The 72,089-nt window shown below is 42.5% G+C and overlaps 2 protein-coding genes across 3 annotated transcripts; one reads left to right on the top strand and one right to left on the bottom strand.

Annotated features, from left to right (window-relative positions):
• Positions 1-16,067: 16,067 nt before the first annotated feature.
• LOC311023166 (cytotoxic granule associated RNA binding protein TIA1) lies at positions 16,068-65,820 on the bottom strand. Of its 2 annotated transcripts, XM_084024852.1 has the most exons (12): positions 65,613-65,820; positions 64,752-64,848; positions 64,405-64,503; positions 61,818-61,872; positions 60,296-60,383; positions 59,977-60,052; positions 59,729-59,837; positions 59,539-59,634; positions 57,700-57,784; positions 57,055-57,193; positions 56,030-56,184; positions 53,082-54,473 (listed from the first exon to the last, which is right to left on the bottom strand). In XM_084024852.1, exons 1-12 carry the CDS (start codon positions 65,639-65,641, stop codon positions 54,335-54,337), a joined length of 1,167 nt encoding a protein of 388 aa, XP_083880978.1. In that variant the 5' UTR covers positions 65,642-65,820; the 3' UTR covers positions 53,082-54,334. The 2 variants fall into 2 exon arrangements, with proteins under 2 accessions (XP_083880979.1, XP_083880978.1); XM_084024853.1 differs by lacking the exons at positions 53,082-54,473; positions 56,030-56,184 and adding an exon at positions 16,068-16,079 and having other exon boundaries at positions 57,030-57,193.
• A 3,162-nt stretch (positions 65,821-68,982) lies between these two features.
• LOC311023119 (uncharacterized protein) lies at positions 68,983-70,882 on the top strand. The gene is made up of 2 exons (XM_084024786.1): positions 68,983-69,233; positions 69,386-70,882. The coding sequence occupies exons 1-2, from the start codon at positions 69,062-69,064 to the stop codon at positions 70,231-70,233; spliced, it is 1,020 nt and encodes a 339-aa protein (XP_083880912.1). The 5' UTR covers positions 68,983-69,061; the 3' UTR covers positions 70,234-70,882.
• Positions 70,883-72,089: the final 1,207 nt, after the last annotated feature.

The raw sequence follows: 72,089 nt of genomic DNA, 5'->3' as shown, positions 1-72,089 counted from the left end.
GCTGTTTAAAAATGGCTTTTCAGAGCATGATGCCAAAAACTGTCTAAACTACCCTTCATTCAATGATGTTTCATGAGAAAACTATTGACAGTAGAGACCTAATATTTTGGATTTGTCCTAGTAACAAGTGTGTCTTTGTATTTGAATTTTTTCAGGACATTCTGAGATGGTCAGGTGGGAAGATTTTCAGAAATTTGATGAAATGACACGGAATGACCCAAAGGAGCTCCAATGATCCTTTCAGATCTCCTTTAGCATAGGATGCAACGGATCTTCCCATGCGAAAGGAAAGGAAATTACGCCGACCCACAACTCCTTGCGAGAGCAACATTTAAAGTGCTGCACACCTGGGCCGTTCATGAAAACAAACGATATGTGTATTTGCATATTTAACAATTCCTTTCATGCAGACATATAGTAATTGTGTTGATAAATGTGTGTGGACAGTGATAATAATTTAATGCTAATTTTTATTTATTTCAATCATGTTACAAACTTGACAAAAACAAAACTAAAACCACAAATGAAATGTAAATACAGCAAACAGTCAAACATGCTTACCCATGTAAGTAAGCTTTTGTGAGTCATCAAATTTAAAATAGCCATGGGCAATGGTTCTGAAAAACGCACACTTAAAGTTGAATCAGCTCCATAGGTTTCATAATTGACCCAAAAACTTTGGATTTGAATCACACGATTTATGCGTTGTCCTCATCTCTGAATAGTCCCGGGGGGACAATTTGGGTGGTTAGTTGGAAGAGGGAGTACATGTCTGTTTCTGAGTCCAGATTCAGTCCGCGTCCTGGGATATTCTGATCTGCCATTATGATGTCAATCAGTACCCCAGAGTGCCGTCTCAGAGTTCAGCTTTCCTTGTAATTGTACACAAAGCTAAGTACTGTGCTTTGCAAGTTGTTCCCATTTTACCCTCTAACTTTTGATTAAGTTGTTTGTGTATACATCTTGAAATACGGTGCAAAAAAAGCCAGCACACTTCTTGCTTGCACTGCCTTCCCAAAACTTGCTCAGTCCTCGTCGACCTGTCTGAGTGTATGTGTGTGCGTGTGTGTGTGTGTGCGTGCATACGTGTGAAGAGACACTCCCTGTACAGCTCACAAAGATTAAATTTCAAAAGGATCAAAAATACACCAGACAGTCCTGCTAGGATAATCAATCACCACACCCAGGATGTGTGTGTGTGTTTGTGTGTTTGTGTGTGTGCGAGATGGAGTGAGAGAGAGAACAGAGAGACAGATAGAGACAGAGCTAAAGATAGAGAGAGGGAGAAAGAAGTGTAGCCAAGGAGAGGGAGAGCTGTGGGGGAAACTAAAATACATACATATAGTTGGGAGTGTGGCCTGCGTCTATGTGTCTGCGCTGGGGAATTGGAGTCATAAATCAAACAGCCTGTCAGAAGTGGTGGTGGGGTTGTTGGAGAACATGAAGGGGGGGTGGGGGGTGATGGTATGGAGTGGGGGGGGGGGGGGGGCTAAGTCATTCACACACTGCATCACACACTGAGCCTGAATGCAATTTCCCCTGAATGTCAGACAAAGATGCGAGGTGGGGCAGATAAGAAAAAATGTGTGTGTGTGTGTGTGTGTGTCCCTGTCCCTGTCCTCGACCCTAGGACGTGAGTCACGGGTCCAAATCTCATTATGCCGACATGATAGAATTTGCTCTCTGTGTAACCTCATTATCCTCACTGTTAGATAAGCCGCTGTAATTGCTCACAGCAACAACAGCCATATAGAAACGCCTCTTTCACTGTGTGTTAGTATGTGTTTTGAAGCCTGAGTTGGATCACTTTGTACCAGGCAGTCAGGCAGTGCGGGTTGTGCATTAATCACAACGTTGGCAGTTTGAAATCTGGAGGCTGACGGATATGTCACTATTGTACAGGTGTAAAGGGCTTTTAACAGATTTCAACTCAGACCCTTTGGTTCTAAAAAGTAAAGCCCATGCTGAAGTGCCTTAAAATTACATTCTCTCTGCTGGCCATCAGGGGGTGACTCTTCTGGTTGCAAAAAGAAGTCTGAACTCTGAAGTCTAAACGCTCGCCGTTGATCCGAAGAAGATTAAACGCCGGTAGTTGCTCGTACGAGGCCGCCGTTATACGCATCCACATGTTTATGATGCAGCAACTTTACTTGTTGAAGAGTCGCGTAAATATGTGAGACGAGCAAAAGTTCAAGTTTCGTAGTTGTTTTGATGCATCGAGCTAATCAGACTTCTGACGTTCATTGAATACGTCACATGGCCGACGAGTCCATAGACAAGACCGCGGCCGTCAATGTAAAGTCTCATAAAGCCGGGGTGCCATCTAAACGCTCTGGTTCGCGAAATATTTTGACTCGCCTTTCCGCCATTACGGCGGAATCGTCTGTCTAAATGGGGTTATAGATATGCTCTGAAAAGTGTCAAACCATTGAAACACACTCTAGGCTCTAATCACAAAAGGCAATCTTAGATGTGGGATTTAGCAATAACTAACATTATCAAATACTCTAGCAAAGGTCATCACAGAAGTCAAACTACGCTTACGAGGAGTAAAGAAAAGCTTATCCACTTGGCACTGTTTTGTACTGTGAATAACTTTTGCTCTGAAAAAAGAGCAGACTTGAAGTGCTCATTTGAAGCTAAGAATAGGGAAGGATTTAGCTTTTGACAGATAATCAATTATGGGGAAAGGAATCTGTGATCTTTTTTCATCGTCTGTGATCTTAGAATAAATGTCTCTTGGAAGTGTCAGTCTCTTCCTGGAGCTCAACGTGTCCAGAAGATCTCTTGGTGAATTTGACAGTTATTCTTCAGTCTTTTGGCTTTTTATGGAATCCACATTCAACCAATGAGCTCTTCTTTTCCTTGCCAGTGTTTTTATTTTTACTGGAGCAATTATATTAACTCTGTTCTAAACTGCAGTTACATTTTCCACAAGATCACCATGCGGTGAAACTGGGAAATAATAAGTTATAGTAGCAGTTTCATTGAAAAAATACTGGAAATTATTCCAAAATACAAACAACATAAAATACTGATGTTGCGGAAATGTAGAGGCATTTAAAGTGAATGAGACACCTGGGGTGGGAAGCAGATGAATTGTTTTGGATCTGAATTAGTGAAGCAGTCAATATGAATGCTGAAGAACAAACTTTTCTGAGTGCCTTAAATGGTGCAGTGCTGGGAAGAAACGAGCCTCATAGGACCAGTCAGAAGCCTGTTGTCCGGGACATTTAGTGTTCACTGTACTTCATAGATTACAGGTCATTTTTTAAAATCACTATTGATATTTGTCACCCAATTATTGCACAGCTTGAACTTAAAGTTGATCAAAGCTCGATCAAAATTAAGTTGTTACGCTTAGATCAAGTTTACACACGTACTAAAACCCAACCACTGTAACAAAGTAATTCCATTATGACAGAAACAGATTGAAATGTGCGGGACAAGCACAAACACTCCCCACTGACCCCAGAACCAGAAGAAAAGGGCTCATGGGAGGTGCAGACATGTAGATGCATGGTATCCCTCCGCAGCATTTATTCAGCTGCAAGGAAAAGCTGCACATGTATCATTCTGGTAAGAATAGCAGTTTTGTGGTTGACCCCATAGAAACTGAATAGTATGCGGTACTCGTGTGTGTCTGCATGCATTGGTTCGTACAACCTTCGACCACCCACAATACACCTCGCTGGACGTCTCCTATGCTCCTTTTGCCAAAAGCAGCATGGAAAAGCTAGCTTTAAGAGCTTGTGGGCAGCGGAGGAGAAGAGGGGAAATGTAGATGATTTGTAGGGAGACCATAATGGAGACAGATGATCGTTTTCTGGGACTGTCTGCTGTTGAATCAGCGCTGCCACCCAGTAAGGGGAGGGTGCCTGGCTCTGTCTCATTCTTTCATACTGCTCCTCTTATATACCTCCACTGCAGTTCATTTCAAATCCATCACAGAAACATGCTAAGCCGTAAGCCAGACAGGACGTCACACAGCACCAACACAAGCAACTTTTTCTTTCTCTCTCTTTGTCAAATCGTCTGATCAGAGCGTGACAAGCATGCTAGCAGTATGGGCCGCAACACTTAGAGATCATAGATTAGTGAAATGTAACACCCACATGGTGAAAACGTGGTTAACCCCAGGTGAAAAATACAGTATACTACTTGTATCATTTTCAATAGTATATTTCCAATATACAAAAAAGAACTATCTGCAAATATATTTTAAAAGTATACTAACATCATACTTTTTAAGTATTTTTCACACTTTTAACACACTTTAAAATGTGTACTATAGTAAACTTTCTATAAATATTATGAAAATGTATGTTAAGTCAAATTTACATGTAATTACTTAAGTGTAGTTATGCCAACTTTGTAGTTGAATATTAAGAATATATGCTCGGAATTATTATCGTAACAATGTATAGGAAGCATATTTTTTAAATGTATTAATTAATTGGAATAACCCAGGATTATAATTGAGCATACTATTACTAAAACAAGTATATATTAATGGTATATTGCTTATATATTTGCACAAGACATTCAATCCATTTTTAATATACTCAAAGCACAAACAGCGCCGGACTGACCATAAATGAGCATCATGCTGTATTGAAGAATAACGGGTCTCTGTTGTTACTTTTAATCATGCAGGAAGCATTCAAAAATCATCTAAACCTCTGCTAAAGTTTATAATATTATCAGACTTCTTTTTGCAACCAGAGAAGTCACCCCCTGAAGGCCAGAAGAGATAGTGCAAGACTAATGTACTTACTTTTCAGGAGGTTGCTGCCTGGCTACAAATCAAGGCCAGAATCTGTGATGAAGCCTCATTTTAAACCAACGAGGTTAGGGCACCAATAACTTATTAGTGATACAAGGGAATGCAAAGGTAATATTACATTCTGAAAGGGACACTGAGTGTACTACTTTACTTTTTATGAATTACAATATTAAACCAGAGACTTTGCAAGACACAGTTCAGCACAGAAACATTCCATTATTGCTGCTATAATGATATGCGTAACAGTTATTAAATCTTGATATATTATTTAATGCAGGGAAATAGATATAATTAATTCATGGAATATAATTGTGAAAGTGCATGAACGTACCTTAGCTGACACATCAAATTTCAGGAAGCGGAAGCAGCAGCTGATGGCCTGCTGACCACATCCTGTCCATCCATGTCCAGCCAACAACACACTCATCTTTTTTTTTTTTTAAATCTTAAACACAGATTCATTTCTTAATCCTATAATAGATCCCTCAAGGAACATTCTCATTCTATGTCCCCCTCCACACTGACATCAGAGGTCAGGGTCGGCTACAAATCTGTAGCCCTGAAGCTGGTCTTGCCCTTGTGTCTTCATGAGGGACACTTCTTTTAGAAGTCGGGTTAGTGTTTAAAAGCACCACGCCTACCGGTTATTGCATTTAGCGTGCTACATTGTGTGTTACTTTATGGACTCAGCAGCTCTTTTGTTGTCTTGTTTTCTAATCTTCTGTACATATGTAAAAAACGCACTGTGGCTACTTTAGAGACGCAGATTATCAACACCCTCATACACCATAATCAAAACAGTAAAGACTGCAATAAAATGCATGTAAATTGTAAAATAAGAGTCATCATCATTTTATCTTTGAATAAAGTTTGGTGATGACATGAATGTTGCTCAAAAATGAAAATGAAAGCGACTGTCCATGTAACCGCGATTGTCTTTATATTGGTGTTAAAATGACCAAACACTGAGTGGAAGCGACCAGTGGTGAATTCAAGCAGAGTTATCTGCTTGTTTGTAAAGTAGCCTACAATTCTGTAATGCATTGAGGTTTGAAAACTGCTAGCTGTGGATTTCTGGGAAGTGCCTCAGGGGGAGTCTTTGGCTAGAAGCCATCATGTCCACCAGACACAGTGTTGGACTGCTTCTGTATTTGATTTTTGTGAAGATGGACTAGTGGGAAAATAGAAAATTAAATATGGATACATTCTTCTGATCATCACAAGGCCAACAAACACTGAAACAAACAAACTAAGCAATATTCCAGAAACCAATTTACACACCAGGGGTCTGACAAGTAAACAACACGAAAATGTGAAATACTTGCCTGCACATTTTATAGGGCTTTTATAGTGAAAGGTTCGAGCCCAAGTTGTGGATCTGGTATGTGTTGCATTGGTCGAGGAAGAAAGAAGTGAAAATGGTTGCCGTCTTGGTTTGAACCAAATGGCAACCTCCTGTTCTTAAAAGTGAAGCCAGCTGAAGTGCCTTTCACTTGCATCCTCTCTACTGGCCATCAATCGTGGGGCGACTGTTAGGACTCCTCCATTTTTTACTTTACCACTAAGAGCCCAGTTCCATTTTATTATTGTATATGGGGAGCTTTGCTCGGTTATATTTACTTTAACGTTCTATTTACTTTAACACTGTTGATTATGTGAGCCTTACGTTACACTAAGCCCTGCCTAGCACTGCTAGTTCACTGGGACATAGATTACCATCCACAGGAACACCTGGTTGATTCATGCATCCGTTTTTAAAGTCCAGACACTGTTTTTACTATTACTGCCATACACCAGCACACCGTTTAATAAAGTCTAAAGACACTGGGATTTAATTGCTATGCACCAAGACCAATGAACTGTATTCTAAATTGTTTCATCAATCATCTGCATTATTAAAATGGTTGCACATAACCTGTAGACAAATTAAAAAGCCAGGCAAGAAGCACACAGAAGCCACATTCACTCAGGTGAGGAAGGTCAAGAGATAACACTGGTTTACTCAGAGTTGAGGGAGTCAGACAAGGAACTTAAAACAATGAGCAGATGAGCAGGGCGGGCAGACGGGTCAATCTTTTTTCTACAGGGTGTCGATTCCAGGAAACGAGGTGTCGTGTTGCCATGGAGATGGGACCAGCTCCTGCACCAACGAAGGGAGGGCTAAAGTCTAAACCGCAGTTCCTCCCCACCCTTGAACTCAAAAGTACACTTGCTGCCATTGGTTTGCAGTTAACATCCTAGTTGCTTATCAGCTTTGATGCCTGCGATCTTTCAAACAGAAAAAGTCCTTGAGTTCTTGATTTTATTTAATGATACAATTCTGAATAAATAGTTAACAGTACATCATAGTCTGTATTCTCTTTAGTCTGTCTTTACAAATCTCAAACAAACAACTCTTTTAAAACAAATGTATAAATGAAGTACACTACAAGCAGATATAGTATATCAAGATTTGATATTTAAACAGAAAAGTAATTTGGTTCAGATAAAGCAAAAATAAACGTGTTTGTCACAGCAGAGAAAACTGTATTATTAACCACTGAGCCAAATGTGAATGAAAAAAACAAGTACTTTTATCTACAATTAGGTTTCTAGAAGTACTCTGAAACCACACCCAGTTGTGGTTAAGAGTCGTTACAGGTGCGTTTATTCAATTCAAATTCAAAAAGCGTTATTGTCCTCCCATGGTGATAGAAACTTGTCTCAGGTTTGGGGCCCACAGAAAACATTAAAACACCTATGAAAGACTCGTGAAATTGAAATTGCATTTAAAAGAACACACAAACATTCTATGAATAAATAGATAAGATCAGGGCTGCAAAGCTGTATTAGTGGTAAGTGACATTTATATAGCCCCAAATCACAAATGGGTCTTTACAACCTGTACAGCGTACCACATAGTCTGCCCGGGACCCTCCGTCAACTGAGGACAAACTCCCTAAAAACCAGAAGAAACAGGAAGAAACCTCAGAGAGAGCAACAGAGGAGGGATCCCTCTAACAGGATGGACAGTAGTGCAAGAGATGCATGTGTACAGAATAAACAACACACATTCCAACAGAGACAAATCATTTACTGATACAGTATAAACATGTTTTTGACTTAATTAACAACATTATTGTGTTAATTATTGCTCCTACACAATGTCCTCGCTGTTACAAATTAGTCATGTAACCCAATTTCTAGGACGCAGCGTTGTCATGATAATTGTTTATGTCATGATCAGTCAATACGAGACAGAGGTAATAAAGTTTGAGCTTTTACATATCAGTAAATAATGACAGGAGTTATTTGTTTTCTGTTTGTTGCTGTAGTCTAGAAGAAGCAGCTCTTTGAGGTGACTTGAACTGAGAGTGTGTAGGTGTTTGTGTGTGTGTGTGTGTGGGTGTGGGTGTGTGTGTGTGTGTGTGTGTGTGTGTGTGTGTGTGTGTGGGTGTGTGTGTGTGTGTGTGTGTGTGTGGGTGGGTGGGTGGGTGTGTGTGGTGGGGGGAGGGAGCCAGGACACAATTTGGACATGGCTGAGCAGTCTCATCAGTGTGACTGACAATCGGACAGGCCAGCTGCTGTCCCAGGGAGGAGGACGGGAGGAGAGACGATGACAGGGATGTGTGTGTGTGTGTCTCTGTCTTTTTGTGCATGCCTGCATGCCGGAGATTTTGAAGTCACTGTGTCGCCGTCATCTCTTTTGTGAGAGCCCCACATTCTGCCTGCCTCTTACAGCAGGGCGGCTTGACAGGCTGTGAATGGCCGTCCCCGCTGTGCAGTGGTGGCCTGCCGCGCGGAGTCAAACCTTCAACAGCCCTTATTAGTGTCAGCAGCTCACAGACATGAGGGGCCTCCGGCATGTGCATGAGCAATGGTGTGCATGTGTTTATTCCTTCACTTTCCCTTTTATCATTTTATCCAACGCTATTTTGATGTTTTGGGAGAACTGTTCATCTCTCATGTGGAATAATTGAATTGAACTGAGGGACAGAGACACAGGAGGTCTGTGAAAGAATGTGTGAAGCAGAGCGTGTGTGTGTGTGTGTGTGTGTGTGTGTGTGTGTGTGCTGCCACGTCAAATGCCACCCACACCTCCTCATCCTCCTCCACCTCATCCTCCCTCCTCTCCTTTCAAGTCTCACAGTGATTAATGATCCTCAGCTGTCAGGTACATTACTCACTAAGCTTCCACTCTCTTATTCTTCTTCTGCTTCTCTTTATACTGACTTGTTTTTTACTTAGTTCTGCAAGATCTGGAGGGGTCTAATGAGAGGAAAGCATGGACATCATAAAAGACAACCAAAAACTGTGAACTCCACAGATTGAAAGACAGAAAGAATCTCTCTCTCTCTCTCTCTCTCTCTCTCTCTCTCTCTCTCTCTCTCTCTCTCTCTCTCTCTCTCTCTCTCTCTCTGGGAGAACAACCAGAAAAGACCTTTCACAACCAACCCAGTGTGCTGAAAACAATAATACCACTAATGAAAGGCAAGAAACAGGAACGTGAGCCAGAATATATTCACTGGTGTGTGTGTGTGTGTGTGTGTGTGTGTGTGTGTGTGTGTGTGTGTGTGTGTGTGTGTGTGTGTGTGTGTGTGTGTGTGTGTGTGTGTGTGTGTGTGAGTGTGTGTGTGTGTAGGTGTGCGGGTGTGAGCCTCCACTTTTCACGTGCATGCGTGTGTTTTCACATGTGTGTACGGGTGCGAGCCATGAATGTGCCATGTGAAGGCGTTTGAAAGAGGCCAGACGTCGGGTGTCAGGCGTTGCTCTGTCTTTCCTCCCCCTCTCCTCCCACCGCTCCCAGCCTGATGATGGATGATGGCGAATGAGAAGTTTCCTCTCCTGGACTGCTGACTGCAGCCGGCTGCCGTCAGAGGACCGGCCATCTGCTTTCCATTGCAGGGGCCGGGGGGGCCCTTGGTTTTGGGCCTGGGTTTTGGCTGCGCTGGCAGCACGATGTGGCTACAGAGGCGGCCAGGCCTCCAGGCAGGTTTGGCTGCAGAGGAACGAACAATCCTCTGAAAGTGATAAATGAAACATAGGAAATAATGTTTGTTTTCAACTAAAGTGAAATCATGATTAATCAGTCTCGGTCAATCTAGTGTTGGAGCTCCTGTAATTGGGATTCGGCTACTCCCAACACTGGCACCTCTATTTTCAACATTGACACTTCTTTCAAGTACAATTTAAGGAAAATTACAAATTCAGCTGGAACTAACTCCTTTGACTTTTTGAATGCTTCATATTGGCTGCATGAATAAAGCTGAAGTGCCTTAAGCTTGCTTTCTCTTTGCTGGCCATCAGGGGGCAACTCCTCTGGTTACAGAAAGAAGTCTGATTGCATGGACGTCTATGACAAAATGACCCGACTTCTCACTTGTTTTTTTCTTAGGTAGAGTCTTGAAAAATAGTCTAAATGTCCACTCACACATACCTCAGTGGGTAGATTGATTGTCCTGAATAGGCTGAAGGGAGAGAGAGTCCAAAATGGACTCATGACATTAGCTGCAACATCCTCTTTATTTCAGTCTGGTCCCAGGGCGTCAAATACGCATGCTTGGGCAGGGGCCCTTAAGGGCTTGATACTTGATACTAAAGGTATCCTTTTAGAGTCCGTGTGGTAATCACCAGGCTTTTAACGAACTATCAAGCTATAATAAAGTAATGTAAACCCATCTGCATCCTTATTAGATACTTAGAGCAAAGGAAATTGTACTATGAGTGAGAAGTACGCTGAGGGCAGGCAGAAGGCCTTGTCAGACACCAAAACACTCTGGAAAATGATCACAGGTGCAAATATTTTACTATTCATTGACCAGGAATATGCGCTTACCTGTATTTGATTGGTCACCGTAGCATTTTGCCAAATGACATTGCAGTCTGGGCAACCTTGTGTTTGTTGCCAGCTATCCAATCTAATATATTTGTCTAATAGCGGCCAGTATTGACGTCATATGCGATAGATGGGTCGGTTACTTCTGTGCATCTGTTGTAAAAAGCAATGCAATAAGGGAGAGAAATATACAGATTCATCACATCATCTTCACAGCTTTGCCAAGTTGAATGTCAGAAAGTTAGTGGCAGAGCTGGAAACAGCAGATTTCAGCAAACTATTTTAATCAATGTCCATCTGATGCTAAGCCACCACTTGTGTGTCACATAGATTGTATATAAGAAGTGGACTTAGTCATCGTGACGCCACCCATGGTTTGTGGACTACGATTTTGAAGCCTCGAGTTCAATATTTTGGCTGTCGCAATCTTGGATTTTGGCCGTAGCGTCTTGGAATTCTTTTTTTTTTTTTTTTTAAGTTTCAGGCACTTCAGCATTGGCTTCACTTTTCAGAGTGAGAGGTTGCTGCCTGCTATGTCAGTTCTGATTCGTTCACACTGAAGATATTAACTCTGCAGGGGATGAGAAAGATCACTGGCAGCACAGAGGAGAGAATCATATCACCAAAGAGAGAATATAATCATTCAGCTCTGATCTTCACAATTCAATATGTGAACATTCCTGCATAATGTTTTTTTTTTTACTGAAACACTGCAGACCTGCAGACCGACAAACATACAATCTACACAGCATCATAAAGTCAATCAAGTTAAACAGATGGCTACAATTACATTACATTTACATTTAGGGCATTTAGCAGACGCTTTTGTCCAAAGCGACTTACAGTAAATACATTTGTCAAAACAAAGAAACCAACATAGGCTATCATTGCAGATAAATTAAGAGCTAAAAAATAAAAACAAGTGTTAGGTCCTCCTCTGAGTAAAGTAGTAGCTGTTCAGCAAACATACCTTAACTACAACAGTGTTTTTTATCAAAATGATAGGTAAGTACGACGGCGTATTAGGGCCACTGTCAAAAAAAAAAAAAAAGAGAGCCGAGAGAGGTGGGCAATATTCTGAGATTAAAAGTCACAAATTTGCTAGTTTTTAAGTGGCAAATTTGCGACTTTAAAACTAGCTAATTTGCGAGTTTTAAAGTGGCAAATTTGCTAGTTTATTACGATGCTAACAACCGGCATTTATGCTAGCTAACTTCCCATGAATGTAGCTTTTATCTTTCTAATTAATCCATCCCGTGTGTCAATGCTTTGCTAAGGTCCTTAGGGTGATGGCTCTTGATGGTTAGTGTTGGTTAATTTTATATGGGCCAAATTGTCATCTTACGGTGTGTTTGTTGATCGGGTGGTTTGGCTAAGCTAGCGGTCATAAAGGAAGTAATCACGTAGCTTTTTTTGCTAGTTTTAAAGTGGCAAATTTGCGACTTTAAAACTAGCAAATTTGCTAGTTTATTACGATGCTAACAACGGCTAGCAGTAGCTTTCACTTGTTGTCATAGCAACGGCAAACATCCGGGTCAAGCTACGTGATTACTCGCAAATTTGTGACTTTTAATCTCAGAATATTGCCCACCTCTCTTTTTTTTTTTTTCGACAGTGGCCCTAATAAGCCACTGAGGACCAGAAGAGAGAAGAGTCTGGACTTTGCTGAGCAACATTACATTTTCATGTCATATTCTGTGTTTTAACTGTTTGGATGTTTTGGCTATTCTGTGCATGCCAATTTAATATGGCTGTAATTCACAGTGAACTGAAGTGAACCTGAAATATGGAAACAGAGAGAGAGAGAGAGAGAGAGAGAGAGAGAGAGAGAGAGAGAGAGAGAGAGAGAGAGAGAGAGAGAGAGAGAGTAGATTTAAGGCTACACAGCCACAAATCAAGAACATGTGAATGTCTCTGTGTTTCTTTAAATATAATTTCATTTTATTGAACATGACAATTTCCATTTAGTAGACACTTTTATCCAAAGAGTCTTAAAGTCAAAGGAGAGCAGACCCACTTCTGACTTTCACCAGAACATTCAACAACATTACGTTATAAAATACATATGTATATATTACTTAGTTATTGTTATGTAGTTACAGACATATAGCTCTGTAATTACATACTTGTTATCATTGTTACATATTTATAGTTAAAATTTACAGTGTATAGTTGTTACATAATTGTTCTTATTTGGTCACAGAGTGACAGTTTTGTTATAATTGTGTGTAGGTAATAGTGTATAGTCAATTATAGAAAACGGAGTGACATTTTTACATCATTATTGTTATGCATTATTTTTTCTGTATTGCAGAATATTTATAGATATAAATGTATACAGTAAAAAGTACTTTTATTTTCATAGTTCATAGTTAGTTCATAGTATTGTAAGCTAATCTTATTATCATGACATTGTTTGGTAGTCATATGGTTATAATTATGATTAACTTATGATGAATTCAATGTGGTTATATCCAGAATGTGTGTGTGTGTGTGTGTGTGTGTGTGTCTGTGTCTGTGTGTGTTGTATTTGTGCAGAATAGAGGCCTTCCATTGTTTTTATTATTGTATCTAATTATTTGAAAATGTATGCTGGGATTATACATGAACGTCAAGTCAAAGGGAGATCATCACACGATAAGACCTAATCAGCCCCAGTCGGACGCGTGCGGCCATGATATTCATAGAAACCAATCAGAAGGTGGGGAGGGCACACCGGCATTCTGCTGAGTCATCTCGAGCCATGGTTTGGCTGTGTCATGGGAAAACGCTCCCAGGTGACCCTCCATTTCCACAAAAGCCATCAATCATCATTCCAGGATTCCTCTGTTCTCCCCACCCCACTCCTTTCATCCTCCACTCCCACACACATCCTCTCCTCTCTCCTTCGCCTCTTTGTTTCTGCTATTTGTCTCACACACTGTATCCTCCCATGCCCTCTTTATTTTTCTAAGGAGAGTGGGCTTACCACATCCTTTTGTTGTTTTTTTAGATTTAAGAAAATGGCTGGGAGCAAGAAGAGAAACACAGCAGAGTGTTGGGATTCATGCCCAGCCAGCGAGGTAGCGGGTTCGTGGAGAATCATACAAATGTTACTAAACTCTCTCCATCATAAAAAATGTACACAAAATAGGTGGATAATAAACTTTTCATTTACACATCCCTGATCGGAGGTAAATATAGAGAATAATGTGCAACATTAAGATCTATCTATATCCTCCTCTCTTGAATGTGCTACATGTCTTTCTATCACACTGGTGGCTCAGAATCATGGGACCATATTAAAAGTTCATGCCAAGACTATCCTGACTAAAGTAATTGTGATTCACTATATTATCACAATAGTTATCAAAATATCCTTAAAACTCTTTGCCACTTTATAAAGTCACAAATTTGCGACTTTTTTTCCTGGAATATTGCCCACCTCTCTCGGCTCCGTTTTTCTCTTTTTTTCCCTACAGTAGCCCAAATACGCCGTTGTATAAATCTCCCTGCAAGAATATGGATAAATAAAATAAAATGGAGACATACATGTTTTTTATGCATTATTCGCGCTAGACAGCACTTTCAAGTCGTTCATGGTGATATTAACGATTATCCGGATAATAATAATAATAATTGTGAGTTTTCTATACCGATCTGCGATTAAACCTCACATCGTCCCATCCCTGGTGGCCGGTAAGCATCGACAATAGAAGTCACTGTTGTGTGGGTCGGTGTTATGTGGGTCACTGACTGCATTTCATGCCGTCATCAGTCGCCTGCCAGTTCTCTGACATCCTTCCCTCTCGCTGTGACTTCTCCTTTCTGCTCTCCATCACTCCTGTCTTTCTGCTACTGACACCTGTCTTTCACTAAGATTAACGGCTGTCCATCTGTGTGTGTGTGTGTGTGTGTGTGTGTGTGTGTGTGTCTTAGTTTATATCTCTGTGTGTGTTTCCTGCGTTCACACACTTCCAGTCAAATGTGCACGGATCAATCAGGGAAAGAGGTGGGAGTCGGCATTGATAAGGCAGTAAATAAGGTGATTGGCAGGATCAATGGAGACCCCAAGGGAACAATGAGCATTTCTGCCTGCCGGTCTGTCTCTCTGTCTGCTTTTCTGCCGGTGTGATGCAGCAGAAGGGGCCGGGTGTTAAGGGGAGACAGAGACAGAGTGCGAGCACAAGCAGAATGCGATACATAATAGAGGCTGCCGCGGCCTCTGTTGCTGCTCTAGGCCTCATCCATCCACATGACAGGACAATGGAACAATACGGAGCATTGGCTCCCATTGAGAGGACAGTCAAAGGACGAGGAGCCCATCCATGTACTGGAGTTGATCACTCACCAACTACTTTCATTGTTGCCGTCAAGCTTTTAGAGAATTATTTTTTCCCCGAAAATGTTCTGAATGCATTTTGTCTGCCATGTTTATGTGTGCTTTTTCATCATGTGGATGGATTGACAAAAGTTTGGAAATTGGTGGGAATATACAATCATATGCAAACTACATCCAGTCACGAATACAGCCTGAACAATCAATCAATGCTTCTCTGTCCAACATCACTTGAAACTTTCTTTTTAATTCCTGCCATCAGGGGGCGACTCCTCTGGTCTGATCGTTACCATATAAAAGTGATGTTATAGTTATAGTTTGTTATGTTGCAAAATTGGGTATTGAAAGGAAAACAAAGTCAATAGTTTTTTTGGAGAGCAATCCAATAGTCAAGCCTAGTTAGTTCTAAAAGCATGCATTCATGGGTTTTTTTCTGTTAGCCTGAGAGAAAAAATGGTTTAACCATAGCAATGTACATTATTTCTATCTTTCTGGGTAACATGCTGATATGTAACACTCACCAAACTGCAGCCTTAATTTATTGCAAAATGTGTGCCCAGATGGATGGAGAAAAATGTATTATGTGATGTGGTGGTCGAGGTTGCCATTTTTTCCCCCCTCAGTCCAATAATAACAAGAGACACTCATGCTTGGTTTCAGCTCAGCTCTCTTTGCCTATTTATTAAAATCCAATATCACCAAATGTCTTACAATCAAAACAGCAGTTATACAATTTCAACAATGGTTGTCTTTTAGTCCAGAAGTCTCCACTGTATCGGATAACATTCCTGTCCTGTGCAGCTCGTCTCCGGTGTCGCCTTAAGGACCAGCTTCTTTATGAATATGTATTGCATGTATACATAAAGGATTAAGATCTCTTCTTCAGTTCCTCTCCACCTCCTTCCCGTCCTCCTTCTCTCTGTCTCTCCTCTCAGCTGTTCAAATATTGTCTTTCTATTTATACTGAGCTTGGGGAAATATTTACCCTGGGCCACTGAAGCAGGGTGGATATGAATGGGCATCATCTCTGCTTGTCAAATTAGCTGACGCTCGCTGCCTGCTAATGTCTCTGTAATTGGAAAGGCTTGCAGTGCTGCCTGTCTGACTGCTGTCTTGGCATGGACGTCACGTGTTGCTGCCCATCTCAGAGGGCTGGGATGCTACTCCACAACCACCGAGGTCACCTTAAGGGAACATCATAAAAGCATTTAGATGAGGCAGCAAACCTCCGGTTCTGAAAAGTGAAGCCCAAGCTGAAATGCCTTAAACTTGCATTATCTCTGTAGGCCATCAGGGGGAGACTCCTCTGTTCTGTTTGTTTTATTTTATTTTAATGTTTTATTTAATAGGGACAGTGCATATTTATGGACATTAGTATGAATATACTTAATATATGTAAATACACTAGAGTTAGCACAATGGCTAGTTTTCATCTATTGTCCCTAGGTTGATAACATAGAAAACATAAAAACAACATAGCATACACACAACACCCTCAATTTAATTTGAGGGATAGACACACAATGAAAACATCAGACAAGACAAGATGCAACAGGTCATGTGAGTGACACACATAAGGGAGTGTGTGATACAGTTAAAAGTGAGTGCAGCTTTGACTTTCCCTCAACTAATGTACACAGTCTCACTAGAATATTCATTTTGGATGGTCTCATCATTGAGGATGGGTTAGGGGTTTATATGCCACTGTGTGAGCTCAGTCTAAAATTGGATTCATACTTGACACAAAGGACCAGACCTGGCATAGACACCCACAGCATAGGTTATATTATTTATACTCAGCACAAGAATTCTCATTGATAGTGCCAGGGCAACACTAAACAGGTGTAATGTATCGGGTCACAGGTCAAAACATTTGTAATTATTTTCATTTGAAATGATTTTCCTCACAGTGACTGTTTAATTTACTTAATAGTGAACCAATTTTTCTGGGGATCCAAAACAAAACCGGGTTTTATCTAAACCATGTAAAGAGATCTCATTCTTTTCATTTCCTCTTCTCAGTAAAACAAATAGAATGTTCGCTCGTTAATAAGTAGACTATAATTATCAGAACAATAAAAACTCCCTCATGAGTCTCAAAAGTGTACTGCAGATATAAATGTTAAAATATGAAGGACAAAATTCAGCAACTTTATTTGGCGACCCTGAGAAAAGGCTGGTGAAATAACCCTCGTACAAACAACTTTTAGCTCTGAGAAATACATTTTGTGCCTGGTTTCTAAGATTTATAAACATTTTAATTGTGACTTGTGGATACCTGCTCAGTAATGTCTATTAGATCCTCGAGAATATCCTCTATACGAGACTGTGCCATCAGCTCTTTCTGTCAAACACACAATTCAGTGGAACACCCTGCCGACGATGTGAGGAGCTGCAGCACTTTCAGCACCAACTTCAAAAAGTCTGTTCAAAGCTGTTCAGCTCTGCCCTCAGTTATGCTCTCCATAACTCGCTTTTAATCTGACAAGCATACATTGTGATGTGCTGTTGTGTGTAGCTTTGTATTGTCTTGTGTGCTCTTCCTTGTACAACTTGTAATATGTTCCACTCTGTCTTGTTTTGTTATTGTGCTTGTCTTTGCATGCTTTGTTTTGAAAATCAAATGGCAACATTTATATTTTAAACGGCACACAGCCCCTTTCAAATAAACTAAATATAATAAATGAATATACGATTTTAAAAAAACAAACTGATCTGAATTTCCTATCGTAAGTTATTGTTTAAACCATTATTTAAATACCAATATATTTCATGCAAACTGTGTCTCACACAAACATGTGAGGTGCAAGTACACTCATGTCATGAATAATTCAAAAGTGCCATATGGAATATGTAGGGAAAAGAAGTGAAAACAGGACCCAGAGGAAATAAAGCACAAGCGGCTGTTTATCCATTGGAAAGCAGCTGAAAGAAAGCAGGCAGTAAAACAGTGATGGAAGTGGTTAACAGCAGAGCAGCAAAGCTAATGGAGAGCCACATGTCCTACTAAAAAGGATCCTCCTGCAGACGATGGGCTCGAGAGTGAGAAGGGAGGAGCAGAGAAGGAAGGGAAGAAAAGCAGCCGTGGTGCTGATATTGATCTTCTGCCAGAGAGATTGATAGAGCAATAAGGAGCTGAGGAGAGGAGAGATGAGAAGTGGAGTAGAGGAGGAGGAGGAGGACGGCAAGGTGAGAGAGAGAGGATTGCGGTGTGTGAGATGAATGGATGGCAGGGCGAGGACATGAGAGAGAAGGGGAGAGGGTGAAGAAAAGATAGAATACGAGGAGGACGAAAAAGTGATAGACAGTGGATGAAAAAGAAGGCGAGAAGGGAGGGGGAGGTGATGTTGATAAAGTAGCCAGCGAGTGACATCATTTGAGAGGTGAAAGATCAGGTGTCTCCTCCTTAATTAGGTCAAGGGGAGCAGAGCGACGGGGTGATGGATGAATTAGAGGAGGAGGAGGAGGAGGGATATAGAGACAGAAGAGGGAGAAGCAGAGATGATTGGATTTTATGTGTAAAAGGGAATTGTGTGTTAGGCTGCCTGAGACACTAAAGGTGACCCCCCAGCCGCCTAATGGCACGATACATATTCTTTAATGAAGTCACATCTAACTGCAGCTCCACCGGCAGCTCCTGTCTGCTGAGTCTCTGATGTGCACGGGAGTGTGTGCTCAGACAAGACAGCGCGACATGTGAAGCACAGCATGGCCACCATTCATCTGCAGCCCCCAGATGTGTGTGTGTGTGTGTGTGTGTGTGTGTGTGTGTGTGTGTGTGTGTGTGTGTGTGTGTGTGTGCGCATGAGTGATATATGGGTGTGTGTGTCGCGGTGAGGGGAGGACCAGCACAGCCATCACTCAGGTCCAAGGCCTAATGGAGAGTCCTGGCAGACAACTGGCTGATAGATTGCCTGACCACAACACACACACACAAACACACGTATGCACACACACACACGCACACACACACACACACACACACACACAGTCATCAGATAACAGTACTAATGCCTGACCTCACTCGCTACACGTCCTTCAGGAGCGACGGAGGGAGAGGAGGAAGGAAAAAAGACAGCAGTGTGTGTTCCTGTGTGTGTGTGTGTGTGTGTGTGTGTGTATTGTGTGCCGCGAGTCGCTGGCATGTCTTCATGTCTGCCGATATGATCTCAATTTCCCTGTTAGTCCCTCTCTCCAGTTTGTCAGGAGTCATTAACATCACCAGCAATCCCAACTTCCTGAACACGCACACACAAAACACGATGTGCGCACTTATGCCTGCTCTCGTGCACAAGTATGATCAAGAGTGACGCACACAAACACACCTGCAGCAGCTGCTGATGCCACATGTGTTTCGCGTTGGTGCGGGGTCGCAGTGCGCGGCCTGCCTTCACTCTTCATTAGCTCCTATTTGAATGAGATGCTCGGAGACATTGAGGTAATGTTACAGGTCAATAAAGTATTTAAAGCCCCCCTGGTGCCAGCACAGGGGGCGGCAGGGTGGGGTGAGGTCATTAAGGGCCTCGGAGGAGAGATTAGAAGGTGGTAGGAAGGATCAGAGGAGAGCACACAGTTTGTTTTTAGATTATTTCTTTCCTACATAGTCTGGAGAAAAAAATAATTTTAAAATATTCCATATATTTGTAAGCAGTTTCCATTCTGTTAACAGCAGGATCAAAACAATGTGATACTGCAGAGTTTGTCAGACTCCCTCCTCAATATGCAAGAAGTTTTATGTGATTATACAGTGAGTTCATATGTAAAATTAAAAAAACACTTTGGGACAGTACTCAAGTCATTTTCTCTGGGACATTATTATAGCACTGCTGTCGCACTATTAAATTGTGCCAGACAATGTATCATAAGCTTACAATAGATATTTATTATTAGCTTATTAGTTGTAATTTATGTTGCCTTGGCAACCAGTGTTATGTGGTCTAAGGAGTGTTATACACTGTCGTTGTCAATGTGGAGGCAAAATCTTTATTTGACTCAATTAATTATATACTAAATTTAATAAAGTTCAAAGAACTTTGTGGCCGTCTGTGTTATGATGAAGTGCTCAACTCACATTGAATACATTATTTTCTCGTGGATTTCCCTCAATCATGCTGCTCTCTCTATTGTCATGGACTGCAGTTTTGAAGTCTCGACATTGCCATCGCCATCTTGGAATTTTTGCAACCAGTGAAGAAAGTGCCCATATTTGGACTATTGAGGAGATGGATGGATGGATCTGATCAACACCAGCAGCAGAGCAGCACCCCAAGCAGCAACCTTACTGGATCTGGATCCATCTGGCTTCTGATGAGAAGCTGCTAACAAAGTTAGCTTCATAATTCAAGGAGGACTTTACAGCAAAGTGTTAAAGTCATCTTACTTGCATTGGTAGCGACGGTAACAAGGTCGTGGTAGAGACCTGTCAATCAGCAGGTAGCCCCGCCCTAAATCATCCCCTGCTTTCTGGTCTGTTGGACTCTAAATGGACCATAATGAACTAAATGAACATCATGCTGGATTGAAGAAGACTTGAAACTAAAGATTGAGACCATAAACTCATGTTTACAATGTATACTGGGATAATACATCAAGTGAGAAATAGGATATTTTCTCTTTGACTTCCAAGCATCAGACTTATTTTTGTAATTAGAGGAGTCACCCCCTGATGGCCAGAAGAGAGAATGCAAGATTAAACTTCGATTCCGCCTGGTTTAGCACCCTAAACCTTCTCGTTGACAGGTTCCTGAGTGTCTTCACCTCGATCTACAGAAATCCCTTTCCTGGATTATTTTCAAAGTACTTTTTTTTTTGATGCAACATTTTTTAAATGTGTTACGATCTTCTTGTCACCCATTCACTGTAAAAGAAACACATTAGTCATTGTCATTTTCCCACCGTGACGTCGCCGTGTATTGGTACAAGAACCGACACCCACATAATGAGGGTGTAAAAGCCTGTGATGGACAATACATTTCAGCTCACTTTACACGTTTGACTTTGACAGCTTGACTACATAACCTTTGCTGTATCAATTACAAGATGATAGCCCACTGAGTTTCCCATTTATGTCCAAAGATTCCTTTGAGTCAGCTGCTTCAAAGACATCATCATTAGGAGACCTGTCTGAGCCAGTAAAATGAGACCACAAGAAAGGAAAGAAAAAGCAGTGTGACAGTAGGCTAATGCAAGTAGAGAGGAGTCATAATGTCAGTAGTGTCAGTTACCCAGCTATCTAAAGTGTGCTAGCCTGAGCTCACATTACCCGACACAAGCCAGGTTTCATTTGAACTGCAGGCTTATTAAAATGTTTGGTGTATTAATCTGAAGAACTCATCACTCCACACAGATCTATTTGTCATCTGTTCAGTGGACGTCAGAGTCGCAGGCTCCATTTACATCATGATGTGTTTACTGGACTTGTTCCTATAGCACTTTGTCACATTATTCTTTCATCACTTTTTCTTTCCCACCTCAGCCAAGTAAAAACTTTATTATTTACAGTTGGATGGAAATGCAGCCATATTGTCATTCAAAGATTTTGGCTGGTGCAGACAAAGACTACGGTTTGTTGGTAAACGTTTCACAGTGGGCGAATCACACTTTTGCCGATATAGGGCCCCACAATATAAACTGGTAGCTGAAGCGTCACAGAGGAAGACATCAACCATCAGCATAACAAATACCGAGCTTTCAACTTAAATGACTGCAGACACATTAGGGATGGATCTTGCTTTGTGGACAATGGGTATAGTCTCGCTCCATTGATTTCTCACCAGCTTTTATTGCAATTCATCGACGGCTAATGCCCCTAAGATCCTGCCGCAGTCTGAATTATTCAGCAGGAGTGTTTTGTTTTTGTGTCAGGGCTGCGGGGGTAATTCTAGATCGGTGATATTTGATGATGTGCTGCAGGAGTAAAACGTCTATTCTCAGGGTAACCGAGTGACTTTTATTTGGCCATGGGTCTGATGTGTGTCGGCTGATGCGCTGTGTCCATATCAGGTTGAGAAAGGCCCATGACAGGGATATTTAGTGTCTGGCTGTGTTCCAATATTGTCCCAGGCAGTATCGAGGCTTTTCATTTCAAAAACAAGAATGAGACGGAACAGGAGATGACCGACTTCTCAATATCACAGGGGATTAAAAGAGGCATTGATGGAATAGCTCAGAAGTGGAAAGAATAGCCAAAGATATAAAAAAAAGAGGGAAGGAGATATGAAGTGAGAGAGAATGCAATAGAGAGTTAGAAACAGACAGAAGCACAAAAAGGAGAGTAAAATGAAGCAACACCACAGAGGATAAGACAACAGCACAGATGATATATATGTATATATATACGTATGTTTATACATGGAGAGAGAGGAATGCGAAGAGAGAGGAAGAGATGAGAGGAGAGGACAAAAGTGCGTTGGTTAAGATTCAGGGCAGACGGTGGCGCGGGGCTATCATTACCATACATCAGGACAATAAATGAGGCTTTCAGCAGGCCGTAATAAGAGTTTGATAAATCATCGGGGCCAGAATTAACTAGACGTCAAAACAATGTGAGGGCTCTGACGGATGGCAGAGGAGGGGCCGATGGCACAGATTAGTCTAGCTGGAAGTGAAGGAGCGCTGAAGGGAGAGAAGGGAGGGGAGAAGCACCAGGGAGGGGGTGAGGAGGGGAGGAGAGGTGAGGAGCACAAGGACAGAGGCAGACAGACTGTTAAACAGAGGAATGAGACATGGTTTGCTCTGTCACGTCCGTGTTCATGAGGAAGTTTGTATCAAACTGCTGTGGAGATGAGTTGTGTGTGTTACAGTGACATCTGCTGACCTCTAACCTCAGGGAAGTGTATGCATATCAGGCAGCAAACTGTGGTTCTGAAAAAGGAAGCCAATGTCGAAGTGCCTTAAAATTGCATTCTCTCTGATGGCCATCAGGGGGAGACTCCTCTGGTTGCAAAAGAAAGTCTATGAGAAAATGACACTACTTCTCTCTTGATTTATTATCTCAGTAAACATTGTAAACATGAGTTTATGGTCTCAATCACTGGTTTCAAGTCTTCTTCAATCCAGCATGATGTTCATTTAGTACATGCGATCGTCAAACCAACCGTCCTTCGCAGTCCAAATATGGTCACTTATTTTCACTAGTATCCAAGATTTCATCAGCCAACATACCCAACTCGAAGCCTTCAATACTGTAGACCTCAAACCAATGGGTGACATCATGGTTGACAGGTCGTTACCACGGCGATGTCCGGATTAGGGGTTGTCCATGTTTCATTTGAGCCTTCACGCTTTCACTGTGTCATTTCAGTTCATGACACTTAATTGTCAGCGTTTTGGTAGTGTTTTGTAAGTGACCTTCTCGTGTCACTTCTGGTTGCAAAAAGGCAAGATGGCGGCAACAAAAATGGCCAATTCAGTCCTTCAAAACCGTTGTCTACAAAGCAATGCGTGACCTCACGATGACTGCATCCACTTTTGAAATACGCGAGAGAAGCTGTTTCTTTGTGTGCACGTGTTCGTGTGTGCGTGTCAAGCTCTCAGCACCCCACAGCTAATCCTGTTGGTTATCATGATGAGAGGTTAGTGCAGTGCTGCTACTGTCCGTCCCCCCCCCCCCCATTGGGTAGATTTAATTGCCAGGCTCTGACCTTTGCCGAGCGGCAGTGACAAGGCCTGTCTGTAGCAGTGGGAGGTGGTAGTGCCTCGATTAGCTGTGACAGCAGAACCAGGCGATCGGAGGGAACGAGCGCGAGAGAGAGCGAGAGAGAGAGAGAGGGGGGGGGGGTGGAGGGAGGGAAGGAGAGAAGGAAAGAAATGAGAGCAAGTAGAGAGCCAGCACCGGCTAATTGGAGCCCCTCATCCTCGGAGCAGTGAGCCAGAGAGTAGACACAGTGGTCTGGGGCATGGTGACGAGTGTGTGTGTGTGTGTGTGTGTGTGTGTGTGTGTGTGTGTGTGTGTGTGTGTGTGTGTGTGTGTTGAGAGGGAAGGCTATGGGGAGAGTTGCATCTACTCTACCAGTCTGAGAGCAGTCAGTGTGTGCCTCGTGTGTTTTGTTTGTGTATTGTGGATTCTGTGTAGGCTATATTTCATAATGAGTGTGCATATGTGTGCGTTCTATCCCGTGTGTGTCTGACACTTATTCATTCTCAGTGCTTTATAGTTTTTGTTCTGCGTCTCCTAGAACCTGCAAATGGGAACTTTGCACATCGTTTCTTATTATTTCACTTCCTCATTTTTATTTATTTAAAAAAAATCAGCAGCAAATCTATCTATCTATCTATCTATCTATCTATCTATCTATCTATCTATCTATCTATCTATCTATCTATCTATCTATCTATCTATCTATCTATCTATCTATCTATCTATCTATCTATCTATCTATCCATCCAACCAGTTTCTATGTGTGTGTGTGCGTGCTAAACTGCACCCGTCGGGGTGTGTGTGTGTGTTTGTGTGTGTGTGGCCAGAGAGAGACTAAGTGGAATGGACAGTTAGATTGAACAGAACGAGGCACAATTACCAGGTGAGGCTGAGAAGATAATGTTGTCCCAATCTAAGTCACCCCTCGGCCCTCCATCCCTCTCTCTTTCACACACACACACACACACACACACACACACACACACACACACACACACACACACACACACACACACACACACACACACACACACTCCTCTGTCTCTCCTTGTCCTACAGGCTGGAATTGAATGGTCTCCTAAGAGTCGCAGGGTGGACAGCCTGCAGGCAGACACCACCCAGCCTTTTATCAGCTGTCTTTCTTCAACTGCATGCTGGCAGAAATGAGCTTTCAGACCTGCTGCTTACAGAGACTCACCTGGGGAGAAAGTCACCGTTTGATCCCTGCAGCCCTGTCTTTTGACAACTTATTTTACATTGTATTTGTCCTGTCCAAGACAGCTTCAGGGAAAACAACCGCTCTGCGTTAAAACAACACAAGAGGCTGCGTCGGGACAATGAACATTACAAGTAAGTGTTCAGCAGGAACTTTGGCTTGTATTTGATTGGTGACTGCAGAGCCTTGCCGAAAAGAGAGTTGCAGGTCCTCTGCACCTATGACTGCTGCATTAGTGCTAATGAAGGGCTAATGTCAGCATGCTAACATGCACAATGACTGTGCTTATATGTTGACGTTAAGCAGGTGTAATGTTTAGGATCACCATTGTGGGTTAGCATGCTAACAGTTGCTATTTAGCAGTGAACACAAATTGCAGTTGTATGTCATTAGTTGTGTGGGTACAAAGTCACCAACCAAAGTTTTGGACTTGGATGGGAGGACCAGCCAATATGGCAAACTTTATTCTCGCTATGTATCAGTTTCTGGATGAACTTTTTCTTATTTTATCATTGTGTCACAATGAATAAACATGAGATAGATGCAGCTACAAGGCTGAACCACACTAAGCAATTTTAAGTGGATTTGTCTATCCCAGTTAATCATCATTCTTATTTAATTGCAGTTAACCGAACACATTTGTGAATCAGATATTTCAGTGTTCTTTCCGCCGCTGATGAAATTACTCTGCAATTTGGCTCCAGTTTCCAATGAGAATCATCGCCCTTGGATCGCAGTTTATTGAAATTCATGAGATGCATCAAAGATCCTTTGTGTGACAAGAAGATGTTGGAAAACCCAGCCTTGGCTGTCTCAGCCCAACAGTCAAAACACACTTCACATTCAGCTCGTTTCATTCCATTTCTTTCTCCCATTTTTTGAAACATAATACATTGAGGAGTGACAGCAAAACGGATGACAGACAGAGAGGAAATGAGGTGCAACCTGGATTCAAACCCACAATGCCATATTCACATGCACGCCAAACCTCGGCTGAACCTGGACACTGCAACCACAACCTTCATATCTAATCTAACTCTGTGGGAAGAAACAGTGGTGCAATCCAATTCATACATGTACCACCATGCTCAACTACTTCTAATATTAAACTAAGTGCAACCACACACTGAATCTTGATGCCACAAAGTGTACATTGCTCGACAAAGAGCAACATTGGGTTTGAAACACTGCCTGAGTAAAGCTTACTTGTTCAGTTCAGTGCTCTTTTTGAGAAGGACATAAACTCTTTGCTGTGTGCACCTTGTCAAGTATGATACTCTTGTCCCTCCTGCAACTGGGGAACTAGAAAATAGACTAAGAGGCTAAATTGGGTTGAGTGAACCCAGGTGAAGTTCAGGGGTTCACAGCATGGACAAACTCAGCCTTGTTTGCTGTTAAAGTTCAGCGTCTCTTGGCAACGGCACTTCTTTAGATAGCTATTCCTAGTATGACTGTGAAGCGAAAGGGAAACCTCAAGAACATCTGCAGCTGTTTACTCTAAAAGTGAATTATTATGGAATGGAATTTCAGAACTAAATGACAAAATATGAACTGGCAACTTGTTAATGAGGTTATGTCTTTGGTTTGTTTTTTGTTTGACAGAAGGAAAACAGAAACAGAAAACTTTACAGAAGGGTGTAGCATTGGCCAAAGAAGAACACGTTAAGAACACACCACATACACACACTATTTTTCACTTATGGAAATGGTCTTGGTGAAGGTGTGTGTCCAAGGGTCCTTCTAGTTGTGAATAGAATTTCTTGACATGAAAAACATATAATTCATGTTCTATTTATGACATGACTTAATGTCTAGATGTCCATTGAAATTTACATTAAACTCCTCTGCTGTGTATTGAAAATACATTTGGAAAATGAATTTACTATGTTTATATGAAACCCAGTACAAAATAATGGCATTTGAATGAATATAATAAAAGATGCACTTTAACAAAGATGACATATTAAAAACACCACACCATAGTCTGTATATAATAATTCACAGGGACATCACCCATTGGTTTGTGAAGCCTCGAGTGCTGCATTTTGGCCATCACCATATTGGATTTTGTCTGTCATCATCTGGTGTGAAGCTGTTAACAAAGTTAGCGTCATAATTAAGGTCAACTTAACAGCTAAGTGTTAAATTCATCTTAGTCGCTAATTGCAGAAGTCTTGTGCGTTTCGCCCTGCCGTCCATACGGATCCGGCGTTTTCGCGGCATGAAAACGCACTTTCAGGGTGGAAAAGAAAAAAACGGCACCCCTCCGTTTCGTGTTCGTTTTCGCCGAAAACGAATACGCTGACGTCATCGGCCCGCTCCTCGACCCTCAAGCCTGACTTCTTCCCCGACGTCTCCTAACAACAACAACGGCGACCTCCGTGCTCCTAGCAGATATTCTGCTCGTCTGTACGACGGCGTATCAGGGCCACTGTATGAAAAAAAAACGGATTCTCTAAATGCAAAGGAAAGGAGCTCCAATGCTTCCTTTCAGAGCTCCTTTAGCATAGGATGCAACAGACCTTCCTATGCGAAAGGAAAGGAGATTACGCCGACCCACAATTCTTTGCGAGAGCAACATTTAAAGTGCAGCACACCTCGGCCGTTCATGAAAACTGTTAAATATGCCTATTTGCATATTTAACAGTTACTTTCATGCAGACATATAGTAATTGGAATAGTGATGATAAATGTGTGTGGACAGTGATAATATTTTTTTATTTATTTCAATCATGTTACAAAAACTAAACTAAAACCACAAATGAAATGTAGGCAAAATACAGCAAACGGTCAAACAGGAAGGAGGAGCTGCTGAACTGAAGCCGGTCAGTGAACGAGCCGTTTATAAAACCAACATGTGGAGAAGTGGAGGACGCGTTTTTTGTAGTCCATTATTGTAGTTTCTCCAGCGCAGATGCACGTCAATCGCCGGTGCCGATTATCAGCTGTCAATCATCAGCCCGCGTTATAATGACGTAGCTTAGAGAAAGTCCGGTCGGATTCTCTGAGCACCGCGGTCGACTTTTCCTAAGTCCTTTTGTGTTCTCCTATCGCCTTTCCTTGACCCCGTGACGTTTTCCCCAGAGGTCAAGGAATAGGAGTTAGGAATAGGAGTTAGGACCTTATTTTTTGACTATTCGACTGCACCCCCTGTGTATACTCTTGTTGTCAATAAAGTTGTTTAAAAAAAATGAAACGAACACGAAACGGAGGGGTGTCATTTTTTTTCTTTTCCACCCTGAGAGCTGGTTTCAAAAAAGTGCGTTTTCAGGCTGCGAAACGCCGGTTCCGTATGGATGGCCAGCCGAAACGCACAAGTCTTGTGTGTTTCGCGTTACGCACAAAAAACGTTTCCATGTGGATCGGGCCTTAAACCTACCCTGCTTTATGGTGTATTTGACTCTTAATGGACCATCGTTTACGAAATGAACATCTTGCTGTATTGAAGAAGACGTTTAATTATAACTTCAGTATTGGCTTCACTTTCCAGAAAATGAGGTTGTCGCCTGGTCTGCACATGGCTTGAAATGGTATGCACTTTCTGTATCCTATCCATGGGCGTGGCCATGGCATGTTTGCACATTGTGATGGTGGATCAAAGCAAACTGGGTTATATTTGCAAAATGTATTAATATTTTATTTTGCTTACGTTAGATATTTACACAGCTAACAATTATCAAGCACAGTGGCGTCAATTCAGCCAAAGCTAAGGTATGGCAAGGTTACTAGTCACATGACTTAACTACAGTATCAATCAATATACATGCACAGCAAATAATCATAACAAAAGTGACAAGTCTACTATGTAGCTTATCTCATCATTTTAAAGTTATATGTTTGGCCTTTTATTGCGGAAGGACATCGTAAGAGTTAAAGAGACGAGAGAGAGCGACGACATGATTTAAAAGAAGGACGCATGGCGGATTCAAACCGGGGGCCGCAGTAAGGAGTCTTGGTTCAAAGGGCGGTAACTCCACCACTAAGCTATCAGTGAAGTTAAGGTTTTATTTAATCAGTCAGATCTAGTAGTGCCCTTATGATGGCCGTCATATTATATTATATATTACACCACTAGTAAGGACTTTTTGCCAGCAGTCCTTCCTGCATTTGGCAGATGAAACGCTTGCCTTTTTCCTGTATTATATGTTTAACTTTGTATTTCTGTATGATTATGGTTCGCTCCTCGTACGTGAAATACGCTGCTCCGCTGCCGTAGACTGATCCATGTATGTGATTGGTCAAACGCCGCCTCTTTCATGTGCACGCGCTCATAGCTGGACAGGTAAACCCTGGGTTGAGTTAACGAGTTGATAACCAGCTTCGTGTGACCGCTTATCTCCGATTGCCTTTGTTAGGGTTACTTAAGCTGGATCTCTGAAAGATACCCTGGGTATGTTGAACTCGCTTCGTAGTACAGGCTCCAGCTCTGACCTCCGTCATCTCGTCAGGGGGGGCTGGGAGATACCACATTTCAAGATATGGGGGGATACAAGTGTTGGGAAAGATAATATCTAGAGAAATTGATTGTGTTGTTCTGATTTTCACTTGTAGTTAATTTATATGTATTAAATAATAGATTAATCAATACAAATTGACACAGAGTAATTCCATAAATGTATAAAAAAAAACGAATATTTACATTTTCCCCTGGAGCCAAGGTGTGGCAGCTGTCATACCTTGCCATACCCAATTGACGCCCCTGATCAAGCATATAATTTTCTCCTGATTTGTGTCTTTGAAAAATACCATATCAATGTCTGAATTTTCAGAAGACATGTGGTCCAGTATTTAGTTTGGACTTGATATTATTTGGTTTAAGTCATCTTCGATTAGATTCAACATAGCTTTTTTATATTTAAAAAAAGAAATAAAAAAAAATAATGATACATAAATGAAAACATTTGTATTGTTTTTCCCCCCAAAAAACCTTGAGATATTTATCATGATTACACTGTTAAAGGTGGAATATGTCCCAAAACTAATTCACACATGCTACTTCTCCTGCTCGGTTAATATATCAACTAACCCTTTATGGCATTATGTCATGTCTTTGACTGACAAACAGCAATGTAATGACAACCATCTGGAGTAGTAATGAAGGCAGCAGTGGGAATGAGATGTTTTAATTAATGAAAGCCACTCCATTAGCTTTGATGAGTGGCTTATCAGCTCCGGCTCATTATGCAAATAGGATTAAGATCGCTGAGCGTCCTGCGCTGCTAATGACAGAGATGTTCAGGCGTTTTGTTCAAAGTGACTTCCTCAGCCCAAGGCTGGCCAGCCGTCAGCTATTCCAACAATACGACACATATAGTTCAAGCTACTGTAGAGCTGTATATGCACATATTGCAATGTTTATCATTGGTACATTGGTATTCCCATTCTCTCAAATAAACCCAACCCGGCATTTGGGAACAAACATAAAGCTGCACAAATCAGTAGTTTTCATATAAAGAATGACGATGCACTATGTGAACAGGGTTGTCTTTAGTGAACCCCAGAAAAGAAATGTTAGCATTGTACGTTTCTGAAAACCACAGATACGTTGAATGTCAACTTTTTTTGGTTTGGTCAGAGCAAGTGACGTAGCATGTCGTAGTATTTATGTACATATACATATGTACATATGTGTAACTCATTAAGAAAGTCTGCTTCGGGCGGTTGTTACATTTTTACATTATAATTACAATGCACACCATTCTCTAATCTTCAATTTCAATTTTACTCACACTTTCATATCATAACAAACAGCAGTGAAATTTGTGTGTGTGTGTGTGTGTGTGTGTGTGTGTGTGTGTGTGTGTGTGTGTGTGTGTGTGTGTGTGTGTGTGTGTGTGTGTGTGTGTGTGTGTTCACATAGGGTGGGGTTATGTGTCTTTCTTTTGACCCTGTGGTCATTAATCTCACTTGCTGTCAAGGTAATGGACACTGATGGACAGGATTGTGTTTGCTCACACATACTCTCTCACACACACACACAAACACACGATCACACAGCCACATACATACACACCAGCATCTCTAGGTGCTGACAGCTTTTAACAGCCCCCTCCACACACACACACACACACACACACACACACACACACACACACACACACACACAGTTACTCATTCACAACAGCTGACATCCATTCAATGAATAATCCACAACTTTTCTTGCTAGTGCGTGCGTGTGTGTGTGTGTGTGTGTGTGTGTGTGTGTGTCTATGCATGAGTGTTAAGTGTCCTCCAGTCAGCTGTCGCCCCCTCTGCTGGTCAGTCGGAGCACACAAACCCTTTTCTATTCAAATTGGTCAAAGCTGCCGCCGGGCCTTCACCTATTCACTGTCCCACGAGGCTTCTACAATTCCCCAAAACATCTGTATGTTACATTTCCAGAGTCACAGTGAGGTTAGCAACACAACCCCCGTACTAACCGCACTGCTTTGTCCAGCCTGCCTGCTCGCTTCCTCCACATTTCAAAGCAATTACTCCATGTTGATTTAGCTGTCATTGGGGGCATGTGTTCAAGCGTGATTTATAGACGCCTGCCTGGTGCCAGTTGACTCGCGATAAATTGCACAATATTCCGAAAGGCTCATTTGCTTAGCGCTACATTAGGGGGCCGATGATTGCTACACAAAGCCATGTAAATGAGTTCTGAGAGGGGCCCCATCACTCAACATGTCATGTAGCCAATCCCATTATTATTTATGACTGGAGCTGCGCCGCGTTTCCTCAGAGGCCAGGCGGAGGCTCATATGTGTGCTGTGACAGCTCCGCTCTGCCTCAGTGTGTGAGAGAGAGAGTGATATAGGCCATATCTGTGTGCTGGGCAGGAAGGAGCCAGGCTGTCTGCGTTATCTGCTGGAGGGTGAAGATTAAAAGATGCTGATGATTGTACAGGGGGAGATGGAAATATGACTAACTAATTTGTTCAATCAGACTCTTTTTTCCTCTTTGGGTTAGGGTTTGTTTGACTATTATAACACACACACACACACAGAGAGACATACACACTTAACAACGTAATAAATCCAGAGATGTCCCCAAACAAAAGCTCCTTCGGTGCACAGACAACGGAGGAGATCAGTGCAGTGCATTGTGTTTATTCACTCTTATCGCCGTCATGTCAGGCCGGCGTGAAGAGCCGCCCGGGCCTGGTCCAACAGCATTTTGCCTTTTTTTCATGGTCGCTCAGACATGTCATAACACCGCTACTTACATTCACTGCTGTCAAACATGTCAGCTCTCCAAACCATAACAAAGATAACAGAGGCTCTCCTCTCAGATCCATCGCTCAGCAAGTTGATATCTGTGTGTGTGTGTGTGTGTGTGTGCGTGTGTGTTGACATTTCAGCTGAGCTGTTATTTGATCAGAACAGTGATTTAAGTGTCTTTGGTGATTAGGTGTAATCTGCTTTCCAGGGCAGTGATCTATGGTCTGCAGCAGCGGGTGGGGAGGGTGTGTGTGTGTGTGTGTGGGCGGGGGGGGGGGGGGGGGGTTATTACAGGCAGAAATCACACATACAATTGAAAGCTGTGCTGCTTCTACTGTGACATGTAGATGTACACAGAATGGTAACATGGCGCACTATGCAGAAGCCCTTAAAGCCCCATTTGGTGAAGTGACTTCAGCACTATTTTGCTCCACTGTTAGAGTCAACATACTAAACAACGTTTGGTAATCTGAAATAGACGCAAGTAGGCTTTCAGCTCCAAGCTCCTAGCTCCAATGCAAACGGTCCTGCAGCATACGTGGACAGCAGGAGCATGTGCCGTAGTATAAAGTGTGTGAGAGTCTGCTGAGGGTGGACAGGAAGGATGGTGGAGGGGTCAAACCTTGTCAACAGATTGGCTAGTCATGTGAGTCATGTAGCTCTTTAGTCAGTTTGTAAAGTCAGTTTGATTTTATTTGATCAAATACAAAAATGATGGTGGGTGTGCTTTTAGAGATAAAAAAAACAGTGTGTTTACCAAAGTGGAGTCAACGGTTGACGAGAAAGAGATCGAGCTGTGTTGGATGACACACAGATATGCATCCAGGACGTCCGTTGTATTCACAAGGAGCATGTTTGACCATGAAATGTCTGGATGTGGACGACGGATTTTGGCGTTAATTTCCACTCCTGCTTGGCATCCCTGTAACAATTTAAAGACATGTACTTTACAGCCAAAGTAGCCGGATCAGTAATCCAAGTTGAAAAATTAACGTTGGAGCCAATGACTCACTGTGCACATAATATTTGCAGTTGTCAAACTGTTTGCATCAACAATGACATGATGTGAATAATCTCAGAGGAAACTTGAGACAAATTCTCCCACACTGGTGGTTCTTCAATGGTCACATGAAGCAAAACACAACAGGTGAAGTATATCGCTACGGTGTCAATAGACGTGTTGATTCGTTTGAAGCTTTTTGTCGCCATTGAAATTCATTTTTAATGCTGTGATTTAAGACTGACTACAGAAGGAGGAAGTTAGGTTAAGTGTTTGATACTTAAAAATAGATTTGTAATGGAGTATTAACACATAGAAAAGCTTCATTAGTCATAAATAGTATACGTGTAAGAAAATCTCACTTATTTGCTTTTAAGAGCTTTTGTAACTGGTTAAAGCATTTTCAGCTGTTCTCTCTTCATTCATTTACTCCATTGCCTTTCTTCATTCTCTCTCTCTCTCTCTCTCTCTCTCTCTCTCTCTCTCTCTCTCTCTCTCTCTCTCTCTCTCTCTCTGTGTCTCTCTCGCTTGCGTGCGTCTCTTATGTCCTTCATTGCCTCTCCCCAACTCCTCCTCCTCCTCCTCTCCACTGGAGCTTTTTGTTTTTTAACGGATGAGTTATTGACTTAAGCAGGGCCAATTAATCAGGGTGTAATGGGGCAGCGGGGAGGCCCAGGGAAGCCATGCATCATGGGCCAGAGATGAGCTCTGTCAGCCTGCTCATACAGCCCTCCTCTATCACTCCCACATTAACGCCAGGCAGAGATGAGGAGGAGGAGCAGGAGGAAAAGGAGGGAGAAGGAGGAAGAAATGAGGATTGGGAAGGAGAAACAGGGAGGGAGACGAGGGAAACGGGAGCGTATGCACACATGAATCTGAGTACGACACAGACGGAGAACGTGAGTTTGTGAGAGACCACACGTCGAGTGTAGACTCCATTTACCACCCAAGACCAGCTTTGGCAGCTGTGTGTCTCATCTGATCTTACCTCAGGTGGCCTGTGTGTGTGTGTGTGTGTGTGTGTGTGTGTGTGTGTGTGTGTGTGTGTGTGTGTGTGTGTGTGTGTGTGTGTGTGTGTGTGTGTGTGTGTGTGTGTATGTGTGTGTGTGTGTAGCAAGGTTACTGTTGTTGTGTTGTGACTGGATCAGATGAACTCAAACACTTGACTGCACATTTCACCCAAACATAGCATGCCAGAGATCAAACCTAAATCATAACATGATGATGACAATACAAACAACCCAGAGAGAAAAGTTGTTTCTTGCTGTTATCTGAGGTCACACACACACACACACACACACACACACACAAATACACACACAGTTATGAATTAAGGATGAAAATATATTCAATTCTAATCAATAGATAAAAGAATGAATATACACATAAATTAAATGCATGATTGAATTAATACATGAATGCATGGTAATATTAAGGACATAGAATTAAATTTTTCAGTTTGTAATCATTATTTCATTTAAGTGTGTATATATTTTTGTATTTCTACATTTACATTTGTTCTGTTTTAACATTTATTTACACAATTTAATTGTCAATTTTTGTTTTGATAAAAAAATATATTTTATTCATTCAAATTGTATTTATTTATTGTCCTCCATAGTAACATATATTGTGCAATCTCTGAAATTTAAGTGAAATTAAATTAAATAAAAAAGAAAAGAAAATTGAGAGCTTCAGTTTTTACTGTGACGGTTGTGATCTCTCAATAATGTTAATCTAATGGCTGATGACATGAATTTCACCCTATATAGCAAATGAGTAGTAGTCATCTAGTCATTATTTGATCCAATACTATTTTACAGGCTTTAGTCATTAGGCTGCCTGTGCATTCTTCATTATCAATATCACATAACGATTACCAATGACCACCAGGACCCCCCCACCTGCGGGCCGACCTGCCTCTGGGCGTACGCAGCACTGTGACGGTGGGTTCATGTAAAATTCATAGCTGACAATGTCAAACACATGTTGTTTCATTCAGCCTGATTGAAGTATCTGACTTCCATTGGTAGAGCCTTAGAAATATCACTGACATGTGTCAGTCAGCGGCTTTAGGCCCACCGAGCAGCTGTGTGTCACATCATAATCCTCCCTGTCACGACACAGATACACTGGAGTAAAATATCCACTTAACATGCCGTCCATCACTTTTATCTCCTTCAGCTTTTCCTCGTCTTCTTCTCTGTCTGTCTGAGTCTCTCATGATGGAGACTGAAATATTGCCTCTTAAAATCTCACTTTTTTCTCTTGGAAATTAAGGACAGGCTGTTAATGTCTGCCGGTTGTATTGAAAGGGTCTCCCTGCACTATTAATGCACACATTTCAATATGGGAGTTGATCTCCTGACCCCTGACAGTGATATGTTCTGCCCACTGACCTGCAGTTTCACCTGTTTAGTGACACAACAACACAAACATGTCCCCCTACACCACCTTGTTCTACGACAGACTGTGTTAGGGATTCATGTGAGCAAGGATCAAAACGTCACTCCAGGCCCCTTATGAGATTTACCAGCCTTGGAAGGAATACTGATTTTTATAATGACTGGTGAAAAGCCAAAACAGAAGTTCAGCTAAGTAAACAGAGTATGCAAAGCACCCTCGTCTTTCCCCTGGAGTTGAAGAAATCTGGTGTCTGGCGGCAGCTGTAGTGTTTTTGCCTGGGGGGCTAAAATGAGTTGACAAGCTCAACTTGAGAGAGAGAGAGAGAGAGAGAGAGAGAGAGAGAGAGAGAGAGAGAGAGAGAGAGAGAGAGAGAGAGAGAGAAAGAGAGAGAGTAAAAACAAGTGAATTTGAAGAATAAACTACTGTCACAAACCCACTAAGGACATGTCCTCTAATAACTCCTTTCCGCCAAAATGAGTGTGTATACACTCTATATGTACAAAGAGGAAGTAGCCATCATGACGTCACCCATTGGTTTGGGGACCACAGTTTTGAAAGCCTTGAGTTTGCCATCTTGGAATATTTTACAACCTGTGAACGGAAGTGAATCAACAGACGTTATTCTATTACGGCTTTCAGACATTTGAGGTCAGTAAGAAATCGTAAAGAATGTATGAGGCATTGTTTCACATTCTTATGAAGTTACAATTGTATGAACACATGAACGCACAAGCCTTCTATCAGATGACGGGATGTAGAAGCTGCTTGTCACTTTGGTCCAATCTGAATGTGCAGCAAGAGATGTTGCGTCATGGCCGTGCACTGAAGAACTACAAGAGGATGTAAAATCAGGGATATTAGGATGTAGGATGTGTAGAGAATAACACGGGACACACAATCATGAATGTAATGCACTGGAATTAGATTGAAGGAATCTGGACCAAACACGCAAACTCCATCCATCCATCCATTATCTTCCGCTTATCCGGGACCGGGTCGCGGGGGCAGCTGCCTGAGCAGGGACGCCCAGACTTCCCTCTCCCCAGACACTTCCCCCAGCTCCTCCGGGAGGACCCCAAGGCGTTCCCAGGCCAGCCGGGTGACATAGTCACTCCAGCGTGTCCTGGGTCTTCCTCGGGGTCTCCTCCCGGTGGGGCATGCCTGGAACACCTCCCGAGGGAGGCGTCCAGGGGGCATCCGATGCAGATGCCCGAGCCACCTCAACTGGCTCCTCTCGATGTGGAGGAGCAGCGGCTCTACTCCGAGCTCCCCCCGTGTGACGGAGCTCCTCACCCTATCTCTAAGTGAGCGCCCCGCCACCCTGCGGAGGAAGCTCATTTCGGCCGCTTGTATCCGGGATCTTATTCTTTCGGTCATGACCCAAAGTTCATGACCATAGGTGAGGGTAGGAACGTAGATTGACCGGTAAACCGAGAGCTTCGCCTTTCGGCTCAGCTCTCTCTTTACCACGACGGACCGATACAGCGACCGCATTACTGCAGCCGCTGCACCGATCCGCCTGTCAATCTCACGCTCCATCCTTCCCTCACTCGTGAACAAGACCCCAAGATACTTAAACTCCTCCACTTGAGGCAGGAACTCCCCCCCGACCTGGAGGGAGCAAGCCACCTTTTTCCGGTCGAGAACCATGGCCTCAGATTTGGAGGTGCTAATCCTCATCCCGGCTGCTTCACACTCGGCTGCAAACCGCCCCAGGACATGCTGGAGGTCCTGGCTCGAAGGAGCCAACAAGACCACATCGTCCGCAAAAAGCAGGGATGAAATCCAGTGGCTCCCGAACCAGATCCCCTCCGGCCCACGGCTGCGCCTAGAAATCCTGTCCATAAAAATAATGAACAGGACCGGTGACAAAGGGCAGCCCTGCCGGAGTCCAACATGCACCTGGAACAGGTCTGACTTACTGCCGGCAATGCGAACCAAGCTCCTGCCCCGGTCATACAGGGACCGAACAGCCCTTAGCAGAGGGCCCCCGACCCCGTACTCCCGAAGTACCTCCCACAGAATATCACGAGGGACACGGTCGAATGCCTTCTCCAAGTCCACAAAACACATGTGGACTGGTTGGGCAAACTCCCATGAACCCTCGAGCACCCTGCGGAGGGTATAGAGCTGGTCCAGTGTTCCACGGCCAGGACGAAAACCGCATTGTTCCTCCTGAATCCGAGGTTCGACTATCGGCCGAATTCTCCTCTCCAGCACCCTGGAATAGACTTTCCCGGGGAGGCTGAGAAGTGTGATCCCCCGATAGTTGGAACACACCCTCCGGTCCCCCTTTTTGAATAGAGGGACCACCACCCCGGTCTGCCAGTCCAGAGGTACTGTCCCCGACCGCCACGCGATGTTGCAGAGACGTGTCAACCAAGACAGCCCCACAACATCCAGAGACTTGAGGTACTCAGGGCGGATCTCATCCACCCCCGGTGCCTTGCCACCGGGGAGCTTCTTAACTACCTCGGTGACTTCAGCCCGGGTAATGGGTGGATGAGCCTCTGAGTCTCCAGCCTCTGCTTCCCCAATGGGAGACGTGACAGTGGGGTTGAGGAGATCCTCGAAGTATTCCTTCCACCGCCCGACGATATCCCCAGTCGAAGTCAGCAGCTCCCCACCTCCACCGTAAACAGTGTTGGTGGAGGGCTGCTTCCCCTTCCTAAGGCGCCGGATGGTTTGCCAGAATTTCCTCGAGGCTGACCGATAGTCCTCCTCCATGGCCTCCCCGAACTCTTCCCAGACCCGAACCTTTGCTTCAGCGACCGTCCGTGCTGCAGCACGCTTGGCCTGCCGGTACCCGTCAGCTGCCTCGGGAGTCCCCCGAGCCAACCAGGCTCGGTAGGACTCCTTCTTCAGCTTGACAGCATCCCTTACTTCCGGTGTCCACCACCGGGTTCGGGGATTGCCGCCACGACAGGCACCGGAGACCTTACGGCCACAGCTTCGAACAGCCGCGTCAACAATGGAAGCAGAGAACAAGGTCCATTCGGACTCAATGTCCCCAGCCTCCCTCGTGATCTGGTCAAAGCTCTCCCGGAGGTGGGAGTTGAAGACCTCCCTGACAGAGGGTTCCACCAGACGTTCCCAGCAGACCCTCACAACGCGTTTAGGTCTGCCAAGTCTGTCCAGCTTCCTCCCCTGCCAGCGGATCCAACTCACCACCAGGTGGTGATCAGTTGACAGCTCAGCCCCTCTCTTCACCCGAGTGTCCAAAACATACGGCCGGAGGTCAGATGACACAACCACGAAGTCGATCATTGACCTCCGGCCTAGGGTGTCCTGGTGCCATGTGCACTGATGGACACCCTTATGTTTGAACATGGTGTTCGTTATGGACAAACCGTGTCCAGCACAGAAGTCCAATAACAGAACCCCACTCGGGTTCTGATCGGGGAGGCCGTTCCTCCCAATCACGCCCCTCCAGGTAACACCGTCGTTGCCCACGTGAGCGTTGAAGTCCCCCAGTAAAACAATGGAGTCCCCGGTTGGAGCACTCTCAAGTACCCCTCCCAAGGACTCCAAGAAGGCCGGGTACTCTGCACTGCCGTTTGGCCCGTAGGCCGAAACAACAGTGAGAGACCTATCCCCGACCCGAAGGCGCAGGGAGACGACCCTCTCGTTCACCGGGGAAAACTCCAACACATGGCGGCCGAGCTGGGGGGCTATAAGCAAGCCCACACCAGCTCGGCGCCTTTCACCGCGGGCAACTCCAGAGTAGAAGAGAGTCCAGCCTCTCTCAAGGAGTTGGGTTCCAGAGCCCAGACTGTGCGTGGAGGTGAGCCCGACTACCTGTAGCCGGTAGCGCTCTACCTCCCGCACTAGCTCAGGCTCTTTCCCCCCCAGTGAGGTGACATTCCATGTCCCCATGGCTAGAGTCACCGTCCGGGGATTGGGTCGCCGGGGCACCCGCCCAGGACAGCCACCCAAATCCCACCGCACCGGCCCCTTCTGAACCCTCCTGCGGGTGGTGGGCCTACAGGAGGGCGGGCCCACGTCGCTCTTTCGGGCTGTGCCCGGCCGGGTCCCGTGGGCACAGACCCGGCCACCAGGCGCTCGCCTGCGAGCCCCAACCCCGGGCCTGGCTCCAGGGTGGGGCCCCGGTAACGCCAATCCGGGCGACGTGAACTTCCTTGATTTTTCTTTTTTCATTAAGGGCTTTGGAACCGCTCTTAGTCTGACCTGTCACCTAGGACCTGTTTGCCTTGGGAGACCCTACCAGGGGCATTAAGCCCCGGACAACATAGCTCCTAGGATCATTCAGGTGCTCAAACCCCTCCACCACGGTAAGGTGTCGGTTCAAGGAGACTCATTTACAACAAATGCAAAAAGACAATTAAATTTACCCAGTGAAGTATAAATGAAAAGGGCGAAACGCCGGCAATTCATCTCCAAAATTGCCACGCGTAACATAACAAGCCCATAAAACCAGCTACGTCTCCAAACACGAGACAATGCAGCACACTGACAACCAAGATTATCTTAACTGATTTACTGTGTGAGAGCTGTTGACTGAGAAACACAGACACACACACACACACACACACACACACACACACACACACATCACATAACACTGTAACACAGCATGCTGGATTCTCCATGAAGGCAGGCACTGCCAGTAAGTGATATTACCCTTTGTGTCCATGAGTGGTTATACGCGCACGCGTGTGTGTGTGTGTGTGTGGAGTGTGTGTGGAGTGTGTGTGGAGTATGTGTGTGTGTGTGTGTGTGTGTGTGTGTGTGTGTGTGTGTGGAGTATGTGTGTGTGTGTGTGTGTGTGTGTGTGTGTGTGTGTGTGTGTGTGTGTGTGGAGTATGTGTGTGTGTGTGTGTGTGTGTGTGTGTGTGTGTGTGTGTGGAGTATGTGTGTGTGTGTGCGTGTCATGTCAGTATGAACATTGGCAGGAAACGGAGCTGAGAGGATTGATTGTGCCCTCGATAGGGACTGAGTGACATGAGGAGAATGGCGACGGTAGGATTTTCGAGGGATGGGGGTTGTTATGGCGCCCCAGGGCAGACTGAAAGACGTGTTTTGACATGTGGCCCTTAACTCCCATAATCCAGCTTGATCTGACCGCTTTGCACAGGCAAAGACCTACTGTATGTGTCAATTTACCATAACAAGCATAAACAGAGCAGGAAAGCAATGTAACAAACCTCACTGCTAGCAGATATGGTCGAGCATTTTGTGACTTTCAGCTGAATAGTCATGCATGTTAGGTTCGGTATTTGTTTTTGTTCTTTTAATGATATCCTCAACGTCCCTCATCATAGACATACGGGAGTCCCTCAGATCATTTATATATATGCATCACCCACACTAGCAAACACATGCATGATGTACATAGGTGTACAGTGAAAAGTGAAGCCATAGTTGAAGTGCCTTAAACTTGCATTCTCTCTGCTGGCCAACAGGGGGCAACCGCTCTGGTTGGAAATAGTCCTATTGGTTTGTGGACCTACGTTTTTTAAGTGAACAGAGGTGCCCACATAGACTGAGGAGGAGCGACGGGTGGATCAAGCACCCCGAGCCGAACCGTATCTGGATCCATCTGGTTTCTGGTGTGAAGCTTTACAGCTAAGTGTTAAAGTCATAGTAGCTTACTGCATCGGTAGCAGTGGTAGCGACCTGTCAATCAAAATGTAGCCCCGCCCTAAAGCATCCCCTGCTTTCTGGTCTATTTGACTCTAATTGGACTATAATGTACTAAATGAACATCATGCTGGCTACAACAAAGAATAGAAGTTAAAGGCACATCAGCTTTGGCTTCACTTTTTAGAAACTGCCTCCTGTTAATAGCTGAAAATATACAGATACAAGTAAAACAGGAACTCTTTTGCTATATTTCCTTTTCCTTTCCAGCACCCCACACACATCTACACATCTACACACATATCTACCTCCCCCCCACCCCACCCCCACCCTCTCACTCTCTGCTGGTGCTTTATGGGTAATGTCGAGTGACACTTTTAAGAGGGAGATGTCAACCCTGCGTATGTACCATTGAATGGCAGAGCCACTGAACGCTGGTGACAGGCACACACACACACACACACACACACACACACACACACACACACCATCCATAAGAAGTAAGTGCATACTGTCACGCAGACATTCAGACATGCAGCATTGACCTTGGCTGTTTTATGGTCCTTGCTCGTGCGTGTACACACTGAAGAAACATCATCTACCATCATTGCCCCCTCTGTTTTCTTTCTATTAGGGATCAGATCTTCTCTCCCGGTCAGCCACGGAGCTGTCAGCGGGGCATCCAGTGGGCCAAAAGTGAGGAGAAGGAGAAAAAGCAGGAGAAGAAGAAGAAGAACAACAAAGAAAAAATGAAACATGATACTCGGCGCCGTCGGAGATCTCTTCTTCTTTGCTGACATTTGGATTTACACATCTCATTTTCCTGAGTGACAAAGTACATAAACACACGCTTGAAGTCGAGGAGCTTGGCAAGCTGCTCCCCTCCAACACACACACACACACACACACACACATGCAGCCCTCGCTTTGGCATTTTGGATGAATTTAAGGAAGAGGAGGGGGATATGACATCTAGTCTTTGATCCATGGAGCTCTATCTTACTCTCTGTGTGCTGGTGATGAGCGATGAGTCAAGTCAGATGGGGGATTTTTTTCCCATTTGGAGCATTACAGACAGTGGTAATGGGGGGGTAATGGGGGGGGGGGGGGGGGGGGGGCTAGCCGCAGGCTGTCTTTGTCCTACATAGGACTTCTCCAACTAGACTCACTAAACTGTGTGCGCACAGGAAGTGGCTCTCCGGCTGAGTAACAGCCAACCGGTGTCCTTCTATGCGTCTCGTCTCCTCCTGCCCGTCGGCTGCGTCGACAGCTTAAATGATGAGGTGACACACACCTGTCAGCGCTGAGCCTGACACGCCCCCGACAGACACACAAACACGTGTGTGTTGGTGAGCAGTTCACACACACACGCTCGCACAGACAAACAAAAATACCGCCTTGTCCAAACACACACATCATAACATATTAAACACACGACTGTCCTCACGCTGCGTGTGTGTGTGTGTGTGTGCATTGGAAACAGTTGCAGTTTGAGTGTACCTGAGAGCACAGTTTCATCTTTATTTGCCTGCTGGATCCTTCAGCTTGTGTTTGACGTAGTGCCTATAAATCAGTCACGACTGTCGTGTGAGCACTCTGAGAGCAGCAGGCCTATTTACACATGCCAGGAATCTGACTTGCTGCCGAAGCCGTATACAAAGTATACAATAAAGCTGTCAAAGTTATAAACAGGGTGGCAGAGCTCTGAGCAATACTTGGCACGGTTCAGTTTGTGAAGCAAAAAGCTGGACTGATAGAGAGATTAGTTCAAACGTTGGGCCAAGATATCAGCAGTCTCATAATAAATGTTCCTTCTCTTCACACAGACCTGATAGTTTTAAGACCTGGAATGACGCCTGCATCACTCTGCCTTAAAAGGCTGCTGGCCCAGTTTTCTGAGTTTAAAGGGTCACTTCAACAAAATTACAACCACAAAAAGTATTTTCACAGAGATTTAAGAGCTTTAATTGTCCAAGTTTTTGAGATATGAGTCTCTGAGACGTCGTACAACATCACAAATTAAATCCCATTTACCTCAATTGTTTTGGAAAGGAAGCAAAAATCTTATACAATTCAAATCCAAACTGTCCATATGGCTCTGGGACAATTTGACTATTGTTATCTGGTTGAACCAACCTTTTATCCCTTAAGAACTCATGGTGACACCGTATCTCACAAACATTTTAAATATCCTGGAAAGAATATGAACTCCATAAATGACACATCATTTTCTTAAGTTTCAACCCATTTAACAAATCTTATGCATAAATAAAATGTCTTGTGTTACATTGAAACTTTCTGACCACATTTCTTGAACGAATGTAGACAAAACAAGTTATGAAAATATTGCCCTTTTATCCTTAAAATCATGAAAAACTAAGAATAAGATATATAAGAAATAGTTTGAGATAATATATATTTATATACTGTATATATATATATATATATATATATATATATATATATATATATATACAGTTTATATACTATATATATATATATATATATATACACACACACACACACACACACACACAGACAGACAATATACACATATACACATAAAAATGATGTAAAATGAATAAATGTTTTTAACAAAATATTTTTTTGCTTAGAGGAAAGGTCGGTTTGGGATCTTATGAGTTAAAGTGATATTTTTAACATAAGCAATATACTTCTCAGCCTGAGAACAGTTTCTAACATCGTCTGTGGCTCTGGAGGAGCTTTAAGTCTGAGAAAATAATCCTGATGATGTCATCGTGATGTTCAGGGTTATCTTTGCTTGGGGAATTCAGAAAAGAAAGGGAGTGGGTAAAGTTTGAACGCTGCGGGTGTTTACAAGTAGGCTGAAATGTATTATTAATCACTGCATTATCGGACTTCACAGATCCATTCTTCTTCCCATGATCATTAATAATAAGTCATATTTTCTGTTCAGTATACCCATTTGTCTCCGGTTTTTGTCACAGTTTTAGAGCTGTATCTAACATCAACTATCACACACACTTTTAAACCATCCACCACATTATGACGAGGTTGGAACAAAGCAATACACAGCCAGACTAGTCTCCAGTCACTTAAGAGGGAACATTGGTACACTGTGATGTGATTTATTCTTTTCAGGTCTAGCTTCTGAATAGATGTTTCCATTTCTATTTGTTATGCTCATGATGAAGACATGTTTTTTTCTATATGTCTGTATGACATTATAAATAACATTGAATTGAATTGCTTTTTAATTTTTTTTTACATTCAGGCAGAACAAGTGCCTAAATGATGGAGTCTCTGACTCGACTGGTTGTCGTGTCAAAGCTGATAAAAAGTCAAAGTTACAGAGTTCTTCATCTTCAGCAATCGTTGCTGTGCATTCTTCAAAGTCTGTGTTGGTCTGCTGTCCATACTAATTAGCCCAAATGTATACTTCTACACCTATAATCATTTCTGTGCTTTTAATTGTTTTGATTTTTGCTCCCAGAAGACATTTTATTTCATCCTGAGTGACCTGTATGCTCTTATTGTGGTGAATAGTGTATTTCCAGTGCAGGCATGCAGCAATTCCTGCAACACACACACACACACACACACACACACACACACACACACACACACACACACACACACACACACATACACACACACACATACACACAAACAGGTTCAGTGACTCAAGTGTGTGTGTGTGAGTGTGGTGTGACAGAATGCCTTAATTATGGATTAATTGTGTCATTAGCAGGTTTCTGCTATTGCCACCACATTGGGCTTGTCAAGGTTAATTACTGGAACATGTTTATTTGCTGTCAGCCGCTGCTGCAAGCTGTCACTTGGATGGAAACACAGACAAACACACACAGACGCTGTTCACTCAAACAATTCACAGGGCACCTCGTGCCCCTCAAGCCCTCGATATTTTCCTCGGCTCCTTTTGTTTCTGCTTCAGCAGCTTTGTACAGTTCTCCGAAACACCGTGATCCTGCAGTCTCCCTCCATCCAAAAGAAAAGTCAAATACAGGCCTCTCTGAAGATGATGGTTATTAACGATCAGTCCAGTCTTCTGGACCAAAGCGGTTTATTTATAATAACAGATGTCTACAGTATCATCTTCACTGCACTGTTCTGGTGGAGGGTGTTTTTATATTGGCCACCTGTAATAAAAGGTAAGAGATCGATCAACTTCCTGAGATTTACTTTTACAATAAGTCACATTTGATATTCATGTTCCAAAGATGAAGTGAAATAATATCAGTGTAAATTTGAAGGTGCCTTTTATTTACATTTACATTTACATTTAGGTCATTTAGCAGACGCTTTTGTCCAAAGCGACTTACAATAAGTACATTTGTCAAAAGAAGGAAACAAGGAAACCACAACGAATCATTGCCGATAAAGTAAGAGCTAAAAATAGAACAAGTGTTAGGTCCTTATCTGAGTAAACTAGTACTTCAAGAGCAACAGTGCTACGATCAGAGTGCAATAGGTAAGGGTATTTTTTATTTATTTTTTTTGGGGGGGAGGGGTGTTAGTGGGTCATGCTAGTCGAGTTGAAGTCTGAACAGGTGAGTCTTGAGCCTTTTTCGGAAAATGGCAAATGACTCAGCTGTCCTGACATTAGTCGGGAGTTCGTTCCACCACTGAGGCGCCAGAACAGAGAAGAGTCTGGACTTTGCTGAGCGACATTTGTTTGATTTCAGCGATGGTGGTACCAGCCGGCCAGCTGAAGTAGAGGAGCGAAGTGCTCACCTCAGGGCGTGAGGTTTGACCAGTGTTTGAAGGTAGATGGGTGCCGTTCCATTGATGGCCCTGAAGACGAGTGTCATCGTCTTGAATTGGATGCGTGCTGCAACAGGGAGCCAGTGGAGGTCACGGAGGAGGGGGGTCACATGGGAGAATTTGGGTAGATTGAAGATAAGGCGTGCTGCAGCGTTCTGGATACGCTGCAATGGTTTAATCGCAGAGGCCGGGAGTCCGGCCAGGAGAGAGTTGCAGTAGTCAAGGCGGGAGATGACCAGTGCTTGGACCAAGAGTTGCGTTGCATCCTTTGTGAGGAAGGTCCGAATCCTGCGGATGTTGTAGAGGGCAAATCTGCAGGATCGGGCCACAGCAGTGATGTTGGGGGTGCAGGATAGTTGGTCATCGAGGATTACACCCAGGTTCCTCGCAGTTGACGACGGCAATACTGTGATGCCCTCGACAGTGACCGACAGGTCCATGCGAGGGCAGTCTTTCCCCGGGATGAAGAGGAGTTCGGTTTTATTCAGGTTAAGCTTGAGGTGATGTGCAGTTGTCCAGCCAGAGATGTCAGCCAGACAGTCCGAGATGCGAGTTGCAATGTGAGTGTCAGAGGACGGGGGAAAAGAGAGGAACAGCTGGGTGTCATCTGCGTAGCAATGTTAGGAGAATCCATGCGATGTGATAACAGAACCTAGTGATCTGGTGTATAGTGAGAACAGAAGCGGTCCTAATACTGAGCCTTGAGGGACACCTGTGTCCAGAGAACAGGGTTTGGACATAGAGCCATTCCATGTGACCTGAAAGGTGCGATTTGTCAGGTATGATGTAAACCAGGCGAGAGCAGAGTCAGTTATGCCAAGTTCAGCCAGGGTGGAGAGGAGGATTTGGTGGTTGACTGTGTCGAATGCAGCAGATAGGTCGAGGAGAACAAGAACGGAGTGGGACGAGGCTCTGGCGTCTCGCAGGGACTCGGTCACTGTGAGGAGGGCCGTCTCAGTGGAGTGAGCAGTCCTGAATCCTGATTGATTAGGGTCAAGGAGGTTGTTCAGCGAGAGATAGGATGACAGTTGGTTGTAGGCGGCACGTTCCAAGGTTTTAGAGAGGAATGAAAGAAGAGATACAGGTCTGTAGCTTTGGATGTCAGTAGCTTCTAGGGTGGGTTTTTTAAGGAGAGGCTTCACGGTAGCTGTCTTAAAATCCGCTGGAATGACACCTGAGGTGAGGGAGGAGTTGATCAGGGTGGTGAGGAATGGCAAGATGTCGTGTGAGATGTCTTAGAGAAGAGAGGAGGGGATCGGGTCGAGGGAGCAGGTGGTGGCACGGTTAGATGTAACAAGTGCGTGAACATCTTCAGAGGTGAGGGGGGTAAAGCTGGTAAGACCATCCGAGTTGAGGGTTGGGGGAGATGTCTTCTGGGAGGGAATAGGCGTAAATGAGGAGCTGATGTCATTTACTTTCTTGGTAAAGTAAGTAGCAAAGTCATCGGCAGTAAGGAAGGAAGGGGGGGGAGGGGTAGGGGGGGTGAGGAGGGAGGAGAACACGGAGAAGAGTTTCCTGGGGTTGGAGGCAGAAGAGTTGATCTTTGCCAGGTAGAAGGCAGATTTAGCTGCCGAAACAGTTGAGGTGAAGTCAGAGAGGAGGTGGTGGTAGTGAGTAAGGTCCTCGTGCTGGCCCGATTTCTTCTATTTTCTCTCTGACGCTCGCAACAACAATCTGTTGGTTCGCAGAGGTTCAGACGCCAGGGAGGGGAGGGAGATGATCGCGCAGGTCGTGAGATTGGGGGACAGAGAGTGTTCAAAGAAGAGGAGAGTGAGGACATCAGGGTGGAGGAGGCTTCCTCAGTAGGCATTAAGGAGAACTGTTTTATGTTTTATCAGCAGCAGTCGTGGGATGATATGACAATTTCATGCCACGATAATCCTCGCCAATATAATCGTGATTCACAATATTATCCCGATAATCATCATCCATCCATCCATTGTCTACCGCTTATCCTGTATTCAGGGTCGCGGGGGGGCTGGAGCCGATCCCAGCTGTCATTGGGCGAAGGCAGGGTACACCCTGGACAGGACGCCAGTCTATCCCAGGGCAGACATGTAGAGACAGACAACCATTCACACCTACGGGCAATTTAGAGTCACCAATTAACCTATCCCCATCCTGCATGTCTTTGGACTGTGGGAGGAAGCCGGAGAACCCGGAGAGAACCCACGCTCACACGGGGAGAACATATAAACTCCACACAGAAGGAACCCGGGCCGACCTGGGAATCGAACCCAGGACCCTCTCGCTGCGAGAGTGCTACCCACTACACCACCGTGCAGCCCGATAATCATCATAATAATCATTTTTCAGAAACAAACTATAATAATGAAAAACAAATAATCAAACAATTTAAAATAAGATAATCATGAATAATGAATATCTCTGCATAAAGCAATGATAGGTACATTTTAAAATTGGCAGCATGTCTGTTTTTTTATGACATGATACTTCCTGTGTTTTTTTTAAATCAGGCTCTTTTCCTCATTGATCGTGAGCTAGACCGCTTCCTAAAGTCTCTCATGAAGATATTCCAGATTATCCGATAATAAAAATGAATCACTATCAACGTATTGTGAGTGTTTTTATCCTGATTCGTGATCAGATCTGATATCGTGCCATCGCTAATCAGCACTTCATTTGGTCCTCCAGTCCTGTGAAAAAACTACTATAATGATGATATGATCCATGCTCAGCCACTCAGTAACACAAGTAGAGGAGAAATACAGAAATGCACTAACATTAACCACAATACGCCACTGGTCATGTAAAGACACATATAATAACAGCATCAAAGACCTCTGTTTACAGTCCTGAGTAGATATATTTTATACTTATTTATCTTAATATCATCATTACTACTATTAGTATTAATAATGTTATTATCATCACTACTATTATTAATAGTACCATTATTTGTATTGATCTTATTGTGTTTATTTTGCTGTTATACTGATCATTGTTGAAATCATTTCCTGATACATATTGTTAGTTAGTTTGTCTGTAGTGTACTGTACCTGCCTTCGTATCCTAATGCACACATCTGGAGGTCAATAGGCCCATAAAAGAATCATTACTAGCTGATGCCACGGAAGATCGTTGCCCTGAATACTGCATCAATTCAGGGAGATTCATATATTTACATTTAAGTATAAAGTCAAGACGAGAACAAAGAAAAAAATATAGAATATAAGGTGCCGGAAAGGAAAACTGTCATGTCATTTTAGGAAAACGACATAAATCACATGAATGACTTTGTTTGATGCTGGTACTGTAAAACACACATTTACATTTTGGTCATTTGATATATATCTTGTATTCATGTTTTGTTATGATGTATTTATAAAGAAGATGAAAAAGACGAGTCTGGATGAACAATGGCTACAGGGAAGGAAAGGAACAATAAGATCGTCATACATCACCACCTTTGGCACTACAATACAAAACTTTTTTTGTTACATTCTGGCTTGTTAAGTGTTAAATAAAATGTGTATGTATTCATCTTCAATCAACCCAGAGCAGATACATAAAAATGTACCTCAAAAACCAGGGGATGAGAAAGATGAGAGAGAGGAAGCAGCACAGACAGAAAGAGAAGCCAGCGTGGCCGCTTTGATTGATTTCAGCTGTAATCTCCTCACTAACTCATCTCCTGACATCTCTCTCTCCATCTCTAACAGACTCTCCATCCATTAAAGCCCAGTCGGGTCCTGGCTGAGCAGCTGTGAAGAGACAAAGCATTTATCAGCCTGTCAGCCAGTTATTCCAGCCAGACAGACTGCGGTGCTGTCTGAGACCCAATAACTCTGACTGAGGAGAGCTGGCACTGCTCCTTACATGACACAAACATGCAGACCATACACACCGCGTGGAAGCATGAGACTTTCTTAAGTTTGTTAAAGGCGACGCTGGCTAGACAGAAAATATGTTTTATGTGTGTGAGCTGAGGAGCTCACACGTGGACAGTTCTGTCAGGAACACCCCTCGGTGTATCAAGGTGTGACATTTTAACAGGCCGACAGCCTGTCTGCTGGTCGGAGTGACATCGTGTTAAACAGCAGCAAAGCCAGCCACCTGCTCCACGCAGCACCCTGCAAGGAGGATGGAGCGACGGCGCCATCTAGGGCACACTCCGACAATCACAGTGAGTCTGCATTTATCTTCACTGCTCAAAAAAAGGAAGGGGACACTTAAATCACACACTTCTTGATGGATAAAATGATTGAAGTAGAATCTTTACATTGTATCCCGTTGTGTCAATGGAAACACAATCATCAACACACCGAGGGCTGGATTCAAAATCACACCAAAAATCTAAACATTGAAATCACAAACGGATCCAACTTGTCACTCATAACGGAACTCACATGTGTTTAGCCGCCTGTATGCACGACCAACAACGTCTGGGCTCCTGATGAGTCGGCGGATGGTGTCCTGGGGGATCTCCTCCCAGACCTGGATCAGGGCATCACTGAGCTCCTGGACAGTCTGGCTCTACTTGGCAGAGTCGGATGCACAGATACAAAACGTCCATAGGTGCTCAGTTGGATTTAGGTCAGGGGAAGGTGAGCACCAGTAAATGGCATAAATGTCACTCTGGACAAATGAGGCCGGGCTAGTCCTGCACCAGGAGGAACCCAGGGCCCTGTGCACCAGAATAAGGTCTGACAATTGCAAAGGATGTCCTCCCACAGTCAGGGGACCATTGGCTCTGACATGGAGGTCTGTGTGACCCCCCAAGGATACGCTTCCCCAGACCATCACTGTCCCACCACCAAGCTGGTCATGCTGGATGATGATACAGACTCTTTCAAGTGTTCCTGTCGAAAAGTAGTACAGTTCAGTGTATTACAAATGTAAACACTTTGAAAAAGTATGCTACATTTCAAATACTTATGAAAACTATAATTGTCTTATAATACACTATTTTTATTAATGTGTACTTTACTTTCATTTCATTACAAATGTAAAGAAGTATAAAGTACTATTTAATAAATACAAAAAAGTTATTTTAAGCTGGATTTGAGTGTACTTTTAAAAAGTATATTCAATAGCACATACATATTGTACTTATGAACTTATGTAACTTATTAAATTCCTTGTCACGGTCCAGACATTGTCTAAGAGACCTCTTTGTCACCAAAGCCAATGAGGCGCTACAGCTGTCAAAAGTTTGGTCATGCAGCAAAAGACGTGTAACGATGTGAAGAATGTCATCATGAGTATAAACAGCGTCATCACAGACAAGCACAGTGTTGTTGATGTGACGTGATGAAACGGGAAATGGAAATTCAGCAGGTGAGAGTTCATAGCAAGATCGCGTATACAGAGGCTGTGAAGACGGTGAGTCAGAGACATGATGAGGCGAGACAGCAGAAGAATCCCACCAGGCAAACGAGGAGAACGTGATTGTTGATTTAAAGAGTCACTTTCATAGCAGGGTAGTAAAAGCCACGCTGATTAAATGTAAGAAAGCACATGCAGAGGTCAGGACAATTATACCTAAAGCAAAAAAAGCAAAGCTGGCAGATCTTTTAATAACATCTGTACAGCAAAACGATGTTTGGAACGTGTTTAAGAGTATGAGAGGTATCACAAGGAAAGGGCAGAATCCAGAAGTGGAGTTTGGATGCAGCCGTGTCTGATGAAGAGGCAGGATGATAACTTGACTGGGAAGGTAAAGAGAGGAAGAGTAACAGTGGATGCTCCATTCACATTGGGAGATCTAGTTAGACAGGGTCTATCGGTTGATTGTTCCTATTGGGAAACCACGGAAGGACCCATCAAGTCCAATCAACTGTAAGCCAACAGCACAGACGTCACATATGGGGAAATATTGGAACTGTAGAAAGATTAGCAATAGTAGCTGGAGAGCAGAGGAAGTCTATCACCTCATCGAGTGGATGTAGGTGGAGTAGAGGACATGGTCTGGAAACAGTTAGGGAAGTCAATAGAGAATATGTGATGGCAGCTTTTTGATGTAAAAAAGGTTTGGAAGGAATTATTGATTATAGAATATAAATATGCAAGTTGAACACGATTGCATTAAAGACATTTCATTTGATGGCTGTATTCATTATCAGGAAGTGATATGGAATATATCAGTACTTCCCAGGGTGTGGGTCTGCCATAAAAAACAATATAGTATATCATTAAATACATGTCATCATAGTGTAAGGTTATGGAGAAGAAACCCCAGCTCACCTCTTCTGCACACAGAGAGTCAGAAACCTTATCAAGGCAGTTTTGAAGGCCTTGAATATCAGTCATATTAGTATATTATGTATCACTTTTTGTAATGCAGGCATTTTTTGGCACACTACACTGGACCTATTTTCTGAAATGTTTTTGACTTATTGCATACTATACTGTCTTATTTTAATACATTTTATGGCATGTTATACATTTAGCATACTAGAGCATATATATGACTCTTCATGGCAGAATATACTGTGACTTTATTACATACTATATCAATAGTCATGACATACTACACTTTTATTGGATTTGTCAACCTTAATATACTATATAATTTGGTATATATTTGTATTATATGTTGATGCCGGTTTAATCACAAACTAAAGAGCACAGAGCGGCATTTTTTTTCTAAAAGGACCGATCCAGTTCTGCTCACACCCTGAGACTGAAGTGAGTCCCACCACTGGTCTGTAATAGGTCTATAGTCTCAGTGGGTCCCACCACGGGTCTGTAATAGGTCTTTAGTCTCAGTGGGTCCCACCACTGGTCTGTAATAGGTCTGTAGTCTCAGTGGGTCCCACCACTGGTCTGTAATAGGTCTGTAGTCTCAGTGGGTCCCACCACTGGTCTGTAATAGGTCTGTAGTCTCAGTGGGTCCCACCACTGGTCTGTAATAGGTCTGTAGTCTCAGTGGGTCCCACCACTGGTCTGTAATAGGTCTGTAGTCTCAGTGGGTCCCACCACTGGTCTGTAATAGGTCTGTAGTCTTAGTGGGTCCCACCACTGGTCTGTAATAGGTCTGTAGTCTCAGTTGGTCCCGCCCCCTATAGGCGGGTTGAAAACATGAGGAACTAGTATAGTAGTACTAGTTGTAGTCTCACCCCCTCTAACCAAAGCAGCCTCTGATGATGCAACATGATGATATCTGCGTCATCGGAGGCTCTTTTTCAGAATAGAAACACGGAGATCTCCGACTCTGGGGAAATGAGGGAATGATGCTCGACCATTCAAACATACTACTGGGTTTCTAACCACACAATGCTTAATGCAAATGGGTGAAGTATTCCTTTAAGCTCCATAAAAGTTAAATGAATAACAACCCATTCATGAGAAAAAGGACAAACAGTGTGGTTTATGTGCATTAGCATTTTAATTGGACAAAGCAAGAAAACATTGATTACAGTAGCAGAGTCATCAGTTCTCAGGGCTAACACCTTTCTAAACAAAAGGGTCTGAAAATGTCTGTAGGCACTGCCTAATTAAAAAGAGTATCTTTTCAGCTAAAAGAAACCAGCTCTATAAGGCAACAGTTACATTGTAGGCCTCCCCATTTCTCTGGCAAAAAGAGCAAGTGTAAAGGTTGAATCCACACAGATTTTTTGATATAAAATACTGGCGTTTCAATAGATATTTAAAAACCATCAGAAGTGTCAAACATGTTCATCCTTTAACATTTGAATTGTGTTACATTTTAAGTATGCACTGCATGGCAATGCTGTTTTATCCCTGCATGGAAGAAACGTGTGTTGCATTGTGGCAGTGTCACATTAGATAGTGCCACTCTGCTACGTACAATGTTGGAGTTAACTGTCAAGTTATCAAAACAAAAAGAAAGCAAGCACCCACAGTTAACAGTAGCATTTTACTTACATTGTTTCAAATGAATTTATGGTTATTTACACGTGGCGAAAAAAGATTTGAGGCTGTCCGAAAGATATGGAGAAATGGAATGCAAAAAAAAGAAAAAAGGAAAAAAACGCTCTTGGTAGTCAAATTTGTCCCAAGTACAAGAGAGGAAAAAACTGTGCAATATTTATCTGCCCTTACAGAGAAACAGCAGTGGCAACAATCCCTGCAATTGATTTTAAGAGAAAATTAGAACAAATTAAACAGATTTCCATTCCTCAAATAATAACTAAGGTTCATAACTTAGCACGACTCAGACTTGAACAGTTTCTTTGAAAAAAAAAAAAAAAAACCTCTCTGTGTGGCTGTCTGAGAGGAAAGATGTGAAAATGGAAGCAATTTGTAAAACCCGAGAAAAAAAAAAATCCCAAAGTTTCTCCTTTACAGTTTTATACTCATTTACAGTTAACTTAAAATGGTAAGAGCCCTGGTCCTTGGCCAGTCTTGCCTACCACGAAGGGTGTAAATACCTGTGTGGGTCAAATCGCTCGTCCCTGGCTCCCATTACCTCAACCCCCCACCCACCCCCCCAAGAAATCCCATTTACATCTTCTATAGATGTCAACCTTCCCATTAGGTTCCACATCCCAGTAAGTCTTAGTCCTGCCACAAATGGAGGCGGTGTTACACAGCCCCGCGGGGCACCGTACAGCCAATAAGAGGCTGATGGTTGACAAATCTCCCACCCTGCCCACTTATCAGTGTGTGGGGTATCCTGCGGCTCCCATACCGGGCTGGTTGGCTAGCATACTCCCATTCAATCCCTGTGTAGGCTCCATAACCCCACCGTTACTGATGGCGCTCATGCCAGTCCACCCAGCACTGGCCGGTAAGTGACTGCAAAAAACGAGGTAAAGAGAGAGACAGAGAGAGAGAGGGAGGGAGGGAGGGAGAGGGAGAGAGGGGGAGACAGAAAGACAAAATGCCAGCAGGTTAGAAGAGACAAGGCGAAAGGGAGCCAAAGGGTTTATATTAGAGCTACTAGAATCTGGAGAGGCTAGAATGAGAACAAGAAGGCAATCAGAGCTATCAGAAGTTGTGAGGGTGAGGCAGGCTGGGCAATAATCAAGCTAGCAAAAAACAAGGAAAAAAACAAAGTGGAGGGTTCTTTGGAGGGGCCAAAGGTAAGTGTAATTTGATTAAACATGGGTGGACAAGCAGACAAAGAGCATAGAGGCTAAGCGCAGTAAGCTAAATATTCCTTTCTAAGCCCACCCCCCTCCCCCCTTCCCAACTGCTGATAACCAGCCTGTGTGCAACAGTGTGGCTTATCTTCATTCCTCTTACACTTCGAACGAAAAAGAACTTAATTTTCAGTATCGTAAGATTCATCGAATAAAACTAAATTCTAAGTTCAGTGTGGAGATAAAACAGATCATACAGGTATTATCTTCAGGTTTCAAGTCAAGAGAGGCCTAGCCTCTTTTTCTGGAATTGTGCATTTACCGTACAGTCGACAACACACTGTCACTGCTTCTTTACCTCACACCTTTGTACAAAGCTTTATACAGCTGGTCACCAAGAATTTTAGACTGTCAACAACATATATGGCCTCTCCTTTATTTTTCTTAGGTGCACAAAACGTCACTGCACATTGGCTGTCTAAATAAAAACAAAATTTGATAACATCCTACAAAAGATATTTAACATGTCCTACCGACGTTCACATACAGGTCAAATCCTCAGATATATGTAGAAAAAGATCAATGAAAATCAAAAGGAAAATAAGGTAAAAAGCTATGACATGAATGGCGACATACAAAAACAACTGAACAGCCTTAAAGAACACAGTCCTTAAACACAGTAGGCAATCATACAAAAAGGAAAATTTAATTCTTCATCAACAAACTGTCCCCGGGTGTGGACAGTAAGTGAAAACTTTGTTCTGGACTTTTAGGCATTCAACTTGTTCAGTCACTGAAGTCGGTTATCTTTAAATGAATTAAAATTCATGAAATAAGTTTTCAGCTAGTTTAAGGCAGTTTAGTTACAATCCTTTTTGGAACCGACTACAGTTTGAACCATTATGCGCTATAATTCAAGTGACAAACCTTTTTGCGGAAACAAAACCCTTCAGATATTAGAAATGTGTTGTGCAAGGTGAGCAGTTATGACAGACTGAAACACGATTAACAACAAAATTAAAGTTCAGATTGTTCTGTGGGGGCACATGTGTGTTTGTGTGTTTATTTCTCAATCTTCTCGAGATGCGTAAGGTGAGGGGCTGGTGAGGGGAGGAGACAGGATGTGGGGTTGGGGGAGGGAGGTCACCCCCCCCCCCCCCCCTGCTGCCAGAGCTGGCTCTCGCTGCCCCGGTCTTGAAGGGGAACTCTGGTGTTGCTGGAGTAGAAGGAGGCGGTGAAGGGAAGCCCTGTGCACACCATGCTACTTACTTGAAGCCCTGCTGGTTCCAAGCCTGGCCGTAGACACCGTAGGTGGGGACCTGCCACCCGTTGGGGACATATTGGCTGATCTGGGGCCCGTTGCCGTACCACTGGCCCCACTGGCCGTATGGCTGGGCCGCCGCAGGGAAGCTCATCTTGTTCTGCTGTAGAGTACAACAAGTACAACGTAAGACAGCAGGTAAACACTTCCTCCATCGCCTCCTATTTGCAGGGGACTTATATTTCCAGGGGACCTCATGAGATTTTTTAGAGATGACAACACTTTGTTTTTTTATTTTACTATTAGGGCTGTAACTGTACACATTCATACTGAACAATGTCAGTACAGGACGTTGGTTAGGTATGGAACATCCTTTCGATACGCCCTGTGACCCAAACAGCCGTTTGTTTTTACTACTTGCACATGTGGTACAGAAACTCTGGAGTGAGTTTTACCTGGAAAGTTTTGGCAGCACACCACTTCATCAGTTGGTGTGTGCTGGGTGGTTTAGCCTGGATAGTTATAATTAAGCTCAATGGACCACGAAACTGTGTGCAGACACCATTAAACTGAACTCGGGTTCACCTGTGTAAACACTTACCATTTGTCATCAGCTGAGTGTGGATTTTTTCTCAGTAAACCAGTTGTCTTTTCTTTTACATTTTATTTAAATGTCATCGCTGATGAGATGATTGATCGACAACTGACTGGACAAAACACCAGGTAACCAAGTGGCGCTATGATGGGTTTTTAAATATCCGTCAATACTGAAATGCACTTGCTTTAAGTTAAAGCTCACATCTCCTTCAACATTTACATTAAGTGGCAAAATGCTTGTTAACTGCCTCATCATTATACAGTTCAACACTTCCTGGGTGATGGTTTTTAAATCGACTGGTGTTAAGTAACAGTCAAGATACACAGCAGCATCAACTTGCAGATGTCATCTTATGCTAATGTTGTTGCATGAGCTTCTACTAGGACGGAAAATAGTGGTCGTCTTCATACAATATGTTCAGTATATGGGGTTTACCTGGGGCATGGGCATCTGCTGCATCGGGTTAACCATGTCCGGGGTCTCTTTACCCCAGTAGCATTTGACTATGTGGCCCTCTATTGAGGTGCCATTCACTGACACAATGGCATGGGCTGCTGACTCATGGGAGTTAAACCTGGACAAAAACAGAGGGGGAGGAGAGATACAGACTAAGGACACACGGACTTCATAGATATTTACTGAGCAACAATGACCACTGCACTGCTGATTACAAAGACTGTGTAGTCACTTGTGAATAAATACTCAACAACGTATCCTACAATACAAGCAACTTACAGCATTTTATCTAAATATCAGGGACTGGAATTACTACTAAATCTAAATCATTCCTGACACCCAAAACATAGAAGACCAAAAACCAGTATGTGGATAAAAACTTATGCTGCTTATATCATTAACAACTCTTTATTTCAATGGTTATTAATTAAGGTCTTCAGAGGTTCTCTCTCTTGCCTAGTAGTCAACTATATTCCCCCTACATCCACAGCAGCAGTCCTTGATTATATTGCTGGAATAAAAATGTATGCTGAGGAACGAGAGAAGACCGTGTGCATCATACTTTGATCTTGCTTGAGAAAAAAAGAAAAGAAAAAGGAAATAAATCATGAAACTTCCACATACCTCACAAATGAATAGCCTTTGTCTGGGAAGACTCTGATTTCCATTATTTGTCCAAAAGGAGAGAATGTCTGTCTCATCAGTTGCTCTGAGGGCCAAACAGAAAGCAAACATCAGGCATATATAATAATAATAATAAAAACATACCAACACATTGGGAGATTGCTATTTTGAAACTTTTCATTGAAAATAGAGTGTCTCTGGGATGTCAGTTTGAGTTTTTCTTTATTAATTTGAGGTGAGAGTGATATAGTATATAGGCTGATGAGCAATATACTAGGCGTGGAATGTTGCAGCCAATCACAAAAACACTGACAAATGTTTTCAGATTTTTAGAATAGATGTAAAACAGTTTGAAGCATATTTTGTTGATTGTTGGGATAATATTGTGATTCACAATTATTTTGTTGTTTTATTTGTTAATTTGGTGCCAGTGTACATGACTGCTACATAAACACAATGGAAATGTAACACAGAATATTCACAGGATGCCTAGAATATACTACCCATTCTAATGGAATGACTCTTTCATTCAATGGTAGTAGTTTTTGGTAGGGCTGTACCCATTAGTTTGAAGCTTCATTCATAACCTAGGAATTCTAATTATACATCAATTATAATACAAAACATTAAAATGCTGCACAGCTTTTGTCGATGTCTTCAGTTTAAACCAAATATTTCTGCAGAGTTGCAGATAAAGATTAGGCCACACTCATCAGCCAGTTTCAAGTGTGGGGCTTAGGCTCTCCGGATGCACAAATACATGGAGCAGAGCAGAGCAGAGGAGAGCCAGGTGAAGTGGAGATAATGTTGTCGCTACTGGTTACAAACAGGCATGAGAGTGAATAGTATTATACTATTGTAGAATTAGATTCCAGCGGTGGCTGCGTAGGACTCTGTCCAACGTGTGTGATACAAACATTTGCAACGAACCAATGACATCGTTGTGAAGTGGAAAAGTCCAAATTTTTTGAAAAAGGATAGATGCTATACTTTCCAAAAATTATTATTTTTTAAAAAATCTAACCATTTATTCTGCTTTAATCCATATTTGTTGGTTTTTAGACTCTTAAAAGCAACATTTTCATTGTAGTGCAAACAAAGGGAGGCATGCACTGACGAGTTATATATTCATTAATCCTGTGGAGTCCACGGACGCGGCCCCACGTCTTTTTCATGGGAGCGCTTTAAGATGACGTAGCAGAAAGACACAGCCTTGCCGAGTCTCCGTTTCAACTTGTGTCGCAAGTGCAGACTTCAAACTATTTACTAATTTTTAAATTGTTTTGATATGCCAAGTAAAACCAGAGTTAGAATAAAGAATTCACGCCATGTTTTTCCTGACTATTTGTCACGTTTGGTGCAAGACAGAACCATAAAAACAGGCTGTTGGTGAAAACCAATCAAAAATGTTATAGCCACCAAAGGCAGACTGAAGTGCAAATGCTGCCTCAAGTGGACAAGAGGGGGAATGACACATCCTGGAAGTGTCAGAATCAGGAAGGAGTTTCTTGCCAAATACAAAGAGTGAAACAAAGAGTAAACAATAAAAAAGGCTGTGATGTGCCTCTCTGTCTTGTGGTGGACAGGAACCGTTTTTGGGAGTGGCACAAATAATGTGTAGCAACATTGTGACTCCTGATTGTTTTGTAAATAGTTGTACAAAAAACACCTGAGATATTGCCTACATTTTAATGCAAATAGTTGTATATAACGTTGTTGTTTGATAAATTTGTACATATGTTTTTGAAGTTTACAATGTATATTAGTATTCCAGGTTATAAAAATGGTTTGTTCAATATGTTTGTGGCAAATATATAAATCAATACAATTATTAATTACCTGTCAGTCCTGTGCTGACCCCGCCACAATACACAGTGCAGTTACTTGGGCTGGACTGACTCACTACTTCATCGAAGGATAGATGCTTGGAGTTATCTGCCGGAAGAGACAGAAACATTTCTACTGTTAAAACATGAACTCAGCAGCTGCGTAAACAAGCAAAACTTAAACATTAATCGTGACAACGCACTTTCATAGGTGGTCTTTGGGGCGGGGGGCTTTCTTGTGGCCCAGTTAGTTCGAATCTGTCTGCCTCCTAACCACTGTCCACCCATCTGCTGAATGGCATTCTCTGCATCCTGGAACGGAGAACAGCACTGGTTAATCCAAGGAACTGTCCAATTACGTACAATCTAAAATACATCACTCTAGCAGCACAGGACACAGTAACGTTCAAAGATGTACATATCGTTTGGTCGATCATGCCTCAATACTAACCCATTTGTTGAAGAAAGAAACAAAGCCATAGCCTTTAGATTTCCCTGTAGCCATATCTTTCACAACACGGGCATCTCTGTGGACAAACACACCAATAGAAGAAGATTAAAAACACAGTAGCACAACACAAAGCTTGACGGGACGAAAAACCTAAAAACAATTAAGGTTAAGACAATTTAGTCTTCCGCAAAAACTCAAAATCCATATAATATTGCCCTCTATGTATTTGAATACCCGATATTTCTACCATTTAATAGGTTTCATTAGTATGAAGAACATTCATTTTCTTCATCTCTCATCAGTAAATCCTGATACTTACGATATCCTACCAAATGGACCGAAGGCAGCTTTGACGTCTTCTGTAGTAATTTCTGGGCTGAGGTCTCCAACAAAGACATGAAAGTGATCTATGGAGGGAGGGGGGGGCATGGAGCATGTTACAATACACAATCTATTTCAAGCTTTTTTAACTTTTTCCAAGATTGTGATGAGGAGAGTCAACCACATTCCAGACAAATGAATAAAAAGCTTTTTTTTTTTTTTTTTTTTTTTTACATATGACATGTTTGTCTGCTTCTCTAATCTGCTCTCTGTACCCATTTTTCACTATGGCTCACACACACACACAAACACACACACCCATGAACACGCACACACACAAACACACACAGGGCAAAGAGGCCATCTGAATCAGCAAGCCTTGTTTATACAAAAACGTCAAACCCTAATTTTTTCCACTCGCCGATGAGTTTTTAGAGCTTCCCAACAAAAGCCCCATCTCTCGTTGTCTTAGTAGGGCTAAACACATTCTAAGGGATTTGTCCCACCCAGGGCACCAACACTTTGAGTTATTGCCCTCGGGCAGACGTTTCAGGTCTCTAAATGCTCGGACTAACAGACTTAAGAACAGTTTTTATCCAAAAGCTATAACAGTGCTTAACACCGCAAATACCTTTACCTATGACGGTACATGATGCTCAGGGTCTCTGCAATCTACTGTGTTTTGTTTCGTCTCCTTAAGCTGCTACGGTGTGCATGTGTTTGTGTTGGTGTGTAAGCTTGTCGTTTTAAATGCGTCTTTTAAAGGTCTAGCCTATTCTTTTTGATGCTTTTAATGTTCAATTATTTATGCACTATAAAGGATTGTACTGTAAATTTCGTTGTACTGGTACAATGACAATAAAGACAATTCAATTCATTCATTCAGTTCTATGTAGAGAACTATATTGATAGAGGACTTTATAGTGAGATTATCTGTAATAAAAAATATATATACATATATATATTTCGGACACTACTTGGGTCATTTTCTAATGACTCACTACTGCTGTCACTGAGTGTCACTGCTGTTGCACAATTAAAACCTGTCAAATCAACCGTGGCCGGGCGCCCATTCCATTATAAATACTGCCACTACAACATGGTGACCTCGCTATACAGTGAGTAATGAGTGATTTCAGGCACAGCCTAAATAGCTGACCTGTCCAGGAGGCAGTAAATGAGAGTGCAAGACCATGTTGGGGGGGCTGCCTGTTAGTCATCCAAAAAAACTGAAGAATTCGACACCAACGGCTAAATTTTTCTAACAATTAATGTTTTGTTTTATGGCTGCATTGAATCACTTTCTTTGATAAAAGAAAAATATCCAAATGTTGAGTTACATCAAATTCACAGATATTCATTACATTCTGAATATATTCTTATGAGATTTAATTCATCCATCACATGATTAAACACTTTCTGATGACAAAATGGAATTTCAGAAAAAATTAAAACGGAACCTGGAGAACAAAATAGGGCATGAAGAATTATTATTCCCACTGAGAGACAATGGTACTTACTACTTGTGTCTTTTTTCTGGCTGGTTGGTGTCGTGGCCCAGTTCACTTTGACCTCCTGCAGAGATGGGCAGAGAAAGAACAGGCCAGGTGGGGTATGTTTACATCATTTACAGGCAAACCACATTATCTCCACTATGAAAGTATATCATTTAAAAGCTAAATTAAAAGTACCTTAAATGTAAAATTAACTTTAAAATTTGCTTCCAATTTAGTGTAGATAGTGCCTTTTCACTCACTCCTGTCCTGTGTATGTACAGTGACAGTGCAAGAAAATAAGCAACACACGATGCGATACAAAAGGGGTATTGATGCAAAAACAAAACTCATCTGCAGTGGTTGCAAATAAAAACGTACCTCACATAGTGTGGCTGCTCAGTTCAACACACAGCAGGGCTGCACCTCACTATCTTTATTTTTAATTGATAAATCTAACAACTAATTTATCTATTATTCCAAATATTATTTTTCAATTCCCGATTAATATAACAATTAATTCACCCCCAAATAAATATTCAAAACTTGTCGGATTCATGTTTCAATATTTTTATTCAATCATCTTCCCTTAAAAACAAATAAGGTATATAGGTCAGATGCCTGATCTGTAAAACCCTGGACCTCAAATTCAAAAGGACTGCAGTGACCCATAGATTACTTTATTCACTGTACTTTAAAGCAATACTTTTCCTGGAGAAGTACGTGACTTAAAACAGGTATGACAGTTAGGGTAATCAAACGTATTTTTGCAACTGTTACAACAGTCTGTAACTTTAGTTTAAGCCATTTTCCCGCTCATACATATAGTTAACAGAAATATGAATATAAAACTGCAAAATACCAACGTTAGACAACGCTCTGTCTGTGACGTTACGAGAACAGGAGCAGCGCAGAAATCACTCATTGGGACAACGAGTAGACATTAACGGGCCTCAACATTTAGGCTGGCTTAGGGCAAGTCGGGCAAGTAAGTAAGTGGAATTCAGTTATCAGGCAAGCGAAAAATAACTGATCTTCATTAGGGGCTGACATTCAGTCAAAGAAATATGGGACCGGCAGATTGGCATTCATGCTTTTAGTTGTGATGTGAATAACAAATCCAGTGAAATTGTCAAGATTAAAGCAAGTTAATGTTAGCAGGCGGGGGTCTATTATAATGCAATTCAATCCCATGCATGAAGCAAGCTTCTCTCCCTCACACAGTACTGCTTATAACAGAGCAACAGTCAACTTCAACCGAGGATGCAATCAGTTACATTATGGTGCGTTGAAGCTCGAAACTCCAATAAAATGATCTGGGTGAATGTAAATTACCATGTGTTAAAATGTGATATAGTAAAAAATATACTAAATAAATAAATGTATTTGAAGGAGACAGCTCAGTATATGATACATAATTTAAATTAATAATGGCCCTCAAAAAGTTTAAGAAATGCAAATATTTTAGTACATGGATAAAATTAATAATGTTACCGTTCGTTTTGTCCAGTTGTCCATGGATCTGGCTATTGGGCAAGTAAAAAAATCCCTGTCGCTTGCCCGAAAAAGCATTATATATATAAAAATATAATGCTCTGGTGGGTACAAAAAAAGTAAACAGGACACAGTGCCTTCTGACAGCTGCTGCCATCTTGACAAAGTGTTCCAGGATTCATTCAGAGGTGTTCATGCATAGCAGTTGCACTGCAATGATAAGCCACCTCCAGTTTGCAGAGTTTAGAGCACTGCATTGTTGAGTCTCTGTCTAAAATACTTCCACAACTTAGAGAATGGTGGGCAATGGTTTAGGCCGTTCACCGGGGAAATGCATGCTTTGCCTGGGTGCAGCCATTTCATGTGATGAGCAGTCTCATGTTATGCAAATCGTTTCTTTTTTTTTTGACAATGACATTGATTATGTCAACCAAATCGCCCCAGCACACAATCATTTAATTCTCTAATCTATGTCATAGCAGGGAATACAGAAACCACACTCTTCTTATAAAGCTGTCCAACACAACTTAAATATTATTATTTTATAAGGCCCTATGGCCTGTCAGTGTTACTGGTTTGGTCTGTTGTTCTAGATAACCTGACTTTAACCAGCTCCTCAAAGACTTTTTACTTTCAAATTTTTCCAATGTAGCTTATATGATCTTGAAGATCTATTTGACAGTGCAGCACTACCTTGTTAAGCAGATTGCTCAATTAGTTTTCTGTATGTTTTATTCCCAAACCACACTGTGCCTGAAATGCTCAAGTCACACACAGCATTCCTCCACACATAACACCACAGCTTCATATATGTCAAGGCCATTGGGTATAAGAGGTCCTAATGGAACCAATTTTACCAACAGAGGGTTAGCTTTCTGCCAGTAGGGATGCTTTGAAATGTTCAAGATCTGATTTGGACGCCGACTCCAGCAGCTTCCCCTTTTCAGTTGAAAAACAAATCTAATCTCCTGCTGTATCTAGGCTAAGTGATCTATCTAATTAATGAAATGTAAATGCGAGCGAGCAGTCCAGTAGTTTGAGTTTAAGAAGGCACACAACCTAAATTCCCCATACCCGAAGCCCACCCATCCCCACTCACCCTGTAGACACGATAGCTTACCTTACCCATTATTTTCCTTCCATTCATGGCTGCCAATGAGGCAGCAGCATGCCTGTGGTCATAGAACTCCACAAAGCAGTACGGATCATTTCCAGCCGTCTGTCAACGGGAAAACAAGACTGATATTAAGTCCACAGCAAGGGTAACAAATTAATCACTGCAGATGACAAGAGCCACCTACTGTAAGTTGGAGTGCCAGGTCTGATATAATAAATTGGGAGAGGAAAATCAATATCAAGCGCATCTGTAGCTTCAGACCTTCACAAGCAGTACCACCACCTTTTAGGTAACTGTTGGATGCAGTTTCCTAATGTGAAACAATATATACCAGAGAGGCAAACACTCACATCAACTATCATTTTGCAGCTCTTGCAGGGTCCTATCTGTGTGAAGACCTGCAGAATGAGGGGCTCGGTGACATCCCTGGACAGATTTCCCACATACCTGCAAACAAGGGGAGAAATGGGAGACTTGAGTCTTTGTCAAACAGGAAGTAGCATGCAAACAAAGGCTAGTTAACCGGGCTAGCTACTACCCACAACAATTCCTTATATTTACGTAAAAACAACAATGATAGTGGATTGAACATTATTGGGCATATTGTCAATTTTACACAAGACAACGAAAGTATGGCCAGTCTTAGTGGAGCTATCCCGGGCCGTCTCTCCGAGCGTTGACGTGGCTCGTCTGCCAGCTAGCTAAAGATAACGCTAGCCGGTTCAAACGGGCCTCATGCTAAATGGGTTGGCAACAAACGGCACTAAATAGACATCCCTTCCGTGGGGGTCTAGCTAACGCTTATCTGTTATTAATAAAACACGAATCTGTTATCGACTTAGAATATAAGGATATGAAAACGTGTACATTTTAAAATAAATGAAAGGCTAGCTGCGTTTGCATATTATGCTATTGAGAACTAGCTTTAGCTAGCCCATCAGTTTCATTTTCAGGCGAGTTACGGTTCCGTCTATTTACACGACTACATCAAACAACTTTACGTTCACATCAAAATTGTTATACACATTGTTGTGTTAACACGTTACGCAATTGTCGTCTTTAAATAATAACGCCAATTAAATGCTCATTTATGACTAAAGTACAGGGTTAGCAGTTTTTAATTGAAACAACAACGTGGAAACATTTCGGAGGCGCCGTAGTTACACGGCGCCTTCCCATTCCAGGACATAGACAGCGCCGGTATTACTCACAAGGTTCTGGGTTGATCGTCCTCCATCATCAAGGTTTAGTGGTCGCGTCCTGAGAAGGTCTTTAATCCAATGACATATAAATGGTTTGTGCTGAACTTGAGCGACCGCGAACGTAAAGGTTCTATCTAGTATTAAAGGATAAATCGGTGGCCGATTCTGCTCTCACACACACCGCAGACAGCCTCAGTCTGATGCAAACAATAGGAAGTTGAAGATGGCGGAGGAGCGGCGTCAGCAGCGTCAACCTGCGCGCTGAAATGAAGCAAAAATCAAGCGCTCTTTCTCCCACACAGAAATATCCTCCTCCACATCTTAATGGCATAAGCTGCAAACACTGCGACTTTTGTTGCTTTGCAGAATAATATTTCCCATCAGCCTTTTGGGGTCATAGCTTTAACGACCATGGTGCAAAAAAAACAAAACATAGAAAAATTACATCTGGAAACATCTGGAAAATGCATGTATGTGTGACACTAGACGGTACAAAGCAACGCAGTTGATTGAAACTTTGGAGTTATTTGCTGTGATTCAATAATCATTTGCACGACACTAACATTTTTGCTGTTCACTTATTTGCCGAAGCAAAATACGTGCGCCGCCCGGGAATCGAACCCGGGTCGCAAGAATGGGAATCTTGCATGATACCACTACACCAGCGGCGCCCTAGAAAAATGAGGGGGCAATGATGTTTATCAAGCTACCCAGCAGTGACCTATGGCTGAGGTGAGAGTTTGAAAATGATTGATTAAAGGAGAGAGTAAAAACAAAAGTGTAAAACATCAACTGTCATGTGTCAAACGGTGACAAAACACAATGTATGAAACCAATTGATAAAAACTACAAGACTGGATATGTTTTTCATATATTTTATATAGCAGAATAATTGTAATTACTGTACTATCACCGATAGTTAAACACATTAAAATCATTTTTACTAATCTTAATGGCAGCCTTACAATTATTAACTACTAGTTGCCTGTTATTCTGATTAGCAGCTATTATCAGCAGTGCCGAGCGAGACTAACAGCCCCAGCAAAAGTTACACGTTATGGCATCAATAATAGGCCCTTTTCACAGCAGCCATTTTGACATGATATTGCAGTGTGAGGACGGGTGTTATTGATAAAGTTAATTATGGACCAATTCTATTTAGTGTCACATTGATCCAGCATGCACAATACCAGGACACTGGCCCACCTAAACGCAACAGGGCCTTGATTAATGATATTAATTATGCAACCCTGCAGACATATAAAATGGCTGCTGTGAGAATGGTTAATTCAGGGTGTCAATTGGGTATGGCAAGGTATGGCAGCTGCCACACCTTGGCTCCAGGGGAAAATGTAAATGTTAGTTTTTTTTAAGAAATGTATGGAATTACTATGTGTCAATTTGTATTGATTATTCTATTTTTTATACATATAAATTAACTTCAAGTGAAAATCAAAACAACACAATCGATTTCTCTAGATATTATCTTTCCCAACACTTGTTGTATCCCCCTTCCATATCTTAAAATGTGGTATCTCCCAGTCCCCCATGACAAGACAACGGAGGTCAGAGCTGGGTCATTATTGTTGCTAATTAAATAAAATGAAAAGGAAGCAGATCATTTTAGAATCTTTTTTTATCCAAAAAAAAAAAATGCAGGTGATGGGTCCAATGTTGCCCCAGCAGCAGAGGGAGGAGGACCAGGTAGTGAAGGTGGGATTCAGGCTGTTAATGAGGCTGTTAGCTACTCCAGCACCCTCTTCTAGGGGTGGGCGATACTACAAATTTTGGTATCGAGCCGATACCAAGAAATTAAAGGCCCAGTATTGCCGATACTGATACCGATACCGATACTTTTTACTTGAAAATTCCTGATCATTGAATGATTTTGTACTTTTGCCTTTAATTAATTGATTATGATAATAATAAAACACAGGACAAAGATTTTAGCCAAATAAGAAAATAATATTTATGAACCCAAGTTGCAAAACATGAACACTGCACAACCTGAGAAATATACATTTAAATATAAAATATTTTGTTGTTAAGCTGGGGAGAGGGAGGGAAGGGGCCTAGTGGACGTGAGTGAGCGGAGTGAGAGAGGTGGAGAGGAGGGCTGCGCATGAGGACTGAGAGAGTCACACAAACTGTGAAGAAATCCCAGTGATTTGCTGAACTTATAGAAGAGAAACTACAACAAAAATATCGATCTCATGACGCTAGTATCGATCCAATACCAATACTCACCTTGATATCGATATTGATATTTGGATCGATCCACCCTCTTCTCCCTCCCTCTCCTCTTTGCATTTGGACTTTAACAGTTTTAAGTTGACCTGGTATGTTCACGTGATGTGGTTGCAATTACATAGTGAGTGAAGTGAACAGAATGAGGAAACGGATGCGTAACGGCACATTTGACTGAATTGATTGATTAACGTGCGTAGTTAAGTGTTTGTGTCCATAGTTATGTTAACGGAATGTGAGTGAGACTGCATTTGAAAAGAGTTAAAATGTTCCTAACCACACAGATAAGCTACATAGCAGACTTGTCACTTTTGTTATGATTATTTGCTGGGCATGTATATTGATTGATACTGTAGTTAAGTCATGTGACTAGTAACCTTGCCATACCTTAGCTTTGGCTGAATTGACGCCACTGGGTTAATAACATTAAAATAGTATGCAATTATCACTGACAAGAGCGATCCTCCGACATTATTGATTTAACTTTTCTCTCTTTAAATATATTGTAGCTTTTATTAATTTATTCAATTAATGGTTTAATATTTTTTTTTGGGGGGGGGGGGTTAATAGGTTTTCTATTTCAAGATCAAGGTTCATCAGTGTGGGTTTGCTCCCATTACAATGAAACGCAGCATACGCTTCAGAGAGTAGCTCCACCTGGGCAGACCAACCGCTGTTGACTGATGTAAAAAGCCTCATATAGAGCGCCGCCATTTAATTTTGTACGGGAATGTCGCCACAGACACGGAGTGCTTATTTCTGAGCAAAGCAGCAAGTACAAACCTTTTATTAGTGGGTCACATGATCAGTCACCATTGTTTTAACTCACTCTTTGATAGATAGTAACTTAACTACTTAACTACTTAATTAAATAGATGGAAAATGTCAGTACAACTGTAATAGTAATTATCTGTTTATTTAACTATACTTGTGAATTTTTGCTATTTTACTTACTGTTTTAAGTAAAAGAAATATAAGAAATTGGTTATCCATGGAGGGAAAGGGAGAGGAGTGAGATGGATGTTTGAGTTTTTGAGAGGCGCACTGGTCACAGTAACGACTTGTTCCAGAAGGGGGCAGCACTGAAACGGCAGACGCCGTAAAACCCCAAAGAAGAAGTGAACGAGAAGTGCTGTGGTTGCCATGGTGTTAGCTCTGTAGATGTATCTGCTGAATTATATTGTTTTGTCGCGCTGCCACCTGTAGCAGTAATGTCTTCGGTCGAGTATCTGAGAGAGTTTGTCAGCGAGCGACTAACCGCTGCTGCTGAAGAAATATTCTTCGTTTTTAAAACAACTGTCGTGGAGTACCAGCAGGAGATCGACCGTCAGCGCAGACTGTTGGATATCGTTTGGAAACCCGAAGTCAAGTTACAAAGGATAGGTGAATACAAGTGAATTATCATACAAAATACATATAAGGAATATATATGTATAGAAAAAAAGCACAATTGGTTAAGTGCCTGCATGTCTGCACTTTCTTCTTTAAAGCTACCATCACAGTAGTATCGTGTCGTTTTTGTTGTGTCCCTCCAGAGCTCCCACAGCAACATGTCTGTAAGGAGGAAGAGGAGGAGGTTCTCTCTGACCAGCAGCATCAGGAGAGGAACTCCAGTCTGGACCAGGAGGACCCAGAGCCTCCACAGATTAAAGAGGAGCAGGAGGAACTCTGCACCAGCCAGGAGGGAGAGCAGCTTGAACTGAAGCAGGAGACCGAGACCTTAATGTCCACTACATACGAGGACAGAGACCACGATGAAGATCAGACTCTGTGCTTGAATCCTAATTACAGCTTAGCAGTGAAAGCGTATGAAGTCAACATACCAGTTGGCTCTTTGGTACCAGAAGAAAACCTCCATGTCATCTTTCAGAGCCAAGATCAGAGAGGAGGCAAGAATGGAGACACGGGATCAACTAGAAAAGCAGAGGCGGAACTAAAGCATCAGAATCAACCTCGGAAAAGAAGTCCAATTAACAATGTACGTAACATGTCAAGTCACTGTAATACGCACACGGATAAAACGGTTTTCCAATGTGACACGTGTAACAAAATGTATAAGTATCGGTCAAATTTGCAGAGACACCTGTTAATACACACGAGTGAGAGGTCACATTTTTACTTAAAGACTTTAAAATGTGACACGTGTGGGAAAGCTTTTAGCTACCAGTCAAGCTTGAACGTGCACCTGAGAGTTCACTCAGGTGAGAAACCATACTCTTGCAACACCTGTGGCAAAAGATTCAGTCAGATGTCTTCATTGAACTCTCATCTAACCATCCACACGAGTGAGAGGCCGTATACTTGTGGAATGTGTGGGAAAGATTTCAGACTAAATAAGGACTTAACGGCCCACAAGAGAATCCACACACGGATAAAATTGTAAATGGTCATGAGAAGCCATTTGCTTGCTTAATATGTGGGACCACGTTCAGACTTCGTCGTTACCTGGCAGACCACAAGAGAAGATTCCACATTGGTCTGAAGCTTTAATTTGAGTAGTTCTGAGTAGGTGAAATGAGTGGATTGTGGACTCTGATGTTTGGGTCTGTTCTGTTCTGTCTGTGGGCATGTCGTTCAATTTTTTTTGTAATTGGTTAAACATGGAAAAATGTATTTTGGGGCGCCTTCGAGATTAAACACAAATTGTAGATGTGTTCTGCTGTTATTTGATCTCATGTATCTATCTAACAATAAAGCTTTCTAAGCTGATGACGTAAAAACACCAGGTTCTCCCTGAAGTCTAGAAGCAAAGGACCAAGAGCCTCCACGGATTAACGAGGAACAGGGACTCAAAATGCAGAGCCAAAGACCCAAAGCAGGAGTCACAGGAACAAAGAACACAACCCTAACCTGCTCAAGATTCACAGTAATTCTCACATATGTAATAATTCTTCCAAAAGTGACACTTGTGGTGCATCTTTGTATTTACATACAGAACAGAATGTAGGAGCAACAGCATTTCTGAGAAAATCACAGTTTCACACTGAGCAGCTGGGACTTGGTGGTTGTGGCTGTAATGCTAATGGTGTGATGTTCTGCCAAAATGCAATAAATGTTACATTTTTCCAATCCGGGTTCGGATCTGCCTTCAGTGTGGAGTTTGCTTGTTCTCCCTGTGTCAGCGTGGGTTCTCTCCAGGGTTCCTCCCACAGTCCGAAGACAGAATGTGAGTCTCAAACAGGAAGTGGGCTGACGTCTCACCGATGCTTTGACTCAACGTAACCAAACTTAACACACGAACACCAATTTTCAGGCCTCTTCATTGAACGCTCTAGCGCCACCACTAGTTCAATGTTTGACATGCATTTATGCTTGTAAATCCTTTGAAATGCATGCTGCTTACTTTGCTTACAACTCTGTGCTGCATAACGTCACAATCACTCACATCAATTTGTGTGCCTCTGCATTGAACGCTCTAGCGCCACCATCAGTTAAAACAGGAAGTGAATCCATATATCAGCATCACTTTCATGCATGGAAACCAAACTTGGGACATGGACTCGGGACGCCATCCTGAGGATGCTCAACAGATTTAGTGATTTTTGACCACTAGTTACCTGTTAATGTTTGTTAATGCTTAACTAATGCTCAACTAATGCTATGATGTGACCATCATTGTGAAACATTACCCAACAAAAACTTAGTATATTCTCAAAACCACACTAATGATTCATGATTAAGAATTTACGACTAGGTGTGCAATAATAATCCACATTTTTCTGTATCAACACCAAACTTGCTACATAGACTCAAGATAGTCAGAAGTTTCCGCCCAGCAACTCCGCAGCCCAGCTTGACCCCCTCATGCTGCTTGCAGCTATATTTATAACATATTTTTGACACATACTACACTATAACGTATAAAAGTACGTGATGCTTTTGGAATTTCATTGTTTTCTGAATACATTTGTCATAAAAGGTGATCTGATCTTCATGTAAGTCAAGGGTATTGACAAACATAATGTGTCTAAAATAACAAGAAACCTGATCTTTCATGTATTTATTGAACGCACACATTCAACATTCAAAATGGCAGTGGAAACTGATTGATAAGTGAACCCTTAGAGTTAATAACTGATTTACTCCCCCTTTGCAGCAATAACCTAAACCAGGCGCTTCCCGTCGCTGTGGATCAGACCTGCACATCGTTGGAGGAATTTTAGCCCATTCTTCTCGGCAGAACTGCTTTAGCTCCGTCACATTCTTTGGACGTCTCATGTGTTTGGCCCTCTTCAACTC

This window comes from Eutrigla gurnardus (assembly GCF_963514095.1).
Source record: "Eutrigla gurnardus genome assembly, chromosome: 13".
Classification (NCBI taxonomy): domain Eukaryota; kingdom Metazoa; phylum Chordata; class Actinopteri; order Perciformes; family Triglidae; genus Eutrigla; species Eutrigla gurnardus.
Note: the sequence above shows the minus strand (reverse complement) of the source record. Positions and strands in the feature narration are given on the sequence as shown.

What these genes read in the sequence shown, in the direction of transcription:
- LOC311023166 (XM_084024852.1), bottom strand. Translation starts at nt 65,641, where the DNA reads ATGATGGAGGACGATCAACCCAGAACCTT. An exon ending in GGTCCATTTGGTAGGATATC is followed by an intron (nt 60,053 to 60,295) that starts GTAAGTATCAGG and finishes GTTTGTCCACAG; the next exon opens with AGATGCCCGTGTTGTGAAAG. An exon ending in TGGAACCAGCAGGGCTTCAA is followed by an intron (nt 54,474 to 56,029) that starts GTAAGTAGCATG and finishes CGTTTTTTGCAG; the next exon opens with TCACTTACCGGCCAGTGCTG.
- LOC311023119 (XM_084024786.1), top strand. Translation starts at nt 69,062, where the DNA reads ATGTCTTCGGTCGAGTATCTGAGAGAGTTTGTCAGCGAGCGACTAACC. An exon ending in AGTCAAGTTACAAAGGATAG is followed by an intron (nt 69,234 to 69,385) that starts GTGAATACAAGT and finishes GTGTCCCTCCAG; the next exon opens with AGCTCCCACAGCAACATGTC.